Genomic DNA, 72,089 nt, shown 5'->3' on the forward strand with positions numbered 1-72,089 from the left:
TGGGAAAAATGGCTCGATTGTACCCAAAACAAAACCTTTTTTGATAAATCTGTTTAATGAATTTCATTTCAGTTTGCAAAGAAAATTAACATAGATGGAAATAATTTGAATTTTTCTAAGTCCAAGTGGCATAACTCTGTCCATAATGGCTCGATCGTGCCCCCCCCCCCCCCCCCCAATTGATTTGGATATTTGTGTTATAAACCTGTGAACCAAATTTCATTTCAATAACATACCTCCCTTTTCAGAGAGAGAGAAGGGGGGGCATAATTACTAAATATTTTCGTCTATAATAATGTGTTCCGGGAAAATTTTAAGACCCATGGGATACTTGTATTTGACATGATTCGTTTTGAGAATGGAATGTAATTTTTTTTTACAATGTTCGCCCGCGCAGTGGCTAGTGCATCTCCTCTAGAGTCGCGAAGTAAGGAGTCAATCCTTACGTCGCGGGTTCCACTCCCACTGAGGGACGTGGAGAGCGGTCCTTCGGGTGATACCGTATAAACAGAGGTCCCGTGTCGCAGTAGTTGCTGGCACTGTAACGTGCAACGCGGCCGAGCTTGGTGTTTGGTGATTTTTCTTGTATCACCGAGGCGTTACACTTAGGTTCGTTAACCTGTTAACTCAGATTTTTGTTGACCAATGCGATTATAATCAAATATATATGTACAAATACAATACAATGGGTTTCTTCTTGATTGGACAACCACTAACTGTGGTCAACGGGTGTCTCCCGCAAGTAAATTTCTTCTTGTCCTGCCGCTACGATAGGACTGCCTCTTGGCACTTCCCCCACCTTTATTCGTGGTATGCCACCTCTCCCAATTGACTGCCTTATTCAGGTCTTACGTTATGGCTATCGTAAATCCTCAGCTATGTGCCCTCCGCAACTGTATGCCTTATTCAGGTCTTACTACAATGTATAAGACGACACACAGCTGAAATCTGTAGCTAACACCGTCTCCAGAGAGGTATCAAAACACACTAATACTAAGTGTATTATTCCAGTGCAGTCTCTGTATAATGGCAGATTCATACTACTTGTATGATCGTAAAATTAATATTTTTTAGTGTTTAAGAATTTATATAAGAACGTAGGTCTAACGTTAAAACGGAACTAAATCACAAAATCAATTTCCGTTTCAGCACGAAAAAGACCCCTCATCGCACAAAATGCCGAGTATTATTATAGGATATAGGAGTATAGGATGTAGCCCTCCATCGAAAATGGTGGCGTCTCCATATGAGTGAAAACATTCTCTAGAGGAACGTTAAACATCATACAATCAATGCTTACAATGTCTTGGCAGATTCATGCAGTTGAAAGGCTTTGGTGGAGGTGATTGCAAGAACAAATTTTCAGCTGTCATTCAAACCATGCTGGACACATGTAACGATGAAAAAAATACGATTGATCCCTGTGTTAAATATTGTGTTTTAGGTAAAACAATTGGATATACAACATGTACAATGTAGCAATGTTAGCCGGTATCATTTTTTCAATAATTACATGCGCATTTATGACTAAGAAACGGGTTTCTGATGGACTTTCGGGAGAATGTACTTAAAAGAAATTATCTTAAATAATTACATTTATTAATTGACGTTTTTTTTTGTTTTTTTTTTTAATCGAGGCACGTTAGATTATGTTAGAATCTGTAGGTGTCATAATTATTGTTAAGAAGCAAATATTGTCTTTCATGTAAACATAAATTGCCGACAGTTTTGAAGTTGTAAGACTCAGTGCTTTATGAAAACTTTTAATGAGAAGGATAAGGATATAACGAACAGTATTCCATCTCCAAGTCCATAAAACAATACAAAATAAGAGCAGAGCAAACACGGACCTCCGAAACATCAGAGGTGGGATCAGGTGCCATGGAGATTACTTTTCCCTTGAAAGAGGGATATGCTTATTGTCCGATACCCATGTCTCATCTCTTACTTATCACCCGTGGGCAAACTCCACAGGCACTTGTTTCTGTAATAAATTTTTGACCTATAGTATAATAATAACACAAGGTATCTAATTCCGAATTACACGGAGTACTCCCCTCCCTTAAAATCGCACTCATTTACACTTTCAGAGGAAATGCACGGGTAAACTGTTTATACCTATGTCTTGTACGATAATTCATGTACACAACCATACCGAGCATGCTTATCTTTATTTTCATTTATCTCCGTAATCAGCGTCAAACCTCTGCTCGCCGGATGGAAAGTCAAACTCAACCATAGAATGGTATGTACTAGTCTCTGGCAAAGAGCAAAATAAAAAATCAGTGGTTTTGAAAAATCGATTCCATTTTTTAAATATTGAAGTGAGTTAATAGAACTTGTTTACGTCTGATTTTCCCTAAAAACAGTACGATGTTTATCTGATATCAAAATTTTTGTGCAGGATCAGCACATACCGTTCCATGGTTGAGTCGACTTTTCCGCTCGACGAGCAGAGTTTTGACGCTGTTTACGGAGATAAACGAAAACAATGACATGCATGCTATGTATGGTTGTGTAGATAATTTATTGTAGAAGACAATGGTAATAAACAGTTTGACAGTGCAAATGAATGCGTTTCTGAGGGAGGGGGTACTTAGTGTAATTTGGAGTTAGATACCTTGTGTTATTATTATACTATGGGTTAAACATTTATTACCGAAACAAGTGCCTGTGGCAAACTCGCTGAAATGTCGTTTATTAACTGATCAGGACTTTTGGTGTTCTCTGATCAGTTCAAGACTCTCTTTTCTGAGGTGTACCTCAGTTCACCTCTGATGATTTTTTTTGTTTCCATGCTGATAAACGTCCTCCTCAAGAATTTTTTATTCATATGGAAATGCGACCACTTGCCGATGGAGATCTGCAAATTTTCTCGGCACTCAGGGCCATTGAGCGGGGAGGGTTTTTAGCACCTACTGCGACAATAGACCTCGGAAAATATGGTCTCATCCGAAGGAGAGTCTCCAATTAAGTCCCATAGTGGGATTTGACCCCGCGACGTAAGGATAAACTTCTTCGCGACTCTACAGCAGACGCTCTAACCACTGTGTCACTCAGGCGACTCACCTCAAAGTCAACAACATGTGGCGTTGTGAATGATGATATTATTGTTTAACGTTCCTCTCGAGAATTTTTCACTCATATGGAGATTGACGCCACTACTTGCCGGTGGAGAGCTGAAATTCTGTCCTATACTCGTCACTCAGGGCAATTCAGTAATACTGGATCTTTTTTGTGCCAGCACCTACTCTGATATTGGGGCTCGATTTATACGGATTCATCCGAAGGACCGGTTTTCATTTCCCACAGTACTAGTGGGACTACTTTACTGCGCCACGCGGGTGACCTCATTGTGAATGTCAACATTACAGACGCCGATATTTAACTCCTTTATTAGTAAATGGTAAGGAGTATTTATTGGTTTAATAACGCTTTTCATTTTAAATTAGTTGTTACGCTGTTGAATCATAAAAGGATGTTTTATTGTACATTTACAAGTTATATTTCTTGGAGACGAGGAACTAGAGCATCAAAAATGTTTTAAAATTCCTGATCTTTTTTTTAAAGGTTTTTAACTTTTTGAATTCTGTCTTCTCAACGTGGTTATACGGATCTTGTCAAATGTTGGTAAACCGAGGTCCAGGTCAAGCTATGGTCCATAGAGACATCCAGTTAAATCAAAATATGTTTGCAATTTCTGGTAATATCGTGACGTAGTTAGAACATGCACATTTTGATCAAAACCAATAAAAGAATTAATACAGAAGAAACTTACAACGGGCTTTTTTCTTCTAACTATTTGACCTACACTGTTCTTTTCCCGCCATCAACACTTTATGTAGCTTATAAACCTTTTATGGAGAGTAATAATACAAAGGGCCGTAACTCTTTTTCAAATAGTAGATTGCACAATCGTTTCGGTCATGACGAAATATTAAGTGACACAAAAGTATGCAACAAAATTTTAGTGGTATGATCGATATAGCTAATGAATAAAAAACGAAACATATTTATCAGAAATTTCAGAGTAAATAAGAAAAATAAAACTGAAATACAAAAACTAGACGCTTCAAAAAAACTACAAAAAGTGGTAGGTCTGTTGTAGTAAGGAAGTGTTTCACGCCCCTGTAAGCCACTAAATAATCTATAAAATGTATTGGCCGCGCTAGATTACTCGTTAGCGTTGTGCAGGAGCAATGAATTCCTTACATACCACCGTCATTCGAATCACTGGATGTGTTTATGATAGAGAAAAGATGAGGTGCTGAAACAGTACCTGTACGGAGTGTTCTGCCGGACGACTCCAGTGAGAATAGGACAAGACAGTCCTTTTACACTTTATTGAACAATAGAAAATCAATGAATCGACAAGTTTACTATTGGATTCACACAACGCCTATTAGCCAATCAGAGTAGACTTTACAAAGGAATGTGAATACACAATACAGGAGGTGACAAATATTGTTTACAAATGGAGAACTGGGTAACATGTGTTTGGCTTGGCGTTGTGTTTAAGTTAAATATGATTTAATAGACCAAAATAATTAAGTGTAAACCAATAATTATCAAGTATAAAGATGTAAAGATAATTGAGGTAAGTAATTTGGCTGAACAAAAACCAGTTTTCCTACATCCCTCCTTGGGAAACAAATGTGTAAGCATTTGTGTATAGTAATACAATAATCAAAGGAAAACTGCAAAAATATAATACAAGATACAATGATCAAAAAATACTAAGGTCAAATATATAGTGGTCATAAAAAATATGCATCAAAAATGACATGAATCACTCAGGTATTTCTGTACAATAACAACAACAAACAGATGAGTGAATGTCATCATTATAAATATATGTAAATAATAACAAAATAACCCACAGGTATATATATCATCGTCTCTTCAACTTAATAATGTTCTAATATTCAATGCATTTCCTTGTTTTTGGAGGTTCTACTGGTGCGTCTTTAAACCATCGTGGGATTTTATGGTACGAAACAATGATAGATGTTGTAGATTCTAAAAAGTATAATTTTTCATCTCTGGAGTTGTTAATTCCCGGGTCGAGATTTTCTGATAGAATTCCTGTAGTTTATAATAATCTTTCGACTTCACGTTTACGTTTTTGTTGTTCTAGGAGATAAAGGAAGTGATGGAAGTTTGCAGGTGAGTTTTGGAGGGACAGTGAATTCATATCTATGTATTCTTTATTTGGGACCGAAATGGTGATGAATTCAATTGGTGTAGCTGTAGGATGTTTTCGTTCATGTTGTTTCTTATGTTTTGGCTGAATAAGTTGGTGACATGTGGAGCATTTAAGGAGTTTTTAAACGGATACATGTGTCCTTGTCCAGTGGGTCATGAAACCTCTAAAGGTAGCAAATGTTATACTCATATTACATTTTGACACAGGACAGCTCATTCGCTCTGGATTCTACTCCGGCCTGATGTCCTGATTTAATGTGTGAATCTCCTCCATTGGGACTTCCAGTTCAAGAACATCCATCCTTAAAAACTTAAAAATAAAGATAATCACATTCCATTAATTAAAAATAACACATTAATCATACAACCTATGTAACATGTATTTGGAATTTATTCAAATCCATTATACATGTATCCAGGTGATGATTAAAATTAAGGTAGAACGATCATGAACTTTAATTAAATGAACTTTTATTTGTAAGGTCATAAAAAAATAAGAATGGAGATTTTTCATCTCCAGTATAACTATAAAAGTCATAATATAATATATATATCCATCAATTGCTATCTTTAATTTTTATTTACTTAGTGAAGCTTTTCATTTATGTTCACTTATTAATAAAAACAACTGACAATCCTATTTCAAACTAAGTTGGACTAAAAATTTGTTTTGGCTTTATCAATATCCCTGCCCTACTTTTGAACTCAGTTTGTTGTGGTGTAAGACATGGAGAAATTTCAGGTTGGCCAAAATAGGGGTCATTATTTACAGGGTCAATTGGTTCTGAGGTTGGAATAGAAACTTCCGCACTACACCCATTCTCAATATAAGGGCGCAAACAATGTCGCCTCGTTTTCATTTAGAAGAAATACCACTGATGTAATTTTTAAATCAACATTATAAATGGTCATATAACAATGAATAAGAATTCATATAATTATCGATCTGAAAGGGTATTTAAGGAGTTCCAAATTCAAATATAGTAGCCTATTTGAAATGTACGTTACTGTCGCCGAGGCAAATATTATGCTGAATCCCCTCTGTGTAATATATAGTTTTGATTCTCAAGCAAAAATTTTCTGATAAGTTAAACCTTGTATCATATATACTTCTTTTCATAACAATAAATACATTTTCTTTGTGATAATAAATAATTTTTATTGTGCAATGTCCCTGTCGCTTAATTCTATTTCAACCACATTACAAGCAAACACAAAGATTATACAGCTGATAGTCTTGTTCTTTTTTATTTATTGATGGACTAAATTTGAAATTTCAAAGGATTAATTACTCCTACATTGATAATGTAACATGAAATTGAACAATTTGAGCAACTTTTATAAATATGTTTACGGAATGAAAGACATTTTTAATCGTAGAGATAAGAAAGAAATGTACGTTACCTATATTCTTCCATTAAGAATATATATTAAGTAGAAAATATGAGACGACTCTGAATAAGCAACCCCTTGTATCCTGTAAACTGGCAAAGACGTTTTGCTTAACACAATTAAAAATTATTTTTTACATGAAAAGTGATCATTTGAAATGTACGTGACTGAAATGTACGTTACCATGAAATTCGAATTAAGTGAATCTCGCACGAATTTTCATGTATTCTCATACTTTCACACACTCGAATGTGTACACAAAGTAAAGTTTCAAAGGTTGAAGGTCGGCTAAATCCCAAAATTAATGAAAAGAAACGTTTCTGCGGAGGAAAAAAAATATATTAAGGTCAATTATATGTAATATAATTTTGATACCTGGTATATATTTCTGAATACGAAACCTGTATGATGCATTTCTTATGATATGCAAGTTCAAATAGTATCAATATATTGCGTGTCTAACGTACGCTTGTGGAAGAGAATTGATTTTTATATTTGAAATGTACGTTACAAATTGAAACGTACATTTTGCGCATTTCTAACTGACATTTTTTTATTATTTAGTCAATTAATTGCGTTTACACGAGCGAAACAAAATTATCGTTACAATCCATTTGACAAATGACCACATAAATCCATCTAAATGCACCCCAATCCTCGTAAATGTTTTAGACTGTTACCACATGCTAGAAAATTTATTTCTATGTGTCTTAAATTCATCTTTAGCAACCTTTTTGCAGTTTGTTTACCTTTAATATGCGACTTTTCAATATAAATTTAATTGTTGTTGGTAATTTAAAACAAGGTAGTCATAGGCTTATAATTGGTAAAAAAAAAACCCCAAAACGAAACAAAAAGAAAAAGGAAAAAGAAACAAAACAAATGAATCCAGAACACAAGACGGTCACGTACATTTCAAATACTGAAAGGCACACAATACTCAGTTTTGTTTGAATCATTGCATTTTAGGTTATATTTTTCCAGATCTGCTGAAAATTACGTATGTTTGTGTTTTGACAAACGATGTTGCAACATACTATTAAAATGAAAGTGTTAACAAGACTGTCGATGGATATATTCGGAATAGATTTATGTTAAGTTTCAATGGCCAAACACAAACATTTGTTAGATCATAGCAAAATACGTCTGACTCTTTTTTTTTTGTCTGTACCCTTGCACACAGTTAGCAGTAACTAGGCTACGACAGGTGTCAATTTCAGCGAAACAGCACAAAAGAATGGTAATGAACTGAGATGGAGGGGACTCCCCAATAATATGTGAAATGAACGTTACCGAAGTGACGTGACATTCATGTAGTTGATGACAAATAACCACGTTTGTTACCATATTAATTCTTAAATTACTGCGTTAAAACGCTTCATTGAAATGATTTTTATGTCAATAATTGTTTTTTTCCCAATATTTTCTTATAACTAATTTACGTACATAACAAGTTTGAAATGTACGTTACCTACTCATATTCTGAGGCAATCGTGTCTTTATAGTGATGATTGTGTTGTAATGACATTTATTACATAAACAAGACAGTTAACAAATACACAAATATACAAAGATAACGAGCGCACACAGCAGCAAGTTATTATATATGTGAGGCGCACACAGCAGCCCCTGACCGCACACAGCAGGTCGAAATAGTTCACAAAAGTTACCAGTGGTTTCTTACACAGAATGGCGTCTTCTTCTACTGGCTACACACGAAAGCGTGACGTCATACGCACACATACACAAAAGGGGTACAACACGGGAATACATATAGGGGCTCGGCACAGGATACAAATTGTACTACATTCCCCCCTGTTCCAAAGAAATGATCCTATCCTGGACCTGAAATAAAAACAAATAATGCGGCAAGTCACCGCATTGCAAGAAATACACAATACATATACAACAGACATGAAGCAACATGAGTTAAATACGGTAAAGACATTTAAGGTTGTGAAGGGTTTGTGTCAGGACGTCAGACACTGTTGTCCTCTTAAGTTTCGCAACCCTCTCAGCCACTGGCAAAAGAGCCCATGGGGTGTTGACATCCATGCGGGAAGTGGGTGGCAAGTATGGAGCATCTGACTCCAGCAAAATCCTCTCCATGGGCATTGCACAGAGAGCGTCCGCGGTTTCAAACAATCCCAGAAGACTAGAAGTGAAACCAAATTTAACATTTGGTAAACGCTCCATCCATGCAATGGCTTCTTCTGGGCTCCCAATGTAGCAGTGTCTATGGATCCGCAAGTCTGTCAGACCCAACTCCTCCAAAAGAGCAAGGAATTCTCTGGCTGCGTACCCGGAATGGAGGTCTCGGCAGTGGACTACGAGTGTGAGGTCCATGTCCTTCGCCAAAGGAAGAATTTCTCTAAGAAATGCTCGTTGGCGGGCAATCGATTCCTTCTTGCAGCGCTTTAGGCTTTGGCATCTTGGACTGCAGCGGCAAGATGTTGTAAAGTCTAGACCGACCTCTCCTAAGCCGACACAACCTGGTTCCTTCAGAAGTTCGCGCAGCAGTTCCATCGAATAATCGCTCTTCACAGTGTGAGGGTGGAGCCCAAAAGTTAAGTAGATCCTTGGATCTCTAGCCTGCTGGCGGAATCGTTCCCAATGCTCTGGGAAGACGTAGTTGGCAATGGCCACACTAAGTCGGAAATCAGGGTCACCGAACTCATCTTCCAATGCAGAGAAATCCCTCAACCTAGTCCGAGAAAGCAGGATGTCTAGATGGAAGTGGGAATCCCCAAAATGTTGTTGTAGTAGGTCTGGCCTGCTAAGGGAAAGAACTGGTGCTAACAAGTTTCCAGAAAAAGTCAGCTCTTGCATGGTTGCAATAACATCCCTCTGCCCTGCAGGTAAAAGGAGCTGTAAGAGATTACATATGATTCTCCAGTGAACGAGTGAAGCCACAGATGTCGGTGGATGAATGGAAAAACATTGAGACCGGGCAAGACCATTAGCATCCTCATACAGGTTCAGCAACTCGACTTCGCCATCAGTAAAGTCTGACGCTGCAGGATTTATTGTCTCCACATACAAATGCTTCTCCACCACAAAACAGAGAAGGTTGTCCAGGGACCCCAGTCCAATATGATAACATATCCTGTGTAGCAAGCCATTCATGAGAGAAACCCAGCGACGTCTATTTGCCTCGTTAAACAAAGCACCCTCAGGATGGCCCTCAGCATTAATATGCTTTGCTCTAAGGAAACACTGCTTCCCTTCCTGGACTCCACATTTCCAGCATGCTGTCAAAGCTCCAAAGTACCATGGAAGGTGCGAGCGCAAGACATGGGGCTTTATAGCTGGTGTCCTAGCAGTGCACAGCGGACACTTCCGTCCGGACAATATCTTTGGTCTCTCTGGCACTTTCACTGAATCATCTTCCATGTCTTCTTCATAGTCTGGCACGAACAATGCTTCTTCCATATAGTCAGACATATTGCTGTACAAAAATAGAAACTACTAATCATTACATCATGAAATAATATACAAGTATTAGTACCTTATTGAGATAAATGAACTCAATAAGTTTGACTTATGCCTGCCTGGCACAATATAACCAAATAAAAAGAGCACAACTTGTAATTATACATAATCTTCCAGATGAGCAGGTTTTTTGATCTTTCTTCCTGCTCTGGTTGTATCTGTGGATCCTAAATCTGGATTCCTCTCAGTGTCATCAACAATATGCTGATTGTTTGTCTCTGTAAATTCATCTTGAATTGCCTCCATGTCATCAACAATGTCCTGCTCATTTGTCTCTATCACAGTATCATTTGCTTCACCTGAATCCTCCAGGCTGTTGTCTGTACCAATTAATTTGTTCTCCCCACTATCAGCATCAGGTGAGCTCTCATCCTCTTCAAAATACTTGTTTCTCAGCCGCCTAATCCACAATGGCAATTCCCTGTCATTACATCTCTTTAATTTGTCGTGATGAAGAGTGGACTGTCTCTCTTTCTGGTCTACAACAGTGTATAATGGTGGGTCAGTTGAAACGACAAGGTAAGGGCCCTTCCATGGTGACTGTAACTTGCGACTGTGTCCTACTGTTGTTGCCTCGTTTAGCCTGTAGACGACATCTTCTGTGTATGTCCTTTCATTTAGCTTCAAATCGTACAGGCGCTTCTGTCTCCTCTGCACGCTGTCGAGTTGCTTCCTCGCAAACGAGTGTGCTTCTATCATGACCTTGTCCAGATGCTTCACCCATTCATCTGGCTCATATTCAGTCAATGTAAGACTTGCCATTCCAGTCACAATATCAAGTGGCAAAATAACTTCGCGTCCAAGCATGAGTCTGTTGGGCGTATATCCTGTTGAACGGTTCTCGGTTGAATGAAGGGCCATTACTAGTAGAGGTAAGTCTACATCCCAAGTTCTTACTTTGCCCTCTATGTAGCAACGAATCATCTGAAGAAGGACCCTATTATAGCGTTCAACCTGTCCATTCGAAGATGGGTGGTAGGGTGTTGTCCTTGTCTTAGATATCTGTAAGGCATTACACAAAGCCTTAAACAGGTCCCCATCAAAATTTCGACCTTGATCTGTATGGACAGTGAGTGGACATCCAAATGTCACAATGAAGTGGAGGAGGAACTCTTTGGCTATTAGCTGAGCAGTTTGATTTGGAAGTGCGACACAATCAATCCACTTTGTAAATTGATCTATCATAACAAGGACATACACATTTCCTCGTTCGCTAGGTGTAAATGGGCCAAGAATGTCCAAATGAACACGCTCCATTGGGTACCCTGCATGATGTCGCTTAAGTGGGGCTTTGGGCTTGACTGACGACTTCTTATTTTTATTGCATACAGAGCACGATTGGACATATTCTCTGCAGTCTTGGGACATACGATACCACATGTACTGATGTTTGACTCGCTGCAATGTCTTATCCTGGCCTACATGCGCTGCTGACTTCATATCATGGCAACCCTTAAGGACTTCTTCTTGCATGGTTTTTGGAACCAGTAGACATAGCTTCCGGTTTGCTTCATCTCGCCAGGCATAGAAAAGTATCCCGTCCTTTATGAGCAACTGACTCTTGCACATCCAGTATGACCTCGAGGCTGGGCTACTCAGAAGCAAGTCGTGTGATGTAGGGGGTTGTTCTAGCCACTGGAACAATACTGATAAATCTGCATCTTCATGTTGTAGTTTTGATACCTCTTCCTTTGTTCTGGTTTCTGTCCAATTTACTTCAAAGGAAAGATCATCTGTTAGCACATCAGTGTTGTACTCTACTCTCAACACTTCTGCAGTTTGTCCTGGCTCAGGGTTAATGACCTTGACAGCTAGCGGTACTACGTTATCTACATCCTCTGAGAATCTCTCCCACTGTTGACAGGCTCTGGCACAGTAGTTGCAACCTCCACAAGGCAGTGATTCCAAGTTGGAACCTGCATTATAACAATCGCAAGCCTCCAATCTATCAGGAATACGTGATAAGCCATCTGCATTGGAATGCTTGTTCCCATTACGATGAACAATTTGCATATCAAACTGTGAGAGTTCCTCTATCCAGCGAGATAACTGCCCCTCGATGTGTCGAAACCTAAACAACCAAACTAAACTGTTATGGTCAGTTCGTATCGTGAAGCGTCGTCCCAAAAGATAATGACGAAAATGACGACAGAACTTCACAACTGCCAGTAACTCCTTGCGAGTTGTGCAATATTTCCTTTGTACTGGTAACAGAACATGACTGGCATAGGCTATAGTCCGTTCCTTTCCATCTTGCAACTGTATAAGTTCAGCTCCTATTGTTGCGTCAGATGCATCAGTGTCTAAAATAAAGTCATCAGTAGGAGTTGGGTAAGCGAGACAGGGTGCTGAGGATAGTGCTGTCTTCAAGTGTTCAAATGCCTCTTGGTGCTCAGTGGTCCAGTTAAATTGCTTTGCCTTTGAACCTGTTAGCTCATACAGACACTTTGAAATCCCAGCATATCCTTGTACATGTTCTCGATGGTAGTTAGCATAGCCAAGGAATGATTCAACTTCTTTCTTATCCGTAGGGACAGGCCAGGACCGTACAGCATCCAATTTGGCTGGGGAAATCCTTACACCTTCTCGAGTAATTCGCTTCCCTAAGAACTCACATTCTGTCTGGAATAAGAAGCACTTTCTTGGCTTGAGCTTCAAGTTATATCTGCTAAACCTCTCTAGGACTACATTGAGATTGTTCAAATGTTCTTCAAAGGACTTGCCGAGAACATTAACATCATCTAAGTATGCAATGACATCCTTCCATGTAAGGCCACGCAACACAAGCTGTATAACTCGCTGGAAGGTGGCAGGAGCATTGCACAGTCCGAACCCCATTCTCACATGCTCAAACAGCCCAAATCTAGTGATAAATGCTGTCTTTTTCTGATCTGCTGGATCAATTTCTACTTGATAGTACCCTGACTCCATATCTAAAGTGCTAAAGTAGATCGAGCCGGACAATGTTGAGAGGCAATCTTCTATGTTAGGAAGGGGATAAGAGTCCTTGACTGTTTTTTGGTTTAACTGGCGATAATCGATGCACCATCTGACCGATCCATCCTTCTTACGAACTAACACAGGAGCAGATGACCATTCAGAAGTTGAAGGCTGTATAACTTTGGCATCCAACATTTTCTGCAAGTGTGTCTCTTCTTCTCCTTCAAACCCAAAGGGAGTTCTACGCATCTTTTGTCGCACTGGGGAAGAAGTTCCGGTGTTAATCTGATGTTTAATCTCCGAAAAACATCCCAAATCTAAGTCATGTTTTGCAAACACTTCACTATACTTAATCAGCAGTGCCTTGACTTTGTCAGCCTCATCAGCATTCAGGTTCTTGCAAGTTCTAACAAACAATTCACGCAAGTGCTCAGGCAGACCCAGATCCTCTGCTGGGGCTGGTTGGCTAACTGGTTGAGCACACTTTATGTTACATTGTTCTACACCTCGTAATTCCTCGCTGAAGTCCATTGCATTGCCTATGTGCTTCCCGGCCTTTATAACAATTGTACCATTTGTCGGGTTCATAATGTTGACTCTAGCTGATTTCCCGGAATCAACTATGGTTGCTGCCATGACAAACTTTCTATTGGTCTTCAAAGGTTCAAGGACTAAATGCCTATCATCATTAATGTTGGGTCCATCAATAACAACATTTGTACAGGAAACTGTATTTGGAGGGATGACTGTCCTTCCTTGCATGAAAACTTTCCTTATGTCAACATCTGTGCCACTTTCAGTTCTCTTGACTATCCCGGTAATGGTATTGTTGCCTATTTGCAATATGTTATCCCTCAAGTCTACAATGCTGTTGTATTTTACTAAGAAATCCAAGCCAAGTAAAATACTATCTGTTATGTCTGCGGCATAGAGATCTGCAAGGTAGGTCCTACCTATGCAAATTGGTACGCTTTTAATTAAATACCCAGGTATCCTTTCATCAGGTACCACACCCCTTAGGTATATGAACTGCTTGTCGTCAATCATCAGTCCCAATTCTCTTGCGAGTTGAAGACTCATTACAGATACTTGAGCAGCAGTATCTATTACAGCAGAGACTTTCTTTGAATGTATATGGATAGGGATCACCAGGCTAGCTACATTTACTTGTTTTACTAATATTTCCTTAACATCCCTGTCAGTAGATGAATTCAGTTCATGACCGAGCTCATCCAATGACAAGAGTGATACATCTGGTGTTTCTTCCAGCTCTTCATGACATGTTTCATAATTTTCATCCAGACTCTCATTCATCGGTAATGTCTGGCCATCATCTATTGGCTGGACTGAGTGTTGGCCGATCCGCCCAGTCCTCTGAAGTTTAAATCCTTTTTATCTGGGCTAGGGCTCCTCCCCTTGTCTCTAGCCTGAGGGCAATCCCTTTGCAAATGACCATAACCCTTACAGAGGTAACAGCGACGGCGTTGTGGACTTGATGGGGGTGTCGGTGACCTTGACCTTGGCTGGTCCTTCCGTTCCATAAGTCCTATGAGCTTGGAGATCAGGCCTTCCAGTTTTTCTGAAGAGTCTCGCCTTGAGTCATGAAGAGTGCGGATACATGCCTCGTCTGTAGCTGGCTCAACACAGTCGTCTTGGAAACTTAGACGACGAGTACTGTAATTAGCTCGTGAACCGAACAGTGCCTTGCAATTATTTACAGCTGCTTTGACATACTTCAAGGCCTTGTAAATACTCTTTGGGTTCTTTTCCATAGCAAGGTGAGCAGCCTCCTTATCCTTGCATCCCCTTAGGAAAGCTTCTACCGCCATTTGATCAACAGTGCTGTCGTTTGCTTCTGGAAGTCCATCCATGGTTAGAAAATGGACTCTTTGAGAAAACTCCTCAAAAGTTTCATCTTCCTTCTGTCGCACAAATTGTAACTGTCGTCTCGCAGATATGGGTGCCTCCTTTGTACTGAATCGCCTTGACATCTTCTTTAAGAGATCCTGATAGCTACAATGTGTAAGTTCACGCGCAAAATCTAACGCCTTATCCTGCAGACAGTCAAGTAGCCTTCCTTTTGCTTTTCGCTCACTCCAATTATATTGTTTCACTTGTCTTTGGAACTGGAAGATAAACGAGTCCCAGTTCTTGTCGCCACGAAAGGTAGGCATCTTAGGTCTTGATGGGCTCCTCCGGGATTTACCATGCCGAGTTTTACTTCTGGATAAGCTATGCGAGTCGTCAGACTCACTGGAATTTTCCGAGTCTGATGAGCCGGAGCTACTTTCTCCTCTATATCTCGTAGCCTGTGTATGTCTCTTTTTTGGTTGTCTCATGCCGGCACTTGGAAATCTATCTCCAAGAATAGATCGCTGATGGTCAAAATCCAGTTGCATATTTGCACCGCCCACACTACACGGGGTAGAAGATTGAAAGGATGGTCCTCCAGAGGAAGGAAATGCAGTAAATGACTGCATTGATCCCAACTCAAATGGTGAATGAGACCTAATACCAGTCATCATGTGTCCTCCTTCCAAGGTGCGTTGTCCAGGTTCTGCCCTCAAAGAGGTCAGATGCGGTGTCATGGGTTCATGCTTAATTCCTGCCCTGTCCAAAGGTGTCTGTGGATAACCCAGTGGCAAGTTTGGTATGTTTACGGGTCTTTGTCTATCTAGCTCTTTTCGAAGTTCAAAAATTTGAGTCTCTTTTTCCTTTAGGGCCAACTCTTTACTATGAAGCTCCTCTGCCTGCATTTGCATTCTGCCCTGCTGCATATTTAACCTGTGGTGCAGATCCTCCTTTTCAAAATAACAGGCTTCTAATTTCTGGTTGGTATGTCTTAGTTCGCGACTAAGATCTTCATTATCTGCAGCTTTACTTGGTCGTCCATTATTGTCGTCTAATTCAATGCGGCCTTCATTGATCCACTGCTGCCATACTCCTTCCTTGATTGTTGAGGCATAAGCCAGCAGTTGAATGGAAATAGGGAAATTCAGCATATCTCGTAATTGGATGATAGCTTGAGCTCTCTTTTCTCCAATGTTCTCTAAAGTTTGAAGCTCTTCCTCAGTAGCGGTTTGAATATTTACACGCATGTTCAATGTTTGTGATATTTATTGAAAAACAGCAGTACAAACTTTTATTTAAATGTTAGACAATAGATAGAAAGAAAGAAAGTAGAAAGATTTAGCAATTTAATTATGGCAAATAACCATACACAAATTGCTAGGGAGCAATTGGTAAGGTAAACAGTATTTGCTGTTTGATGAAATCAAAAATTAACACAGGTGTTAGTTATAAATGCAAAGCAATTTGAATGAACCTTTATTTTATTCCTTTCTAAAAAAAAAATTAGCAATTGTACTGCAGTGCGCATCCACCCTAAGGAATGGGGGAGGGGGTATTAAACTGTTTTTTTTTTTTTTAATGTATACTTTTTTTCTCTACAATTTTGTTATTTATATGGAAACAGGACTTAAAAATGGAACTGCTATTTACCCTAATGTATTTGGATGACAAGTATGCGATTACCTACTTAAAATAACAAGTATAACTGTAAGCCTATGCAGAACTTAGCTACCCTAACATACTGAGGAAATTTGAACGAACAATAAATTTTGTAAATTAACCTTTATCTCCCCAAAACAACTCTATATGTGAATTAACTTATCCAATAAACTAGTACAAATTAAAATATATGGGTTCTGAAACGTTATCTAAAGTAAAATTGAGTTTGATATTTTTCAGAAGCACATGGCCGGATGTTTCGCGCCGTTTATCCTCGTCGCCAATGTTGTAATGACATTTATTACATAAACAAGACAGTTAACAAATACACAAATATACAAAGATAACGAGCGCACACAGCAGCAAGTTATTATATATGTGAGGCGCACACAGCAGCCCCTGACCGCACACAGCAGGTCGAAATAGTTCACAAAAGTTACCAGTGGTTTCTTACACAGAATGGCGTCTTCTTCTACTGGCTACACACGAAAGCGTGACGTCATACGCACACATACACAAAAGGGGTACAACACGGGAATACATATAGGGGCTCGGCACAGGATACAAATTGTACTACAATTGTGACATGTAACACAATGTCATTACATAGAGAATCTATTTTGGATTAAACTGAAACAAAACGATGGATTTTTAGATGAATTTTAAGCTTTTTATTTAACAGAAATATATCTTGAAATGTACGTTACATTTACGTAGTTGTCTAAATCGGCATGGATATATGTTAAGATAGACAGTAACTACAAAATATAATTTTACTACATGTACATGTTAAGTTCCACTATCTATAGAAAATGACAAGATTCTAAACTGATCGCTCTAAACAAAACAGAGAGAAGAATTTAAAGCATATATTTAAAAAAATGTTTTTTTACATCTGGGTCAAAAAGTAACCTTTGTTTTTTGAAAGGAAAAATCATGCGCACGTTCGTATGCCGAGAAAATATGTTGCTGACAGAGTTGGTAGGATGTGCTGGTGTTAAGATGAGATATTCCAATTGTGATTTTAATGGCTATATTTTTTTTTTACATATCTTTTTGGACATTGAAGAAAGAGTAACGTACATTTCAAGCTACATTTCTGAATAAAATCACCCTCTACTTTACCGTCTTGTCATTATTCCATGTATTAAAATTTGATGAAAAAAAACCTGGAAACAAAATCTTCAGATACTTTCTTTCAAATGTAATTGATAGAAAAATTGTTATCTTGAACTTCATTTTTTAAAAAATCAGAGAGGCATTTGTGCCCTTATATTGAGAATGGGTGACTAATGTCATGTGTATTCCAAGCTGGAGGTGTTTTAAAACCCAAATACTATTTTAGATAGTCAATGTGTGCCGAAATTGGTTCTGAATTGGGAGATTTCGGGGTTCGATAGGTCAGATCTGAAATTTTATTGATGATTAAATATGGTCAGTAGTATAAGCCTCCTAGCTAGGCGGGTCAACTGAGTGCACTTTTTGTGCAAATGAGGTGCACCTGGCTAGTTGACTGGTAGAAAACACCTGTCTAGCTAGGGAGGTAAATATCTAGGACATACCCCTGAGGGGGCCAGGTGGATCAACTCTGAGCCTGGGTGGTAGAAAACACCTGGTGGGTAGGTGAGTCAAGGGAGTGCACCTCCCAAGGGAATAAAAGCCGGCCTAAAACCTTAGGTGTTGAACCCTTCAAATCGGATGGACATAAAGAAAAAAAAACAAAATTATTAAATTTTAAACAAGTTTATTATGCCTTTAAAATAAACAAAGTCAATTTTTCTTCTGGACTTTCACGGTCTTCTTGGTTTCTCCCGTCTGTTTTCTTTTCTTAGGCTGGTCCGCAGGTCTGTTATCCTTTGGTTATTTCTCCTGGCTTTTTTTTCCTGGGTCTTCTCATCCTTTCGGTCACACTCATTAGCCCAATGTCCAATTTGTCCACATGTGTAGCATAGATCTTTCTTGGGACAATCAGGCGCCCAGTGCCCGAACTCTTTACATATGTAACAGGGACTGGTCTCTCTGGTTTTCTTAGGAACTTCTGAGGACTCTCCTCCTTGATCCTGGATCCCTTGTAACTTCTTAACTCTGTAATCCATCCGGGCTACTTTACTTTTTAAGTAGCCCAAGTCACTCGCGACTCTCTCTTCAAATTGATCTTGTTTCTCTTGCATCTTATTCAGTGTGTTTACTATCCCCTCCAACGTGGTGGTCAAGACGGCCATATCTTCTTTATTCATGGTTTCAGGTAGATTAAACATTCCTAACTGCAGACCCACAGCATTTTGACTCTCAGGCATGGTAGGTAATGGAGCTTGTAGATAGCCTTCAGGTGTCACATAATTAGGATTGCTGTTCATCATTGCGTGTGCCATGGTTTTAAAAAAACACGTCTGACGTCTGACAAGGTGTGTAACGAAATGAGGATTTAAACCCCCTAAACTCCGCTTTAAATACATCTACCTGCACGCGCTGGCCAGGTGTTGACCCGAGCACCTTCTCGGCACGCGCTTCCCGCCAAAAGGACGGACACCTGGTCCCCAAAACACCTGCACCTTCTCGGCACGCGCTGCATTATGACGTCATACAATATATAAATAGGCTATGCTTGAATAAATAGGCTATACCTTGAAGCTCATTCTGTGGTTAAATTCATCAGCGGTCAACATGAATAAGGAATCAAAGTACTGAGACAGTACTGAAAGACGGGGTCAAATTAGTTTTCATGCTAGATTTCACAAATGTGATTTTTGTAACGAGTTTTGATAATTTTTTTTTTATTAACAAGCTAAAAACAAAATTATGAAGAATATAAAATCGCATTTTTCATTTAATTTGAAGTAGAAATTTCAATAATTGGTAAGTCTAGAAACCTTTTTGAATTGTCCGAATTTCACCTGGTCCGAATTAATATTTTTCCGGAAGTAAACAATGGATGATGCGTACGCAGTCGTAATACTACGCAGGAGAGTACTTTGTTTACTAGTGTGTTTTACAATTAATATTTTGAGTTTACATTTACAAAATACTTCATTAATTTGATTTAGAAATAAGTTCATATCACTTTCATAAGTTTGATACAAAATGTTTATATTTTGATCAAAACAATTTCTGCACTCTTTCATATAGCGTAGATTTAATTCATGTGTTATCACCACGGCTTCCTTTTTGAGGGTCTCTGACAGTAAACTAATAGACGGGGTCACGTGACCCCGTCTAAAAACTGGCTAAAAGAAATCAAAGGGAACAGAACCGAGTAAAAGAGCTCATACTTAGCTTTGAAACTCTGCGCGGGAACATCTTCCAAATGGAAAGAAAAACAAGAAGATGAGCAAAGTGGAGATTTTTAGAGCTGCAGTAGAACATATTCAGCAGTTGCAAACCCTGAACCAGAACAGAGATAGGACAGCCACTCAATGTACAGAACCCTTTTCTCCAGCGCCGAGCATATCTTCCCACGCCTTCTCAGAACCCTTTAGTTCAGAAGAAGACGAACTTCCAGACCTAACTTCCTGGTTCTCCTTCACTTCAGAGCTTCCAGACCTAGGTCCCTCGGTGCTGTTTTAAAAAAAAATCAAACGGCTCTTTTAAGAGCCACTCAACTCTTTAGAAAAGATGCTTTTTTATACAGTCAAAGAAACTTGTATTAAAGCCACATTAGGTTTTTTTTCTGAATTCTGAGGGGAACCCTGTTTTTTTTAACACTAGATAGGGCTGTAAAATATCATGGTTTTTTTTTTATCAAGCTTATTCTAAATTCGGGGGCAATGTCTTTTTTTTAATTGGCATTTCTGATTTTTATTATTATTATTAATTCCAGTCTCAAGGAAAAATTTTTAAGAAGCTTTGTCATCTTGGACTTATTAGACGCTGAGTCTATGATTTTTTTAATCAAACACACACAAAAAATCTAGAGTGGTTCATGCCCCCCAAAACTAAATACGAATTGTTTTTTAACCACATTCTACTTTTTAAAAAAATTCACTTTCCAAATAAAATGGATTCTAAGAAAAAGGAGGTTCTACTTTGGTTTTCTGAAAAACGGTGACCTTTGAACTCGGGTTGTGTCTATCCCTAAACGGATTTTCACTTGATTTATACTTTAGTTCCTATTCTTTTGAAATAAAAACAAGCCATGCTTGTTAACTCAGGCCTCAGAGGGTGCTATCTTTCCCGTCCGTCATGTGTGCGTAAATACTGACGCTCGCCAGAGCTCGGCGTCATTCTGCTAGTAGCCGATCCTGGCTATACACTAAGATGGCTGAGTTTCTGTTCCAAGAAGAATTGTTTCTTATTCCAGGAATTGAAGTCATTTGTCAATGGGTAGTGAGGAACTCCTCAACTTGGCGAGAATATGCGGTGACAAACATGGGCGAATTCAATGCAACAACACGCTCAGAGGTTCCAGCTGCAGGAGGAGGAGGAGGAGGAGGACATCAAAGGCACCACCAGCATCACCTCCACCCCCACCACTAGCTGCAATAATGTAGCCCTCTCCAATTTTTTTTTATCTGATATTTTCTGGAGAGGGCTACAATTTCATCGCATCTCCGTAATGGTGCAAAAATATTTTTAAATACGAGCGACTGCAGGCCGAATAAATTGTTTTTACATTCAACTTACTTATAATAAGACGAAATTTTTATTCACTGTTGACATAATAGCTCGTTAAACGCGAAAACCATGTAAAATAAATCTGTGCGATTTCTTCTCGCTTATTCGTCAGCCATGACAGTTCACGCGTGACGTACCGAGACTTGCGCTTGAAATTTAGAATAATTCAATAAAGCAAAAGTCGATGTTTATAAATAGCTGTGATGAATAGTAACACTAAACATCGATAAATAAAATCATTCCATGTATTATTTTTTCGTAAACAGCAATATTTAGGCTTAAAATAAGGTTATTCTAAAGAAATCCGCTCCCTATAGATCCTTAATCTCATTGGCTGTCTCAAAATAAAATCTGTCAAGGTCAGTAAACATGGCGGATAAATTTAAGTTGTGATGTTGACATACACGAAAAATACTGATATATGGATTCTGCTGTATATTTTTTGATCGATTTATGTCTGGGATAACTACATTTTGGAAGTTCAGGTAAGGCATATAAATAAAATAGCCGTTTAGAGACAATTTGAGCCGAAATCCGTGCGGGAGCGATTCACTGCCGCATTGCACCATTACGGAGATCCTAAGGAGTTGTAGCCCTCCCCCCCCCCCCCCCCCCCCAAAAAAAAAAAAATCGGAGAGGACTACATTATTGCAGCTACCCCACCACCAGCATCCTCACCCAGAGTTCCAGAGCCAGATGAGGGAGAAATTTTACCATCCCGGACTCCCCCTCACCAGATCAGATGGAGGTGCAGACCCAGGTACGTTTTCATGGGTGTATCCCCATGTGAGGGATACAGGCACCCACCCTGGAGAATTTCTGCATTCTCTGCCTGTGCGACATGGAGATGACAAATTTCATCTCTGCCCGGTGCCGTCAGCGCCCTGCGTGCTATTTATGTTCCGCCCGGCTTATTGATAGAACAGAGCCCTGCCCCCTTTGCCGCTTCATGGACCCCACAAGACCTCCTACCCCTACACCAGGGTCAGCCGGATCATTCAGGGAGTAAACCCTTTGATTAAAAAAAAACACTACGGCTCTTTAAGTGCCACCCAACTCTTTAGAAAAGATGCTTTCTATGCAAGGGGGTAAAGCGAAACCTATGCGTGTCCAAGAAAAGATTATCATTTTTAATACAGTCAAAGAAACGTGTGTGTGTGTGTGTCTAAGAAAAGATTATCATTTTAATAAAGTCAAAAAAATGAAACGTGTGTGTGTCCAAGAAAAGATTATCATTTTTAATACAGTCAAAGAAACGTGTGTGTGTGTCTAAGAAAAGATTATCATTTTAGTACACTCAAAAAAAAAAAAAATGAAACGTGTGTGTGTCAAGTCCAAAAAACATCAGGTCCCTTTTAAAAAAATTTCAAAATTATAACTTTTTAATTTTTTTTTAATTTAATTTTTTTTTTAAATAAAAGAACATGATTTTTTTTTTGAATAATAAAACATGAAAAAAAATTTCTTTATTTTTTTTTCATCTCACATCAATCAACAAAAAAAAAAACCACACAGTTAAGGTTGATGAAAAATGAACACTTGTTTGTCATACGTGTGTACAAATTTTTCAATATGTCTATAATGAGTCCAGTGGCCTCCATCCAACCCACATCCTATTCCATAAGGAAAGCCATAAGTCTGGTAAGGTAAAGTTCCCATTTCTTGTGAACAAGTTTGAAACCATTGTTCTCTGTCTTGTGGAGTATCCTGATAAGTGGAGATTCTTTTAGTTCTGTGACTTGCTCTGCCATAATCCAATTGAGCGAGTAAACACGTGACTACAGGGGTCTGTGAGGTAAACACCCTAATAGTGCCTGGTATTCCTCTATCTTCTTCCACGGCTAAATTTCTGGACCCTAGAGGTCGGCGAGTGGCATAAACATTGGCTTGGGGGAATTTCTCCGCTATACTTTGACTCAATCCATGAGCTTTCACGGTCAAACAATTAAATTGATGGACAATCGCTTCTATTTCACTCTTGAATAATCACCCTGTACCTCCTGAAGACTCATGATGTAATGATTGTTTTTATGAGGGTCACCCGTTTTTATATACAACAACAAAACAATACTTGACATTTTAAAATATTTTTATTCAGATTAAAAGATCTCTTTCTTTTCGGACAATGTCTCCAGGCCCCTATTTTCCATTGTATCCAATCTCTGGGCTGTAATTCTTTGTTTCTTTCCTCAGTCCACAGAGTCCCATATTCTTCATAGTCACCCCCTTGCCTGTAAAACAGACTTCCCAATTCTGGGGTACTGTGAGACATCTCCAAATGGGCAGCCATATGAACTTTACACATATCCAATCTTCCTACAGGTTCTTTCATTTGAATGAATCCCCGGATTTGATGCACTTCTCCTGTCCAAGGATGCCTTTCTTTTTGTTAGATAGGTACTGAAATTCATCTTCATTACTCAGAAACATGTCCCGATCTTCTTCTTTGACCAGAGGAATGAAAAAGGGCCAATTGATGGTCACTCTGTAACTTCTATAAGGGTCCTTAGAGTCATAGATTTTCTCAAATTTATCTATGTAAACATTTCCGGGTTGTGCCATTAGAGTGGTCACCTCTGTTCTTCTTTAAGGCGTAGAATCTTCATGATCCCCCATGGGTTCAGTCATTCTCTTTTCCAATAAGGTATTTTTTCTTCCTCTATTTTCATATCCTCTGTCTCCATATCCTCTACTCTAGGAATTCTCTTTCCAAACTGACTTTTACTCCAGACCTTGTTCATGCTAAATGATGTGTTTTTTTACTTTCAGGCCCCAGTATTTCTACCTTAGGATCACACCTGCACTTTTTCGACACTCCCTTCCCACCCTCTCTCAAGGCCATATCTACCATTGAGGCAAGTGAGGCAAATGTCTCACTAAATTTTTAGAGTTTTTTGAAAAGTGAAAAAGTTTTACATTGTACTTATGTGTGTCTTCGTGCTAAATTAATATTTTCAACTTTTATTTCCATTTTTGTAAATCATTCATTTAACCAGTTGCCTCATTTTCATTTACATCGCATATAAAACTTAATTCAAAATGTTTATTTTGTAAATTATTCGTTTATTTAACACCCCTTCTAAGAATTTCTCATTCATATTGAAACACTTGCCGATGGAGGGCTGCAAGTTTTAAATCTGTACTGGGCTTTCAGGATCAGTGAAGATGATTGAACAGTGAGAGGTCTTTTTGTGCCATCACTTACTGTGACATAGGATCTCGGTTTTTACGGTCTCATCCGAAGGACCGGTCTCTACATCCCGCAGAGGGATTCGAACCCGTGATGTAAGGATCAATTCCTTAGTCTGCGACTTTAGAGCATAAGCTACAACCACTGCGCCATGCGGGCGACAATTCAAAACGTAATAACTTTTATTTTCTAAATCGTTAAATCTGTTATTTTCTAATACCCCGGTTTCAGGACCTCCTTCCCCTTGGAAACCTCAATCACTGGTCATGAGATACACGTAGTACCCTTGCCCCGTCTGAGACTAGGAATGCCCAGCACCCTTGCCTCACTAAAAATTTGAGCCTAGTTACGGCCTTGTCTCTGGAGGTACACCTGGTCAGCAGGTGTATACCCATGGTACACACACAGACTTGGCAGCTATTCAAATTACTGCCCATTATGACCTCATCACACATGACATTCAGATTTGGATTTTTTTTATGTTTTATTCAAAACAAGAACAAGGAATAACAACATCACATTTACATGACATTTTGATAAAAAAAACAGTGGCAAGTTTGTCCATGACCCGTCGGTAATTTATGATAAGTTTCTTTAAACCACTGAGCTAATTTTTTTATCTCTTTGTGTGGCAGTGATTCAATGTCTATATAAACAACAAACACATTTTTTAAAACATTTATTTAGGTAGATCTACTATCTCGAAATTATTTCTTTGATTCTCACATCAAGTTTCAAAGTTCCATATTCTTTATAGTAACTCCCTTACCTGTAAAATGTTCTTTCCAATTCTGGTGTGCTGTGAGACATATCAAAACAGGTCTTTTTGTACATGTATCTCTCATGAATCCTGAATTTCATTAGAATGAATCCTTCCACATGAATTTTTTTTTATTTTCTTGATGAATTTCCTTTTTGTAAGATCAAAATCGAATGATCTGAGCTGTATTTTCCTGATGCCACCCAGTTAAATCAAAAGGTCGTACTAGTTATCTGTCCTTGCAAAAATCTATAAGAGTTAAAGATGAGAGAAGTAGAATTGTAAGAAGAATCTTGTAATTTAATACATTAATAACTTAATTTTACAAATAAATTGTATTATGATACTTTAAGATTAACTAATATTTTTGAACTAGTATGCAATCCTTTTCACTCTTTGTCAAATAATATGTTCAATTTATTATTTTTTTTAAATGATGTAAATGGCTGGTTTTGAAAATGACCACATAATTGAAAGGAAATTTCAATGAACACCATGAAATTGACCCTTTGATAATTAGGTAAAATATACAAAAATAAACCTTTAAGAATGCGGAAACTGTAATATACAAATTTTAAACAAAGCCGGAACAGAAAAGCAAAACCTAAGAAAGTTTGGATGACTGCTACTTGTTTAAAACTTAGAAATGAAGTAAGAAAACTAGGCAAAAAGTTTCAAACCTCTTAAAATAACTCTTCTTTACACAGAACATTTACATCTCTGAGGAGTTTGGTGCAATTCCCATTATTTTTCAGAGTTTATAAATTATTATTTAGATATTATTACAGATTACAGAGACTTGCTTTAGATCAAAAGAATTCAAACTTACTTTTATAACATACATATTTTGGAAGTGGAAAAACACGTTGGCAAAACTGTATACAATCTATACTTGATGAAGTTATCGGTTCAAATGCTAATACATTATCAATATGATTTAGAAAATACTTTGAAAAAAATATTTTGAGAATATAGTTTTTAAGGATATAATAAATATCAAAGAAAAAGGTAATGATAAATCATCATTCTACAACCAGTTAACAAGCCAAGGAAATCTTAACAAGCTTGAAATTCAACCATTCTTAAATTTTTCCATTTCCAAGAATCTTCGTTCTTTTTTTTACTCGATTGAGAATAAGTGACCATAAATTTCAGATAGAGGTTGGCAGATATTGTAACCCAATTATACCAAGAGATGAAAGATACTGTATTAATTGTCAAAATGTTGTTGAGATGAACATCCTTTTTTTTTTTATTTGTATGTCATTTATATAAACAACTAAGAAGTGAATTTTGTACACTTTTTAATAATACATGTATATCATATGAAACTCTTAATCCAGCAGATGTTAAATCTACAAGAAAGATTTGTAACTTCATACGTGATGCATGTAATATCAGAAATTCCATGTGACTATAAATTTTATTTTTGTTTACTATATGTATGACTTGTGCCACATGTGGTTTTTGTCAAATTGAATAAAAAAAAAGGGCTATCCTCTCCATAAGTGTCTGTAACCACTAGCACAATCTCAGGAAAACATTAACACCTTTTAGAAAACAGATACATGTATATCTGAAGTTTATGGGTTTATTTCCTGTTACTTTTTTTTTGCCGCAACTGACCCTCGTATTTGCTAGTCGAGGTCACATATGTTAGACAGACTTCTTTTCTTCGGACTGTGTTCACGTGAAATTGAATCATTTTGACATTATGCCTTAAAAATGAAGAACTAAAAAATAATAGCTGTTTAAATTGATGACCATGTTCAGTGAGATACTGAGCAAAATAGGACATGTGACCCTTCTATGTAAAACAAACAATTGCTTTTTTCTTAAACAAATTTATTAGATCTATTTTACACATCTTTTTCTGATGGTCGGTCCTCAATCACTCGGTTCAACACCGCAGGTCCTTTCTTTTCCATCGTGTCTTTAATCTGGGAAAAGGGAATGCGACAAAACAGGTACTGTGTATAAGTGTAAGGAAGAACTCTTTTTAAGGCTTCTTCTTCTTTCTCGGTCCTGATTAAATCTTGAAGACACGCTTCTAAATTCATGTACCAGAGACCTTTCGGCAGAGTTCCAAGATCATTTTGGATCTCCCATTTGTGTTGCTGATAGTGATGGTTGATTTTCACCCTCACTCTAGCTCCTCGAAGAGATGGGATTTTCACTCTTTTTTCCAACCACACTTTTTTTCCTGGAAAGATTTTTGCAAGAAATCCCTGGTTAGCCCATAATTCTTTCCTGAAATCCTGCATGAATTGTCCTGGATGATTTTCAAAGTAATCCATGACTGCTCCTAGTTTAGTTTTCATCCAAGGCCCCAGGGTTTCTCCGTTAATAGACCAGAGATACTCCATCTTTTATTTTTTTTTGAAAAAACACGTCTGACTTGGTCACTGAACTTTTTTTTCAGAATGAGAGGGGTTTGAGTCTACCTCTTTATAAATCCCCAATCTATTTTTAGCTCGGCACGCGCTTCCAACCTAAAGAACACCTGTTTCGCAGGTGTTCTCGGCACCCTCTTCCCACCCAAGGACACCTGGTCCGCAGCTGTACAATGTACAAACACAGACCTGGCAGTGATTCAAATCACTGCCTATTGTGACGTCATCATCACAAAAATATGGTATATAGAGAGTCGCTCTGAGAACAATGTGCTCATTTTTATCAATCATGTCTTTTGTGTGGAGAATTATGCATTGGTTTCAGGTAGAAAAGAAAATATGCCATCACTGACATAAGGAGACGAAAAACCTAGTGAAATACTCCGCCTACAACCATGCCGGGGAAGTTGTTAGTTGGTTTTGGGAATGTAGTGAATGTGGGGAACCTATACCACATTGGGTGGTAGAAAACACCCCCCTAGTTTGGAAGATTGTGCCTGTACGTGTGATTGGTGTGTGAAATATTACTTGTGGAAATATCCGGTGGAGAAAATAATACCACCTTGGGCCAAGCTCATGAAAAGAAATAGAAAGATTGAGAAATGCCTTTCCTGCTGGGAAGAAAAGACTCAAGGGAAATGGAAATGCGGACAATGCAGGCAATATCCGTGCTGTGAAAAGTGTGTGAAGAACCTTTTTCAGACTTCCTACAGGAGATGTCCTTTATGTCGATACGAAGGAAATAAATGTCGTTTTGAACAATAAAAGTGTAAACTAAAGAAACAAGTCTTGTTTTTTTTTATCTCAGCTAAGTGTATCTTAGGAAAAAAGAAAACCAACACCAGAATTTTGGTTTCTATGGTTTATTATTCATAACAACAAGAACATCATAATTACATTCAAAACTTTTCTTCAGTTCTTTTTGTAAGGGGAAAGATCTCCTCTTGTACAATAGTGTGTTTCACAAGCACAGTCTATGATGTCGTATCCTCTCAGAACCACATTCTTGGCATAATCTTTAATACAATCCCCGGCTTTTGTCATCCATTTCCCTTGAATCCAAGTGCTTTCGGGTCCCTCTCTTTGGTGAACCAAGACGTATTTGAATTTTCATTTGAATTCCCGATACTTGGGATGTCTGGGTCCTAATAAGAACATGATGCTGCCCCCTTTGGGATCGGGTTACGTCATTCTCTTATACAGGTAGATTTCATTGAGACCTGTTTGTCCTGGATTCTTACCAAAGAAATCTTGAATACATTCCTCTTTGTTTTTCATCCATTCTCCTTTTAAAGTAGTACCTTCAGGTTCTATTTTCCAACGATACTCAGAGGTTAAAAATTCCATGTTGTGCTCTGTCCCTCACTCAGATCAGAAATGATCCCTGGGTTTGGTGTCTCTTTTTATATAGACTCTTGAGTGTATTTATTTTTAGCTTGCAGAGGAAAACCAATAGAGAATATTTTATAAGAAATAATTCAAAATTCTCATTCTATATCACTGAGTGTGGGGAAAAAACTAGGTGTGAGGAGCTTTCTTAGCATTAGAAAACACCAAAACTTTTGCAAATTTGGGTTCTGTCCTATATTTACATTTAACACAGAAATAGGCGTTTGGATTGTCGAATCTCGCCTCGACAGATGGGACAAAACTGGAAGGAAGGAGCACACAAGGCACAGCAACACACGTGTCCACAAGGTAGAAAAACGATTTGTAATTCCTCGTCTAAACAAATGTGACATTTTCCTCGAGCCTGGACGTCTGGCTCTGGGTTCAGTAGAGGTTTGATCTCAGGTAAAGGTTTATACCTATTCTGCTCTAAAGCCACAATGAACACATTCATCACCCACCCTCGTCCTTTATACTGATTGATGTAAGGACAATTCGGGTTCCAATAGGCATGTTCTACAGAAGGATCGTCCTCGGGATCCCAATTCATTAAAGTAATTCCACAATGAAAACAGGTAGCGTTATCATTCACTCCCTTGTAGTAAAACCCGGCTCGGGCTATGTCTGGTATTTTTCCTTGGAGAGGCTCTGGCCATCCCTGCTCAAAAGTAGCTTCTCTCTTTGAGAGCTGAACATACTGGGGATAACGCATGGGTTGGTCTGGCTCGCGACTACTCATGATTTAAAATGACCTTTCATGTTGAATTAGAATGCCTTTTATAGAGACTATGAAGAAAGAAACACAATAAACACCATTTTATTTTCATGTCAATATCCATAAGGTAAAGTGTTATAAGAGGGTACCAATAATTGTCTCTTATTATATACAATTCTGTACTGTTTCTTTAAAGGCTTGGTCTGGACTTCATGATCACGGTTCCTCTGGATTTGGTAGGGATAAGACACTGTGACTTCCTCTATTTCTTTCATCAGCATTTTTTGTAAAGTCTCTTTGGACACGATCTTGGAATTCCGATAAGTCAGAGTCAGTCCTTTCACGTTACCGACCTCAGTTCCCTTGGCTGTGATATAGTGATAATGTTTGGGTCTTCCCGATATGAATTTAATGATGTGGTCCCCGTCTAATTCGTCGGTCCATTCTCCTAAACTGTTGCCAAGGGTGGGGTTAAAGGCTCCCTCTTGATGTTGGTAGATGATACTGTCTGCATCGAAATAAAGGGCCCTCTCTCCTAAAGGCTGTAGAGTCTCGTAGAGGTGTAAGCGAGCATGAGCCGTGGTGAAACAGGGCCACTATCACGTTTCCAAAAGAGCATTCTTCTACAAATTCCTGTTTTTCTTGGTAAGTCACTAGCATCATGTCATATTTGGGGTTCTCTTTATTGACTAAGAGTGGGTCAGGGGCTGGGAGAATAAAATCTCCTTTTTACCAGTCATACCCACTGTAAGCAGGTAAACAGAACAAACAAAAGCCTAACAATTGATATGAAACAAAAATGCCAAAAAATACGACCGACTAATAGGTTATATTTGCTAACAATGTTATTATTTACCTAGAGGTACTGTAAGCAGAATGAAAATAATACCCCGTCGCAATTTTTGTGGTATGTCCATTCAAATGTTTCTCTGCCTCGGAAGGACTGCCATAAAATCACATTCTTATAAAGCAATGAACTGATTTTTGTTCATTTTTTATCGCATCAACTCCAAATACTGGTCAATCGTGAACTCCATGCATAGAAGCCGACATCTTGTAAACTAAACCGACAAGTGTGTAAAACAACTATCTGATGCATGAAAGCGGTGGCAGGTTTTTCGACTGGCTTGCTTATTCTCCCATTCCACCATATTTTGCTTGCTCCCGAGTTGTATAATTTGAATAGACTTTGAGCTTGAATGTTGTTTGTTATATCCATATCTCATTGTAAAAAAAAAAAAATAGAATATTGTATTTATGTTGAACTCTGGCGTCTCCATTAATTACATGTTGTAAGATCTTCCACACCACGTGAATAGATATATGGAGAACGGAATGGAACTTTCATTTAGAATTTCTATCATACCAAGTTTTTCATACTAATATTCATACGTTATTACCGTAATGACGGTGAAAATTGAATAAGGCAAATGAATATAGCGAAGGGGGATTTACAAATTATTTTTAAACAAGATAGATTGACACTCTTTTTAAGTGTTTTTATTTCAAGTTCGCGAAAGAAATAAAATTTGGTGTTCCTAGTAATATTGAAAATGTATGTGCACCGTAGTTCAGGAATGACATTCTACCACAAAGTTTCGGGTGTGTTAAGAGAGTTAGAATATCGAATGAATTTCCAAAAGAAAGGTTACAAGCGTCAATTTCAAAAATTTTGAAAATATTGAGATCGTTATAATGACTTGATTAGCAAAAATGAACTTTATTGCATAGTCTAAGTGATCAATAAATAGGGTTTTCGGCGGATGCGACCTATGTTATGTTGTCGTATTAGGTCCGGCCGGACCTTTACGGACAGATGATACAAACAAACTTATGTCAAGAAATTTGAAAACAATTTTGGTCATGTTTATATGAATAAAAGAATAAGTTTCATCGCCTAGTTTGTAATTTTTTTATTCCAAACTTCATAAAAATGTGATTTGAAATGAAAAAATATTTGTGTAGATTAATAAGAATGGTTTCAGAAGGGCTGAATTTTGAACATCACAGAAGGTTTACAATTTCTTTATATTCTAGAAATTTATTTGCATCATTTGCAATAAAATTAGGCCAAAAAATATATACCGATCCAGCAATCCATTTCTTGTTTGAATCATGTCCTTTAAAGAGGCGGACCAAATATTATGCGACACCTGTCAACAGGGGATGCTTTCTCTCTTCCGCCCCTACATGTAATCACATACTTAGAATTTCTAAGGCTCCGTTTTATTCCCTTTTCCTAGATTTATATTCTTCTAAGACTTTTTCGATCATAACTTCTTAACTTCATCCTTCTTTAGATTTAAAGTGTGGGCAATCTATAAAATCTGTATATGAAATCCCTTTTATAGTGATTGATAATCCAGCTTGTTTGGATGTTGAAACGGTATGAGAAACATGTTGTGTATGACAACTTATCACTAATGTTTTTGAAAACCAATGTACATGTGTAATAACAAAGGAAATAAGCAAAATCTGCGATGAAACAATAATGTCTTTTCATTTTTATGCCCCGCCATGAATATGGCCGGGGCATATAGTGTTTGTCATGTCCGTCTTCCGTCCTTCCGTCTTTCCGTTCTTCCGTCTTCCGTCACACTTTGCGTTTAGCTCTGTTCAAAGCTAAGTTTCTTTGAAACTATCCAAGATATTTTCATCAAACTTCATATGCTGATAGATATTGATGAGAGCTATGCAGCTGCATCAACATTTTTTGACCCTGACCTTTACTTTGACCTTGACCTCACTTTTCTTAAATTGGTGTTTAGCTCAGATTTGAACATACCATTCAAGTTGGTGTTATCAAACTTCACATGTTGATACAAACTTGCATGGATGATGCATCTAGAGATGAACACTACCAGACTTGCTTCGGATGCTGGATCTGACCTACATTTTCCAGATAAGTGACCAGGTTAAAGTTTTTGGAGCAGGTCCATTTCCAAGGAACTATAAGCCCTACCCAATCCAAACTTTCATGGACGATGCATCTGGGGATGAACACTACCAGACTTGCTTCGGATGCTGGATTTGACCTACATTTTCCTGATGAGTGACCAGGTTAAAGTTTTTGAAGCAGGTCCATTCCTAAGGAACTACAAGCCCTACCCAAACCAAACTTGCATGGATGATGCATATAGAGATGGACACTACCAGACTTGCTTCGGATGCTGAACCTGACCTACATTTTCATTCCTAAGTAACTATAAGCCCTACCTGAACCAACCTTGCAGGGATGATGCATCTAGGGATGGACACTACCAGACTTGCTTCGGATGCTGGATCTGACCTATATTTTAATTCCCTAATAACTATAAGCCCTGCCTGAACCAAACTTGCATGGATGATGCATCTATGGATGGACACTACCAGACTTGCTTCGGATGCTGGATCTGACCTATATTTTCATTCCCAAGTAACTATTAGCCCTGTCTGAACCAAACTTGCATGGATGATGCATCTAGGGATGGACACAACCGGACTTGCTTCGGATGCTGAATCTGACCTATATTTTCATTCCCAAGTAACTATAAGCCCTGTCTGAACCAAACTTGCACGGATGATGCATCTAGGGGTGGACACTACCAGACTTGCTTCGGATGCTGGATCTGACCTACATTTTTATTCTCAAGTAACTTTAAGCCCTACCTGAACCAAACTTGCACGGATGATGCATCTAGGGATGGACACTAACAGACTTGCTTCGGATGCTGGATCTGACCTACATTTTTATTCCTTAGTAACTATAACCCCTACCTAAACCAAACTGATCAAATTTTATATACATACGAATTTTCATGTTGCTTTACTAAATATCCTCGGCGGGGCATTCATGTCCTATGGACATATTTCTAGTCATGAATATTGATGAAGTATGTATAAAACAACGTAACCATGCATGACCGCGGGAAACCACGTTGTATTTCGTAACAGATTATGAAAACGTTATATATCCGTCGTTACGGCGTAGACGCATTATACAGCTTGCTTTCAAAGGTAAATAAGTATCATGAGTACGAAGTTTGCCATTCACAAAAAGAATAGTGTGCATACATATAATCAACAGCTAGCCTTGTTCCCTAACCAATCCTTTACTCTTTTTATGCCACTGGAGCGAAAAATCCCAGAGGTATATTGTTTTTGTCCTGTTTTGTCTGTTGTCAACTTTTACCTAGCCCATAACTATTGCACTGTCACGGGTAAGTGTATACCACTTCAGTCTACATCCCACTCCAGAATTGTGTTACCATCGAGGACACAGTGTTCCACAAACACATCTGGATTTTGATTATTAATCGTAATGTTACGACGTTTTCACTTAAATTGATACAATGAAATATATGAAGATAATGAACAGTATTCGAGCTCAGAAGTCCATTAAACAAAACATATGAGCAGAGCAAGCACGGACCCCCGAAACATCAGAGGTGGGATCCGGTTCCATGAATGTTTCCAATAGAGTTAATTTCGTGGTCGGTAAATAATTAATGATAATTTGATACCTTTATAACGCATTCGTTTCAATTATGTAATTTACCTTCTTCTCTAAACTTTTTACTGACGTAAACTTTTACAGTCCACATAAAAATCAGACAAAATTAAAAAAAAATCTGATACAGCCTCCCTCATGAAATAAAACTTCAGTATAAAATTTTAAAATGTTGTCTTGAAAAATAAAAGTACTGAAAATTTGGGGAAGTTTGTTGACGTAATAAAGCTACGAGATTGTTTTGAAAAGTTCGTTGAATGCCTGTCATATATATAGAACAAAGAGTAAACTTGCGATTGTTTATTTAAAAAATGGCCAGATAAATTGACATAAAATATAAAGGTTACACGATAGTTTGAACAAAGAACTACCTATTTCATATAAAATTTCCATGGGCTCTGTCTTCATTTTTTTTGTAGTTACTCTCTATGCATTTCGAGTTTACTACAAAATATTATCTCCCTTTGTAGAGCTCTTTTGCTTTAGAAACAAATTTTAGTCCATGAAAAAATGGCAGAAGATCAAAACAAATGTAATCAAAATAGCAACAAGTGCAGTTTTTCGGCCTTTTCAAACATTCCTTGTGGGTTATCATCATACTTTACATCTGAGAAAGATTATGTTCAAATTTCCAACTGTAAGAAAGACATCAGCGGACACCTTGGATATTTAAGACTAGGACATGACAATATTCCGTCTGAGGGGCACTTACTGTTGTTCAGAATTGGGTTTTTTTCTACACTAAATAATTTCACAATTTGCCCTAATCATCGTGCAAAACTAGGCGTAAAGTGGAAGAGACAGAGTATAAAATGTTCCTTCCCAGAGCATTTCAGCCCCAAATGTCGTGCTTTATTCTTGAACAAAAAGGAGTGTTGCTTCCAGTTGGTTCAGGTAAGATTCAAGGTTAGGGCTGTACTTCTCTAAATATATACCGATAGATATCTATCATTCAATAGTATATGCAATAATATCAGAGTTTCCGAAAACCATCGGTTCTACCGGGAAAACCGGTCCGTGTGACCGAATATGGTGGTCGAGCGCTTGTGCTGAATAATTGATTGTGCTCTGATATATCTATAACGATGTCTCCATAAATGATTATCAATGCAGCATGCTCCTATTCTTCGTATATCTATTTTGCAATTCTACTTGACCTAGATCCTTCTAAAAACGATCGTTTTTTTTTATTAATTTATCCGAATTTCCTCCATTCCTCTGTTAATGGTAAACACGTCACATGCAGTTAAGGGCCTATAGGTCATGAAGTGCATTGTCCACTGAGAAAACGTAAAGATAATTTTGATTAATTTTTGCTTTCATTTTAAATTTCTATCATAACTGTTATTTATATTTGATAAGATTCAATTTTACAAGTGAGAATTAAAACTTTAGTTGCATAGCCCTGGTATCCCAATCTCTGTGTTGATGAGCCATTGTGTGGCATGACAAGATTTACACATTCAATGTCAATTTCTTTTGAATAACATTATGAAATAGTTATTGTATATTCTAAAATTTATTCGGACTGAAAGAATATATGCTTCGGACTGGTAGATTAATTAGCATGAAGTCATCAGTCCAAATGACTGATATTATAGAAATTAATATTTGGTTTTCGGAAACTCTGCAAGACACAATATTCACATTATACCCATCCAGGCTATCTACAAAATCAATGAGACTTACTTAACTTCATTCAAATTTTACTAATTAAAAATATACATATATATACATGTACTTGCATTTAGTTTTTTTTTTTGGTACAGGTATTTGTCGTCAATGTAGATTTACATTGTATGATGAGATGAAAAACTTGGACATTATTGAAAATAGGGTAAGAATCCATAAATTTTAAAATTCAAAAGTAATTAAAATATGTTGCAATATTATAGTGTTATATAATAACAAAATATTTTGCACATGCCTAAACACAAGGATTATCAGTCCATGAAAGGCAGTATGGCGTATTAATTACCAATGGGGCCCTTTTAGCAATCTATCAATTACGGGCGTATGACACATATACAATATACTTACTATAACAATTACATGTTCTTCACAATATGTAAATAAATGGTATTTGATTTGATTTTTAAGAAGGATAATTTATAGAATTCAGATTTCACAGTTTATACTAGCTGGTAATTAATTCTCAGGTTTTTTAAACATGTTTATTGTGAATTTTACAAAGTCACTGTCAGTCAGTAATTTCTTTTTAATTGGCTCTTTCTTCATAAAATTATTCTTATTATTTCAATGAAATAAAAAATAAAATACAAAAATTAAACTATAGACAATAACATCTATCTACATCCTACAATGTAATTTTACGATTGTTATTGCAAAAGTCAAAATTGCTATAAATTATATTTAACAGTTACCAAAACAAAGTACGGATGTTTCAATAGTGGATGATGCACACACAAAGGAAGACCATGAAGATAAAGATGAAGTTAGTATTGTCTATTGATATTATGAGAAAAATCAATTTTCTTTTTACTTTTAAAGCTTTTGATAAAGTTTTTTTTTTTACATAAAGGACAACTTTACACCCCCACCCCACCCCCCACTTCCAAAAAGGCAACAAACTAACACAATTACAATGTATAATAATTTTTTTAAAAAAATTCTTTTGTATAGGAGGAAATGGTTGAAAATTCTAGTTTTCATCCTGTTGATGGTCAAATGAAGTTATATTCAAATGAAGAATCAGTAAGTGTATAAAAAGGCCGAATAAATTATTTTTTTTAAAAAGTAAACTTTTCCAACTAAGGTTATATACCAGATAACTTTGTAAGGTTTTTAAAAAAATCATATTTTAGTTTAATTTTCCATTATGAAATTTAGAGAATAAGATATTTTCTCCTTCAAGAATGCCTTCGAACTACTGTATACAGGGAAGTTTTTGCCCTACCCTCATTTGGGCATGTTAATAAAACTGGGAGAAATGAAATAATACAGTATATTTTTTTTAATAAAACTATAATTGGGCGAATTTAAAACGGGGCAAAATTGTTTGCAAATGTGAAAGGGCGAAAATTAATCGGGACAAAAATAACCCTGTATATAGAATGGATTTAAATGTAATTTTAAGCAGATTGATATGTTTTTGACACAAGTCATATTGACATAGGCAACACAGGTTATACCATTTAAATTAAATTTATATCCAATCAAATGACGTATTACAAACCAAAATTAAATTATTTACAAATTAAGTCATTTAATTATATGTATTATTTTGTTTGTTTGTTTTTTTCAGGAGGAAATGGCTGAAAATCCTAGTTCTTATCTTAGTGCTGATGGTCAAATGAAGTTATTTTCAGATGAAGAATCAGTGAGTTTATATCAAGACTGAATAAATTATTTTCAAATTTACCAGTAGTCATGAAATATTCAATATTGAAATGTAAGTAAAATAGATATAACCATGATCAAAATTATAATTTTAGGATAAAGTCCTGGTAAGAGTTGATATTTTATAATGCTAATTTCTTATACTTGACAGGTTCCAAGTTCTCAACCATGCTCCCAATCCTCCTCTTGGGGTGAAGAAAATAACAACACACTAGAGGTGTTCAATAAGGCAGTTGCTTTACTTCACTCAGACCGTGGAAAAATGAGCCCACTGAAGTTCAAAGTGCATCAAAATCTTGAAAGCCTTAAGCCCTCCACCACAAGACTAGTAAAGAGAAAGGCTACTGAAGCAGTTCATCTAGTTCTAGAGAGTAAGCTTATTTACATTCAATTCCATGCTTACATGTACACGTCTTTGGAATGTCAAGGAGTACTTGAGTACTTGACTATCGCTCGATAATCATTACTAACTATTGACCAAATATTGTACAATTCTCAGTTAAGCTTGGACTTTCTGTAAGGCGTGGCATTCTCAACATTACATAAATAGCATCTGTTGAAATTTACATGAGATAGAAATTCGGGCAAGTGTCAACAAGTGTATCGAATACATGTAACCAAAAGCATTGTCTTGTCAGACAAAGAAATGGAACTTAGGTCATATCATTGTTGTCAACAACAATTTAAAGTTCCTGATGTTTTTAATTTCTTAACCAATGAGATTCTATTCGCCATTTGACAGACACTAATTAGCGCCGAGAATGCCAAGTCTTACTGAAAGTCCAAACTCAACTTAGAATTGTTCTCATTTCTTCTGTTATTTGTCAAAAGTTGAATATTGAGTAATAATTCTAGATGCAATTTAAAAGTTAAATCAAGAGTATTCCTAATGTCCATCTTAATCAATATAATCAATATCTATCTTAGACTTTTCCCCCCAAATCTTCATTTCCCAGATCCTACTCATAAACTATTATTATATGAACTAATAAGCTGTTACCTACCAGGGATGGGGATCTGAATAAGCTCCATAACAAGTACAGCATTTATATGCATAAGCTGGTTTAAATCTGACTGCTCTCTTGCTCACTTTCGTCTTGTATATTGATACAAGAAAATATATATTGTGTATTTCCATTTATACTAGATATAGCACCAAGACAGGGAAGCAAATTATTGAAGCGCATTCAGGAGCCACAGGAACAAAGCAATGTAACTAGCAATCTGGAGCAGCTGGTTGTTAAACTGTACTCTGAAAGTACAGACAAGAATGTGAAAAAGCAACTACTTTCCATGATTGCATTTTCCCATACCAAAAAGCAACTTCAACAGCTCATTCCTTCATTAACTATACATGCAATAAATGAAGCAAGAAAACATGCTTCAGAACATTCTGAAGGTAATGCTGTTTTGCCATGTTATTAAAGTTTCAAACGTGGATATTGCAAATAGTTCAATTTTGCAAGTTTATGCATAATGTCCTTAAAAAATGGAATGAATAAGAGTTTTGGTTTTAATGAGTCATAGTTCTGTTTTCTATATAAAGTGAACATGTAAAATGAGGAAATTAAATACAACTAGACAGTTTAAAATTAGTATTAACACAATGCACCAATTTTTGAAGGTGCTGATGTTCCCAAACAAAAACCAGTGTTTCACAAGAAAATGGACATGATGAAGTTAGACCATGCTCTGGATTTCATCTTTAATCCATCATTTCATCAGGTATATTATTATTAATTTATTCTGAATTTTGGGTATGGTGGTAAACAGGTAGTGCAATTTTTAAGCAGAGTTCTGAAGTGTTTGATTACAATTATTGGTATCATTTTGATTTGAGTTGGATTTTACTTGAACCTATATATAATATAAGGATCCCTTAAAGATGGCATTACATTTTACCAACTCGGCCTGTCTTACGACATTTGGTTTTCCTCCAAGTTACCTGATCTCAAGACCTTGAAGTATGACTTTTTCAACTCCTATAGAAACACTGATGTGTATGAAAGACTTTTCTTCATTTACTTTTGTTTTTAACTTTTGATTATAATTTGACCTACTTTTCAAATACTTTAGCCTTGGACTTCCTGCTTTTGATCATGAAAGGCAGGGGATAAATATTTTAAGACACATATTACCTGTGTCAAGATCTTTGTATATTACCAGTGTCGAGATCCTCCGTTTGTTATTGACCCACTTTTTCCTAAATAAGTGTCAAACTTCATAGCTGAGGTCATTTCAATCTTGACATTGACTTTACTTTTCTTGAATTTGTGTTTAGCTCAGTTTTAGAGATACCATTAAATAGTATTTTTATCAAGCATATGCTAACAAATACTGATGTAAGCTTTTCAACTGCATTTCTTGAAGTTTCCTTTGACCTTGACCTCATTTTAGCTCAGTTTAAAATTAACCATATAAGATATTTTTATTAAAGCATTTATATAAAAGTAAAAGCTATTGAACTGTGAATGCATCAAAAACACTTGACCTTCATCTTCAAAATGAATTATTTAATACCCTGTCAGCATAACACTACAAATTTCCAGGAAGAATAAAAAAAAAACAATTTGCTTTTGCAGGAACTACATTAATTTTATGCATTGTTTTGTTAAATTTTGTAAAGGCTGCCTGATTTAAAAAATGTTCGAGGAATTCTTAGAATATTGTCATTGACAGGTTTCTTCTATTGGCACAAAAGAACTAAGGCTAGAGGATGGAAGCATCATGACAATTCCAGAAGTAATAAGAACAGTCTGGCATTCAACCCTCATTAAGATATACCAGGCATACTGTGAAGAAACCCAATATATTCCCTTATCTAGATCTACACTCTACCACATCCTTAGAGTTTGCCCAGCATCAAAGCGGACGAATCTAAAAGGCTTGGATAATGCAGCAGCAGACGGAGGGAATGCATATGATGTGCTTCTATCAACAGTTGCAGGTTTCTATGCTTATATATTTAATTGATGTCTGATAAGTATGATAGTATTGGTTCTTAGATGCCCTGTAACTTGAACTTACATGTGCAAGATGGTTAAAGCCCTGGCCTGGGGGCCATAAAACTGAGACGAGCTCACTTTTTATCTCAGTCTCACTTTTCCTAAAGAATATATAGTGGAAAAGTGAGACTGAGATCAAAAGTGAGCTCGTCAGGATAATTGAATCTTATAAACATAACTTGGTACATATATTTTTTAGATGTGGAAAAGTATGTACCAAATGGGATATTGCTGCTGGAACTGAAAGAATGTAAAGAATCTATTGTTACCAGTAGAATTTACATGAAGACAGATTTTAAAATGCATGTAAAACAGGTATTTGAAAAAATACCTATATAATTAATAGCTGTCAAATTTAAAGTGACTGTGAAACAGAATTACTACAAATTTGAGCTCATGCAGTTAAAGATTAATGTTTTATTCAGGTAACCAGTTATGCATGTTAATCTAATTCTTCAAGGCATATCATATACATTGAGATGTATACTGTATAACAAATAATCTAATCATGTCATTCAAAGACTCTTTTTTGGGTGGTGCAGTGTAATTGATTAAATAAATTATTTTATTCTTTCTTCTTTTGGTAGACTGATCACTGCAGTGATCATTGTATAAACTATGCTTTGAGTGATCCACATGATAAACAATTTCAACAAAGCTGTATTGATCATCAACATGATGTTGTATGTGATCGCTGTCAATTACTCCCAAATGCAATTTTAAGTTTAAAAGGAATATTGAACAACCTTGCAGGTAATTCATAAATGCATATATAGCTGATTGGTTTTTATCTTCTGCTCTTTAAACCTATACTTGAAATTAAAATGAATTTAATAAAGTTTAAAGTTCACTACTGTTGAGACATTACATATAATGGTTACAATATTTTTCTTACATACCAAAAGTTATGGAGCATTAATTTTTAAATCAGTTCAATAATTGAATTGACAGATCTTTCTCCAACTACAAAAGAGGGGATGTTTGTGGACATAGATGCAGCTGAAGTAAAAATTATTGAATGGAAAAGTCATGTTGTGCGAACCATCAATCAAGACAATTCAAGAACCCAGACACTGAAAGATCTGGAGCCTGGTGATATCCTTCTTGTTATGGACTGGGCCATGAAATACTTGCCTGTATCATTCAGAGAGAAACAGAGCGATTGGTACGGCCAAAAGGGTATTAATTGGCATGTGTCTGTCTGCATTTACAGAGATGAAGACTCAAATTTAAAGGTGAGATAGTAAATGAAAATAAAATGCTCTTTTTGTATGTCCATATGTCTGTTTTTTCTAAGGGGAGCTAATCAAGGAATAAGGTAAAAGTAGGGAATGGTCATAAAAAAAATCTCAAGAACCACTGGACAAGAAAACATAAATATTAAGTGAAAGCTTCTATAAGGTGTTGCAAATTTTGATTGATCAAATCATGACCCAGAGGATTCAGTGCAAGTCATTTTCAACTACAAAACATGCAAGAACAACCATTTACAACAACTTGTTGCACAAGTTACACAGATCAATATTAATGATTTACAAACTTATTTGGCTGAAGTAAAGATGGTGTGTAAAATTCGGGCATAAATTTAAATTAATAATTGCCTTTTTTGTCTTTCAGCACAGAACATATGCACATATGATGGATGGAGTGAGGCAAGACTGGATGGCTGTTGCATGCCTTTTGGAAGACACTATCCGTCACGTCAAAATGCAACATCCTAGCACAGCAAGGGCATTTCTCAGAAGCGATAACGCAGGATGTTATCATTGCGGCAATTTATGGCTTGCAATTCCAGGCATCAGTAGGCGTACTGGTGAGAATTTTTGGTCATTTGTGTGAATCAATAATTTTAAGATATATAATCAAAATGCTTGACAATAAAATATATAAGGTAGCCAAGGTTCTGAAGTTTGATATGATTTGTTTACATAATCCTCATATTTTACAGGAATGCATAGCATGAGTCAAAGTATTAATCTCTTGTATAACACTATATAATCTAATGCTTGTAAATTGACTGTAGTATGTTTATATAGTACAGAGTATTATTTGACCATTTTATCTATTTTTAGGGTGTTTTCATAGCTGGATACGACTACAGTGAGGCCCAAAGCGGCAAGTCATATTGCGATGCTAAAATAGCCCACATGAGGGGGAAGTTTAGTAAAGTGGCAGCGTCAGGTCATGACATTCTCTCTGCAGCTGACATGAAACGTGCCATCGATTTATATGGAGGAACAACTGGATGCCAAGCTTCACACGTTGCACTCCAGGAAATACCTTCTACAGCCAAGTATCCAATTAAAGGCATCACTAAAATCTCAAACGTGAAGTTTGGAGCAGGATTTATAACAACTTGGCGGGCCTACAATATCGGAACAGGCAATCAGTTGTCTTTGGATTATGAAAACAATGTAAGTATGGATGTATGTGCTGCAAATACCCAAAAATGTTATTTTTGATTAATTTCAGCATGAACAATAATCACAGTTTAAGATTATCAAATATTTTATTACAGAACCTGGCAGATTTAGAAATACGGTCTGATTTTGTATTGCATCGTGGAGCAGAAGGCACATTTGCAAACCCCTAGAAAGCAAAGGTGCTGGTGAATCAGCTAATCATGATCGTTGTTTTATTTGTCCTGAAGGGGGATGTACACAGTCCTTTACCAGTTACAGTGATATGCAGAATCACTGCTTCCTGGGAAATCATGCATATCAACTCCAGACAAGATCAGTGTATGATGACATAAAGATGAGGTGGAGAGATGCCTGTTGTACTCTGTCGGAGGATTTAATCAAATACAGTAGTACTGGGGAGGTACTAACAAGTCCAGATCAGCAGCCTATGGGATGGGCTTTGAAAAAGGAGAGAAAAAACGTAAGATTTACAGATGACGTAAAACGGTATTTGAATGAAATTTTCCAGTCTGGAGAGAATGGTGGAACAAAGGTCCATCCACTAGTAGTTGTGCAAAACATGAGGGTGGCTAAAGATAAAAATGGAGGGAAAAGATTCCAACCAGACCAGTATTTGGCTGTTGGCCAGATCTCATCTTTTTTTTTCAAGACTTTCAGCCATGAAAAAAACTCCATGCAAAGAAATCAAAGATGATGATCTAGATGCAATTCTTCTTAATATTGCAAAAGCTGAAACTGCTGCCAAATTTCAGTAAACTAAGAATCTTAGACTCTGAGACAGATATCCTTATACAGGGTGTGACAGCAAACAATGTCCTTACTTTGCGACTCTAGAGCACATGCTTTAATCACTGTGCCACGGGAAGTTTCAATATAAAGTTAGACCATATTAAGGAAAACATATTTTTGTACATTTAAAATTCTATTAATATGAAAGTTGAGGTAATACTAAATCAATTTATATTTCTTAAGACAAGCATTTTTAAAGTTTGAACACCCGAAGCAGTTTTCAGTTTAACGTAATTTTTATGTTTTCTAGAAAGTCACAATATTTTTAAGTCAGCATCATCACCATGTTGTCTCCAAGTCCTTTATGACATTTATTTGGACATTTTTAACAAATGAGTACTTTTTTTCTAATATCTTATGCACTGATATTGATGATTTTGGAAATTCTCTGTCTGTTTTGTTTAGTCTTTAAATATCCCTATCCATAGACCCATTTCTGAATTTAAAAAAATGCACATTTTTTAATTTTTAAAAATGTAATCAAAACTTCAATGGTAAAAATGTAATGACTTTATTTTATTTTGTTTTTTATCAAAATGTAATTGTATCAAATATATAAGTCATACATTATATCATAATTATATATTCATCATAAATAGAAAAATTAAAATGATGCAAATTTGAATTGAAATTTGATTAAAAAATAATAAAACCCCTTTTCCATACAAAAATACTTATAGGTTAAGATCTAGTAAATGAAAGTTGCTTACAGTTTTTCTTCTTCCTGAAATCTAGGAATTAGTGAGAGATAAACTTGTTTGTTTGCCTTATTCTACCAGGGAACATGACATAGAAACAAATCAGGTATTTAATAAGCATATAAGAAATTTGGCTTTAAAATACAGTCATGATTTTTTTAAAATATTTTATTATTTTGCAAAAATATGGACATCAAACGTCGGGACATGTTTGTTGAGACACCCTGTACTTTGTGATTATTTGTGAAAGAAAAAGTTTGTTGATTTTTATATTGATATATGAATTTGTTATTGTATATCATTAATAATCAATAAGAGCTGCTTCAGAATGTATTAACATAGCATGACAATAAGAAAATATGTTTTACCCCTTGTGTGGAAATCATGATGTTGAATCATAGTTCAGTATCATTTGTATAACTGCACTGTAATGTTACAGAAGAATAATTGTAAAGTATCGGTTGTATCAGATACCATCAGCATTTTTTAAAATTATTTTATGTATTATTTTTTGTGTGGCCATGAAAGTCTATTATACATACACTCATTAAATTTTCAGAGATTTTACAGCTATGTTTTTTTTTTTTTATGTACAATGTATATTAAAATTTTATAATGGATGTCCTAGGATATCCTAGGACATCATAGGTATTCTTGATTTCCTAAGATATTTTTAAGGCCTGGGATATACTGGGAAGTCTTGGCATTTTTATTCCTGGGATTTTTTTTAGGAATGTCCAAGGTAAAATTCCATGATAATTGCAAGAGTAAGCTTAAGATGTCTCATGATCTCCGGATCTGATTATAATGTTAGTAAAGATCATATATACCTAATGGTTTTACATATTACACCAAGTTTAAATTGGTTCTTAAGCAAAGAATTTTATCAGATACTAAATATTTCAATTGACAGATTACATGTATGATTTGAAAATCAATAATAACAATATACGAGGGGTTATCAAAAAGTTCGTGGACTGAGGCTATAAAATTAGTACTATATAGTCTGAGCTTACGAAATTTTTATAGAACATAAAACAACAAAAAATAAACAAATATTGAAAATTTTACCTTGATACGTTCATTATTTCCCAAATTATTATGAAATATAAACGACATTATAGCATCACCCGGCGCTGTCGCCGTTTAGTTTTATGACGTCTGACAACGTCATTGTTTTTCAATGTCTGTTTTTTCTACCTCATTCACTTATTTTGATGAGATACCCTGGAGCTGAGGAAGGACTTCAATCCGTCTTGTTTATATGACTAAACAATGTCATGAACAGCGGCTTTCAATGCATATGATATTCCAAATGGATTAAGACAATGGAAGAGATTCTCACTTGATTCTTCCAGCATATTTTGCTTTTTGGAGTTCAAAATCTACAACAAATGATCAACGTCATTTTTTGACGTGATTGATTTTTCACACCTTGACTTCAAATCGAAATTAACTGTGCATTCCTTTTCTCTCTGAATCTATTTTAGCATTAAAAACAAGTTATACTGATGCATATTATTTCTCCGTAGCCAGTTTAAACATTTCCTAGGTGTGTACCAGTTTTTCTGGGGGCGAAACTTTATAGAATGTTGAAAAAGGAAACCCCTACCCCCTTTTGACGTCATTTTCAAGGCAATATTTGTTTGGATACTCCATATAAAATTTAAGATAAAATTTCATAGAACTTCCAGAATGAGGTAAAAATTTACTATTTTATGGAACAATAGTGTCCCAACACATACCTGAATTAACGGGATATTTGGATGTCAAATGTTCACACCATAATAGTTTTTCTTAGCTATAATTAGGTCGAAAAAAACGTCGTTTCGAGGTTGCGCCGCATGGACATACCATTGCTTACAAAAACATTACTAATTTATTAAAAAATAAAATTTGTGATCTGTGATTTGTTCTATAGATAGAAAAGATGATGATAACTAGATATTTTTAAAAAAAGCGGTTTTAATTTAATGGCGCTAGTCCACGAACTTTTTGATAACCCCTCGTATATGCCAAAGTTGCCAATATGGTTCAGTGCTAAGAGTGTCTGCTCTAGAATCATGGAGTTAGAAGTTGATCCTTACGTTACAGGTTCAAATCCCACTGTAAGACGTGGAAACCAGTCCTTGGGAATAGACCATTTAAACCAAGGTCCCTTTTTGCAGTAGATGCTGGCATGAAAAAGATCCCTCCTTGGTCACTGGCCAAAGGTCAAACTTTGCAGCTCTCCACTGGCAGGTGGTGGCATCTCGATATGATTGAAAAATGCTCGAGAGGGACGTCAAACAACAATCAAAAACCAATATGCTTTTAAATTGTTTTACCAAAAGGGGAAAGAGAAGAGAAATCAATGCAAATATGCACATAAATCATTAGCAATGTTAACGTCATTTTTATGTTTTCTAAAGAGTCACAATATTTTTAAGTCAGCATCATCATCATGTTGTCTCCAAGTCCTTTATGACATTTATTTGGACATTTTTAACAAATGAGTACTTTTTTCCTAATATCTTATGCACTGATATTGATGATTTTGGAAATTCTCTGTCTGTTTTGTTTAGTCTTTAAATATCCCTATCCATAGACCCATTTCTGAATTTAAAAAAATGCACATTTTTTAATTTTTAAAAATGTAATCAAAACTTCAATGGAAAAAAATGTAATGACTTTATTTTATGTTGTTTTTTATCAAAATGTAATTGTATCAAATATATAAGTCATACATTATATCATAATTATATATTCATAATAAATAGAAAAATTAAAATGATGCAAATTTGAATTGAAATTTGATTAAAAAATAATAAAACCCCATTTCCATACAAAAATACTTATAGGTTAAGATCTAGTAAATGAAAGTTGCTTACAGTTTTTCTTCTTCCTGAAATCTAGGAATTAGTGAGAGACAAACTTGTTTGTTTGCCTTATTCTACCAGGGAACATGACGTAGAAACAAATCAGGTATTTAATAAGCATATAAGAAATTTGGCTTTAAAATACAGTCATAATTTTTTAAAATATTTTATTATTTTGCAAAAATATGGACATCAAACGTTGGGACATGTTTGTTGAGACACCCTGTACTTTGTGATTATTTGTGAAAGAAAAAGTTTGTTGATTTTTATATGGGAAGTCTTGGCATTTTTATTCCTGGGATTTTTTTTTAGGAATGTCCAAGGTAAAATTCCATGATAATTGCAAGAGTAAGCTTAAGATGTCTCATGATCTCCGAACCTGATTATAATGTTAGTAAAGATCATATATACCTAAAATGCGGATCTTTTTAAGGCTTCTTCTTCTTTCTCGGTCCTGATTAAATCTTGAAGACACGCTTCTAAATTCATGTACCAGAGACCTTTCGGCAGAGTTCCAAGATCATTTTGGATCTCCCATTTGTATTGCTGATAGTGATGGTTGATTTTCACCCTCACGCTAGCTCCTCGAAGAGATGGGATTTTCACTCTTTTTTCCAACCACACTTTTTTTTCTGGAAAGATTTTTGCAAGAAATCCCTGGTTAGCCCATAATTCTTTCCTGAAATCCTGCATGAATTGTCCTGGATGATTTTCAAAGTAATCCATGACCGCTCCTAGTTTAGTTTTCATCCAAGGCCCCAGGGTTTCTCCGTTAATAGACCAGAGATACTCCATCTTTTTTTTTTTTTTTTTTTTTGAAAAAACACGTCTGACTTGGTCACTGAACTTTTTTCAGAATGATAGGGGTTTGAGTCTACCTCTTTATAAATCCCTAATCTATTTTTAGCTCGGCACGCGCTTCCCACCTAAAGAACACCTGTTTCGCAGGTGTTCTCGGCACCCTCTTCCCACCCAAGGACACCTGGTCCGCAGGTGTACACTGTACAAACACAGACCTGGCAGTGATTCAAATCACTGCCTATTGTGACGTCATCATCACAAAAATATGGTATATAGAGAGTCGCTCTGAGAACACTGTGCTCATTTTTATCAATCATGTCTTTTGTGTGGAGAATCATGCATTGGTTTCAGGTAGAAAAGAAAATATGCCATCACTGACATAAGGAGACGAAAATCCTAGTGAAATACGCCGCCTACAACCATGCCGAAAAAGTTGTTAGTTGGTTTTGGGGATGTAGTGAATGTGGGGAACCTATACCACATTGGGTGGTAGAAAACACCCCCCTAGTTTGGAAGATTGTGCCTGTGATTGGTGTGTGAAATATTACTTGTGGAAATATCCGGTGGAGAAAATAATACCACCTTGGGCCAAGCTCATGAAAAGAAATAGAAAGATTGAGAAATGCCTTTCCTGCTGGGAAGAAAAGACTCAAGGGAAATGGAAATGCGGACAATGCAGGCAATATCCGTGCTGTGAAAAGTGTGTGAAGAACCTTTTTCAGACTTCCTACAGGAGATGTCCTTTATGTCGATACGAAGGAAATAAATGTCGTTTTGAACAATAAAAGTGTAAACTAAAGAAACAAGTCTTGTTTTTTTTTTATCTCAGCTAAGTGTATCTTAGGAAAAAAGAAAACCAACACCAGAATTTTGGTTTCTATGGTTTTTTATTCATAACAACAAGAACATCATAATTACATTCAAAACTTTTCTTCAGTTCTTTTTGTAAGGGGAAAGATCTCCTCTTGTACAATAGTGTGTTTCACAAGCACAGTCTATGATGTCGTATCCTCTCAGAACCACATTCTTAGCATAATCTTTAATACAATCCCCGGCTTTTGTCATCCATTTCCCTTGAATCCAAGTGCTTTCGGGTCCCTCTCTTTGGTGAACCAAGACGTATTTGAATTTTCATTTGAATTCCCGATACTTGGGATGTCTGGGTCCTAATAAGAACATGATGCTGCCCCCTTTGGGATCGGGTTACGTCATTCTCTTATACAGGTAGATTTCATTGAGACCTGTTTGTCCTGGATTCTTACCAAAGAAATCTTGAATACATTCCTCTTTTGTTTTTCATCTATTCTCCTTTTAAAGTAATACCTTCGATTCTTCTATTTTCCAACGATACTCAGAGGTTAAAAATTCCATGGTGTGCTCTGTCCCTCACTCAGATCAGAAATGATCCCTGGGTTTGGTGTCTCTTTTTATATAGACTCTCGAGTGTATTTATTTTTAGCTTGCAGAGGAAAACCAATAGAGAATATTTTATAAGAAATAATTCAAAATTCTCATTCTATATCACTGAGTGTGGGGGAAAAAAACTAGGTGTGAGGAGCTTGCTTAGCATTAGAAAACACCAAAACTTTTGCAAATTTGGGTTCTGTCCTTTATTTACAGTTAACACAGAAATAGGCGTTTGGATTGTCGAATCTCGCCTCGACAGATGGGACAAAACTGGAAGGAAGGAGCACACAAGGCACAGCAACACACGTGTCCACAAGGTAGAAAAACGATTTGTAATTCCTCGTCTAAACAAATGTGACATTTTCCTCGAGCCTGGACGTCTGGCTCTGGGTTCAGTAGAGGTTTGATCTCAGGTAAAGGTTTATACCTATTCTGCTCTAAAGCCACAATGAACACATTTATCACCCACCATCGTCCTTTATACTGATTGATGTAAGGACAATTCGGGTTCCAATAGGCATGTTCTACAGAAGGATCGTCCTCGGGATCCCAATTCATTAAAGTAATTCCACAATGAAAACAGGTAGCGTTATCATTCACTCCCTTGTAGTAAAACCCGGCTCGGGCTATGTCTGGTATTTTTCCTAGGAGAGGCTCTGGCCATCCCTGCTCAAAAGTAGCTTCTCTCTTTGAGAGCTGAGCATACTGGGGATAACGCATGGGTTGGTCTGGCTCGCGACTACTCATGATTTAAAATGACCTTTCATGTTGAATTAGAATGCCTTTTATAGAGACTATGAAGAAAGAAACAATAAAAACCAATTTTATTTTCATGTCAATATCCATAAGGTAAAGTGTTATAAGAGGGTACCAATAATTGTCTCTTATTATATACAATTCTGTACTGTTTCTTTAAAGGCTTGGTCTGGACTTCATGATCACGGTTCCTCTGGATTTGGTAGGGATAAGACACTGACTTCCTCTATTTCTTTCATCAGCATTTTTTGTAAAGTCTCTTTGGACACGATCTTGGAATTCCGATAAGTCAGAGTCAATCCTTTCACGTTACCGACCTCAGTTCCCTTGGCTGTGATATAGTGATAATGTTTGGGTCTTCCCGATATGAATTTAATGATTCTAATTCGTCGGTCCATTCTCCTAGACTGTTGCCAAGGGTGGGGTTAAAGGCTCCCTCTTGATGTTGGTAGATGATACTGTCTGTATCGAAATAAAGGGCCCTCTCTCCTAAAGGCTGTAGAGTCTCGTAGAGGTGTAAGCGAGCATGAGCCGTGGTGAAACAGGGCCACTATCACGTTTCCAAAAGAGCATTCTTCTACAAATTCCTGTTTTTCTTGGTAATTCATTAGCATCATGTCATATTTGGTGTTCTCTTTATTGACTAAGAGTGGGTCAGGGGCTGGGAGAATAAAATCTCCCCTTTTTACCAGTCATACCCACTGTAAGCAGGTAAACAGAACAAACAAAAGCCTAACAATTGATATGAAACAAAAATGCCAAAAAATACGACCGACTAATAGGTTATATTTGCTAACAATGTTATTATTTACCTAGAGGTACTGTAAGCAGAATGAAAATAATACCCCGTCGCAATTTTTGTGGTATGTCCATTCAAATGTTTCTCTGCCTCGGAAGGACTGCCATAAAATCACATTCTTATAAAGCAATGAACTGATTTTTGTTCATTCTTTATCGCATCAACTCCAAATACTGGTCAATCGTGAACTCCATGCATAGAAGCCGACATCTTGTAAACTAAACCGACAAGTGTGTAAGACAACTATCTGATGCATGAAAGCGGTGGCAAGTTTTTCGATTGACTTAGCTTGTTGATGTCGACAGGGGATGCTTATTCTCCCATGCCACCATATTTTGCTTGCTCTTGAGTTGTATAGTTTGAATAGACTTTGAGCTTGAATGTTGTTTGTTATATCCATATCTAATTGTAAAAAAAAAAAAAATGTTGTATTTATGTTGAACTCTGGCGTCTCCATTAATTACATGTTGTAAGATCTTCCAAACGACGTGGATAGATATATAGAGAACGGAATGGAACTAAAGTTCTATCATACCAAGTTTTTTCATATTCATAGGTTATTACCGTAATGACGTTGAAAATTGAATAAGGCAAATGAATATTGCGAACGGGGATTTACAAATTATTTTCAAACAAGATAGATTTACACTCTTTTTAAGAGTGTTTTTATTTCAATTTTGCAAAAGAAATAAAAATTGGTGTTCCTAGTAATATTGAAAATGTGTGTGCACCGTAGTTCATAAATGACATTCTACCACAAAGTTTCGGGTGTGTTAAGAGAGTTAGAATGTCGAATGAATTTCCAAAAGAAAAGTTACAAGCGTCAATTTCAAAAATTTTGAAAATATTGAGATCGTTATAATGACCTTAAATTGTTAGCAAAAAATGACCTTTATTGAATAGTCTACCTGATCAATACATAACAATTTCGGCGGATGCGACCTTTGTTATGTTGTCGTATTAGGTCCGGCCGGACCTTTAAGGACAGATGATACAAACAAACTTATGTCATGAAATTTGAAAACAATTATGATCATGTTTAAATGAATAAAATGAATAAGTTTCACCACGTAGTTTTTAATTTTTTTATTCAAAATTAAACAAAAATGTAATATGAAGTAAAAAAAAATATTTGTATAGATTATTACGATTGTTTCAGAAGGACTGACTTTTGAACATCACAGAAGGTTTACAATTTCTTTATATTCGAGAAATTTGTTATTTGCATCATTTGCAATAAAATTAGGCCAAAAAATATATTTCGCTCCATTCATCCATTTTTTGTTTGAATCATCTGTCCTTAAAAGAGGCGGACACCGGTCAATAGGGGATGCTTTTTCTCATCCGCCCCTACATGTAATCACATACTTAGAACTTCTAAGGCTCTGTTTTATTCCCTTTTCCTAGATTTATATTCTTCTAAGACTTTTTCGGTCACAACTTCTTAAATTCATCCTTCTTTAGATTTAAAGTGTGGGCATTCTATAAAATCTGTAGATGAAATCCCTTCATTTTACAGTGATTGATAATCCAGCTTCTTTGGATGTTGAAACGGTATGAGAAACATGTTGTGTATGACAACTTATCACTTATGTTTATGAAAACCAATGTACATGTGTAATAACAAAGGAAATAAGCAAAATCTGATATGAAACAATAATGTCTTTTCATTTTCATGAATATTGATGAAGGAAGTGTGTATGAAATAACCTAACCACGCATGACTGCGGGAAACCACGTTGTATTTCGTAACAGATTATGAAAACAACGTTTAACTATATATCCGTCGTTACGGCGTAGACGCATTATACAATTTGCTTTCAAAGGAAAATAAGTAACATGAGTACGAAGTTGACCATTCACAAAAAGAATAGTGTGCATACATATAATCAACAGCTAGCCTTGTTCCCTAACCAATCCTTTACTCTTCTTATGTCACTGGATCGAAAAATCCCGGAGGTATATTGTTTTTGTCCTGTTTGTCTGTTGTCAACTTTTACCTAGCCCATAACTACTGCACTGTCACGGGTAAGTGTATACCACTTAAGTCTATGTCCCACTCCAGTGTTGTGTTACCATCGAGTGCATAGTGTTTCACAAACACATCTGGTTTTTGATTATTAATCGTAATATACAACACTTAAATTGATACACTGAAATATATGAAGATAATGAACAGTATTCGAGCTCAGAAGTCCATTAAACAATACAAAATATGAGCAGAGCAAGCACGGACCCCCGAAACATCAGAGGTGGGATCCGGTTCCATGAATGTTTCCAATAGATTTAATTTCGTGGTCGGTAAATAAATAATGATAATTTGATACCTTTATAATGCATTCGTTTCAATTATGTAATTTACCTTATTCTCTAAACTTTTAGAAAAAAGTAAATGTTGGACTTTATTTTTTACTGACGTAAATTTTAGTGAGTGGAGTTTGTAACCTGATTAATTATTATGTCCAAAAAATTATTTGTAAAATGCATAAACGAGACCTTAGAGTATCAAATACATGCAATTTGTCACTTGAATAGTTTTAGCACTTTATTACACACTTGATTAATATTACAAATCCAATGAGCACTTTGAATAGAACATCTCTTGTTTTTTATACATTAGATATGGTTACAAATTGGAAGAAAATCAATAACTTAATTTGGCCATACAGAAAGCATTAACTATCTGAAAGGGATAGGAAATATTCGAACAAGTGGTACTAAGAATATGGGTCATATCATTTTTCAACAGCCTATCGGGAACGCGATGTATTTTATTTAAAAAAAACTTTGAAGGTGGGTGGTTGGATAGGCTATTTTTCATGCTTATAAATGTGATTAGAAACTTAAGTGCTCTAGCATCTACTAAAGAGATCGCATTGTTCATGACATCATAACTATAAAATGTCAATAACATGTTTAAGGTCTCTCTGGGAACCACCAAGCATTAATAAAACCTATAAATGATTTGGAATTTTTTCTTTGGTTCCAGCAAATCAATTATTTTGATTGGGTAATAATATTCTGGAGAGCCTAATGACATATAAATGAACAATAACGTGAAGATCGTCGTCGTCTTGCTCCTACTTAGGTTCCATATACAGGTCGTAGTGTCGTCCGGATGTAACTGGTGCGTCACTCGGACACGTGTCACAAATTGAAAATTCTGCACCATGCTAAGAATTCCTTTGTCTCTCTCAACACGTCCACGTCTTAGAGTTGTCCAGTGTACTTTAAATCGGAAAAGGCTCCTCCAATCTGTTAAACCAACATCCTTAAGGCAGATAGGCCTCTTCCACTGTGTGGTTTTTTCTATGGTTTCTTTGTCAAGGATTCTGTTTTGTAAATATTTTTCATAAAGCATTAATAAAACATTTACTTTAGAGAAGTCCTAAAACAATTGAGTCCAGTATATATGTTTTTCAAGTATCATTTGCTTGAGGAAACAATACATTATAGAAGAATTTAAGGCTTTAATAAAAAAAAAAAAAAAACAAAAAAAAAAACGGGTATTTTATACTCATCTTCTAATTCAACTGGTATGGATATGTCGTTTATAATCTAAAAATAAATAAAAAATCTATACAGAGAAATATTTACTTTTGAAACAATGTAAATATAGTACCGAGTTATGAGAATAACTGGCAGAGCAAATGTAATATATAATAATTCATTTATACATGCGTACATGAATATATTTTTTTTTCAGGAAAGGAATGTTGATCATTAACCCCCTAATGTAAAGGGGAAAAAAACTATGCCCTATCTCTCCTTTTTCTGTTTCTTTCTCTTTTCTTCTACTAGTATATTAAAACAACTTTCACATGTTTAAATGTGTATATTTTTATGTGTGTGTCTTTATGTAGGTTTGATCATGTAAATGGTATTTATTATAAGTACTTGAGTGAAGATATATGGAATATACTTTGTATACTTATTTGATATAAATTTGAGAGTTGAAATAAAATAGAAATAAATGAATTACACCATTTAAGTTGGCAGAGCATAGATTCTTTATAGATCAGATCTCTGTTTAATGTTATCTTTTATTTAGAAAAATGAATACAATAAACATCCAATTAAGCAGAAGGAATGAATTTTAACATGTGGGTATCGCTAAGACGCTTCGCATACACACAGTTGTAAAACGTAAGTCAGTAGCCGATGATGTTCGCCGGGAAAGAAGGACTGAGAAACAGGTTTGTACAGTATATCTATGAGGGAAGGTGAATGATCCAACATTCATTTTAAAATTTTCATTTTTTTAACTCATTCGTCTAGGACTAGGATGGTACGGATGGGGCCTAAATTTATCACAAGCCAACCTATACAGTTTTGGTATACACGTGCACTCTAATATATATATAGATTACATTGATCTTCTTTATGTTAGAGGTATATGAAGAACAATAAATTGGCCCTTAACAAACTGTCCAAAATTAATACGTTTTTCTTTGACCCAATGCATATGTCGATCACATACCACATATTGACATAAAATCACCGACTCTTAAATTTTAATAATAATGTAACTCTACTCCGAATAATTTTTTTTTTTAATTCTATATCAGCAATCAATTTAGTTTTTTCCCCTAAATTCGATTTATGTCCAATAATTAATAATTACGAGTTGTGTTATACAGGAACAAATATTCCGAAGAATAAATATCAGAGGGAATACTTTACTGTAATGGGCCGGAACTGAAATAGTTCAGTTCCTCTTGTGATCCTGGTTACCCCCATCGTTTCCTTCCAAGCCTTGTTGTTTAAATTCTTCATTAAAACGAGAAGGATGATGTTTCTTTATGAGTCAGTTTACTTTCAATTTATTCCTACGCTTAATGGCAATGAAATCAATCTTGGTCGATTAAAAGAGCCTTAAATAAGTTTTCCTTAATGTAATGTTTAATAGGCAAACTTATGGCCACTTAACAAGAACTGATGCAATTATGTAGAACTGATATGAACTTTTTGAAATTATAAGGGAATATTTCGTTTGATGTACGCAAAACCTTGCCAATTAGGGAAATTGAAGAGAGTTATAGTAAATACTAAGATGTGATGAAGAAAGAAGGGTTTTTTTTTTTGGTTTATTTTTCTCCTTTCCGGTTTATTTTTCTCCTTTTTGAAAGCAGTGCATGTATAAAATAAAAAGACACCAATAAGTATGAACTACTAATTAAATTCCAGCTTACACTTATCTCCAGGAAATACATCGCTGCTTGTCATTGGACAGTATAGTGTTACTATGACAATTGAGTGCATCTGTCATGACCACACAATGAGATATACCTATCTTCCTATTTGAGGGACCACTACCGCAGGTGCGCGCTTGATATTGATTTGTGTGCGTTCTTTTAATGGCATTCACGTCACAAGGATAAACAAAGTGTCCCTTAGATCGGATGTGTGCGAAGCATCTAATGCATTTAACATTTCTATAGGAACGTTCCCCTCCAATTGGAATGCTAGAGTTTAAAAGTGCATACGGTTGCAATTGATTGACAGCTACGGTAGAAAGTTGTCTAGCACGTTCTAGCATTCAGAGATCATGAAATTATGTTATGAATTGATCTTTGTTAATATGGCATGAAGAGCTCAATTTCACGGGCAGAATTATTATGTCTGAATGTGTTAATTTTATTTAAAAGCCATATCGGCAGATTAGTTTAACACTTGGATACATCGTTGACACTTTGAAGTCAAACGAACCAAAAATTAGTTTTACTGGAACTCAGTGGGACAAGAACGCATTTTCTTAGACAATAATTTGAGTAATGTTATTCGGAAGTCCACGCTAACTCTTATTTGCACTTGATTTATTGAATCACGCACTTGTACAAATGGGATTCGACTGCATTTCTGTCGAAATGACCGGACGGAACGGTAGTGATTACACATTAACGGAGGACAACATTACGGTGCCTGGAACTTTACTGACAAGTGGGACGTGGAGTCTGGAGTACATACTACTAGCAGTTTATTTAACGGTGTGTTCGTTTGTTGGGATTTTGGGAAATGTACCAGTTTTAATCGTGTATTTCCACAAACGGGACCATGCAGTCTCCAACACATTCATCAAAGTTTTAGCCATCTTGGATCTATTGGTATGTACCCTTATTATGCCATACACTATGATTTATGAGTTACACATGGTCAGTTCAGACGTTGCCTGCCGCTTGTTTGAATTTTTGCGTCACTTCGTCATCTCGGCCTCCAATATCACACTGGTGGCTATCAGTGTGGAGAGGTATATAGCGGTGTGCCATCTAGCCCGCAAAATGTCTGTGGACCTGGTGAATAAGGGTATCATTTGCATTGGTGTTATCAGCTGCGTGATGGCTGCGCCCGCTGTAGGAACTTTTGCTGTTGTTTCTTATAAAGATATTCAGGACATTCATTGTTCGTATGACAAATTCCACGTAAGTACTGGACACTTCTGCCATTTTACATACTCTGAAATGGGAGAGCTATCCGTGTCTATTTATCAAGGATTTCTTGCAGTTTCTTTCATTGTGACCTTTGGAACTATAATGGTGTTGTATATTATAGTTTATTATGTTCTATGGAAGCGATCAAAATTGCGTCGACGAAGACATGCACGTTCACAGATAGTTTCGGATATTTGCGAAATTTCGTGCAGCAGGGAAAAAGTAACGACAGAAAAGACCCAGTACCTAGAAATGGAGCACTCCAAATCCCTGATAGAACCAACTGAGGCGAATTCGGTTTCTGAAAAAGACTCGGACTTGTACATTCAAGAACGTAGCGTTCAAGAGTATGTCCCTCCCCCGGACAAACCTCGGCATCGTATGAAGCATACAACTAGTGTTCTGTTGGAGAGGGAAAATTTAAGACGTGCAGCGCATAGAAAAACGGCAAAGATGTTGTTTCTGTGTAGTGTTATTTATCTGGTTACTTGGATGCCATTTTGGATGGATATTTTCGGGATCACGGGAAATCTGCTCCTAAGATACGCGTTTTTCATTGGAAACGCCTCAAATCCTATTGTGTATGGTATTGTTAATGCTCAAATACGGAAGTCATTCAGAAAAATGCTCATAGACTTTGTTCAGAAAATATTTCCATGCTTCTTAAGTGAATAAAATGAGTTGGTATATTTTTAATAGGGTGCAATCATTATTAATAAAAGTAATTTTGTAATGGTTAAACATGTCTGGTGCCAATTACTATCTTTATTATGGTGTTCATTGATTTAGTTCAAGGTTAAATAAACGTCTCTTCTCCTTTTTCGAAGCATTTATTTTCAACGGAATACCGGTAGCAGAAGTTCATTCGCTAAATATGTTTTTCACACGTGAGGAAAGGCTTTCAATATTCCTTTTTGATCTGTAAAGGAAGTTAATACCATTGGCCGATAAGTAGCGAGGTAACTTGATGGATTATCTTTGGATGCAAAACTGCATGTATACAGTGCATGCGAACTAAATATGTATTCTGATAATATTAAAAGATCGTTTATGTTTAAATATTATATATAGATTGTATGTAAGGCCTTTAAAGTTAGTTTTTACTATGGTATTTATTTTTCTCATCTAAGGCAGAAGGTTAATAAAAACTGCAGATATTTTCAAGTTTCCCTATACTGTATATAAAACATTGTTAAAGATCTTTAAATTAACGCATTATAATTTTAAAATTACTGGTGACCGTAAGTTTGAAGGTGCATGGAAACAGATTTGAAGTTAATATTTTCTGTATAATATTACGACTTATATATCTTAATAGCATTTAACACAAAAATATATTAAAGTACTCAGAAGTACAGAGAGCCGGGCTCATTTACGGAGTAGAATGGATTTCTTACATTAATCACGTTTATATTCTGATGAAAAAAATATTTTAAAACGATCAATATAAATGATAAGACACTGACAGTGAGTTTTTCAATCCTAATACCACGGTCCGATTTTGTCAGAATCAAAATTAATCTGGTACCGCAGCTCAATGTAAACAAACAGGCCAGTCTGGTTCCCTCTCTTGCTTTACCTCGTATGTGTAGAGAACTACGGTAACACTGATTATCAAAAATCCTTACGCTAGTGAACTATGTTCTTTGACTTATGAAGTTTTCAGTCATTACTGCAAATGTTTATTTTATATAGATAAAACTTCGTTTTATTTTTGTTGCTTTATTTAGCTTTTGTATTATCTCAAAAGCGGTTGAGAGTAAGAACTATATTTTTTGCACGTAACTTTAAAATGGCGACTATTGGGTTAACATCCTGCCTTGAACAGGATCACATAAGCCGGCAATTGCTCTTTGAGCAATAAGCCCGGCTAAAAATATTATTTCATCTAAAAGTTATTACAAATTCAAATTTTTAGACGGGTTTGATTGACACATCGTTGCACTTTCACAAATTTTACTTTTATTCTTGTTGTGGATAAATAAAAAATATCAAAATTATAATCCAGAAAATTCAGTGTAGAAATGTTCGAAAGCAAAACACACACAGTATATTGTTAGTCCGTGCAGTTGTGGTGAACAGACTTTAACAATTGAATGCACCGGTGAATTGTAAACATCAACAATAACAGAGCTCGTGCCCTGTTTACAAAAACTGTGTACGTTTCACGGATGTGATCAACTTGCTAAACCCTGTACACAACACTAAGCGCGGAATGACGGTTTTGGTTTCTAACATTTTTTTATATAATTATTATTTTTCTGGGATTAAAGTTTTAATATTTTTCATTCATACACAACAAGATTGCCACTTTTCCTAAGTATTAAGAATAAAAGTAGAATTTATGAGAGTGCAAGGATGTGTCAATCAAATCCATACAAAAATTCGAAGTTTCAATAACTTTAAGATGAAATAAAGTTTATAATATTTTTTGGTGTAAAATGCTATTGAAATATATAAGTCGTGATATTATACAGAAAATATTAACTTCAAATCTGTGTCCATGCACCTTTCTTACCATGATCAAGACAATGTGTGAACTACCACTGTTACTCATCCAGACTCTGCACCTTGTGGTCATTGTTTTGAAGATGTGAAGGGGGTGGGTCATCAAGAGGAGTTTACAGGATGATGTGGGAGGGGTCCCGAGAGGGCGGCAAATGTCATCTGAGTGGGGTTTTTTTTATCTATGGGTACTTAACAGGATGATGTAGGAGGGGTCCCGAGAGGGCGGCAAATGTCATCTGGGTGTGTGTTTGTGTTCATCTAGGATCGAAGGGAGTTAACAGGATGATGTAGGAGGGGTTCAAGTGCCATCTTGAGGAAGTTAACAGGACGGGTTGCAGAGGTTTCGAAGGGATGTCAAAATTCAAAGAATTAAAACCTTACTTTGAGAATCAGAATTTCTACTGAAATCTAAATTACCAACTTATAATAAGGAAAGGGCAGTATTGTCATGATAGATAAATAACATTCTGATTTACATTAACACCCACACGATAAATCAAAATCTAAAGTAGGATGATATTCGAGTCTTCAGCTTTACACGTGATAAGGCAATGCAAGCACGTAAAAAATAAATCATGGTTTAAATGAAAAATTATTAAAACCATTCCATTTAATAAACTTTGCATTTACACCCACACAACTGACATATTGAAAATACTTCAGTTTATAAGTGAAAGAAGTAAAAAAAAAAAGTGTTTCATTCCGAACAATTTGCTTTTATTTCTGAATAAAATGTATAAATGAAAAAAAAAATTGCTCTCTACACCAGTGCAAAACGATTTTTAGAGATTGAGGAAAAATATATTGCATACAAGTTTATCTTTTAGAAAAGATAGGTGAGCTAGCGCCGTAGCAATTTTTTAAACACAGAAAGGAAGGTTCATAGTCAACTAATTTATTTTGCTGAAGTCTTTATCGTTTTTAATGAGTATGGAGTCTGATAGTTAAGAGTTATAAATTTTTGTGAAGTGTATTTTATAGAATTAAAATTAAATAAGTGTGAAAGTGCATTGTATCAATCGCCAATTCAGCAAACTTTGAAAAGAAAAAAAGGGATATTTTTTATGAGGTTGACGGCATTATCCAGGAAGGTGGTATAACTAGCAAGCTAGATGTCTAGAATCTTGGCATTATATGACCTAAGTTTTTTCTGGTTTACTTTTAAAATATAAGTTACACAGTAAGTAAACAAACTTCAGAATCAAACAGAAAAGACCAGTGTTACTTAACGACACAACGAAATTGTTATCATACAGTCTATCTATGGTCGTTTTCACAGACAGCTAGACCGTGTGAAGTTTTCAAGAATGCCCGACCGTGAATATCGCTAGCAAAAAACCCTCGTCTTTGTTTAGAACAATCAGATAATGCCTCGGGCTTTTCCGTCAGAAAAACGGGGAAAAAAAGTTATTTAATGATACAACGATATTGTTATCGTACAGTCTATCTATGGTAGTTTTCACAGTTTTCCCAGAATGCACGATCGTGAAGCCGAGCATGCGTATTCAAGGAATTTGGACTAACGTAGTTGCTAGCGCTAGCGCTCGAGAGCGCTAGCAAAAATTGTTGATATTTAGCTTATATATTTAATTTTCACTATGTGGTACGTGGAATTTACCCCAGGAGAAGTGTTCAAACACAACACAGTAAAAGTGAATAGAAATCACAGTTGTTTACTTCCACAGAGAAAATATATATAATTAACATTTTCAATTAAATAATTTCGGCCTTTTCAAATGTTCAGAAAACTTCAATTGATTATAAATTGAGTAATATACTGTTAATTTCTATTTTTATGCCCCCGTAAACGAAGTTTCGGGTGTATATAGTTTTTGTTGTGTTCGTCCGTCTGTCTGTCTGTTTGTCCGCAAAAACTTTAACCTTGCCCATAACTTTTGATTTAATGGAGCTTTGACTTTCATATTTTACATGTGTATTTCTTGTGACAAGACCTTCCTTTGGGTACCACCAAATTTGAACATTTGACCTTGACCTTGGAGTTTGACCCACTTTTACACAAAAATTCCAAACTTTTACTTTGGCCATATCTTTTAAATAGTAGATACCATGACTTTTATACTTCATATATGTATTTTTTGTGGCAAGACCTTTCATTGAATACCAATAACTTTGACATTTTGACCTTGACCTTGGAGATTTTCTCGGGAAAAAACTTTAACCTTGGCCATAACTTTTGAACGCTAAGGGTTAGTGCTCTTATACTTCACATATGTAATTCTTGTGAAGCGACTCTTCATTGGATACCAAGAACTTTGACCCTTTGACCTTGACCATTGAGTTTAACCTGCTTTTAAAAAGCAACCCTTGACCAAAACTTTTAAAGAGGTTAGGGCTAGTGCTCTCATACTTTACATGTTTAATTCTTATGACAAGACCTTTCATTTGATATCAATAACCTTGACCCTTTAATAAAAATAATAATACTTTGTTTAGAGAAGGTGGCCTGATTAGTGTGACACACTATTCTTCCTCAGGACCTTCTAATTACAACAACAATATTACATCAAATTAGCAAAGATAAACAACTTAGCAAGTAAATTAAAATACATGTACATGTTTGATAATAGTCATATGATAATAACGATAATCATAATAAAAATAGAGATAATAAACTAATATATTAAGATTACATAAAAAGTTATATAATGTCATATCAGTAAGATTTAACACTATATACATGTGCAAAAGATATTTATCAGAGGTAATCAAGTTCTGTTGATGAAGATATATTTTTCTACATTTCGTTTAAAGACTGGCAGACTTGGTACACATCTTATATCCAAAGGTAAACTGTTCCAAATATGAACTCCAGAATATTGGAGTGAATTTTAAAACAAATTTGTTCAGTGTTTTGGTAGGCGAAGGTCAAAATAAGATTCTGAACGTAAAGTATAAGCATTAGATGTTTGACAAATAAATAAATCTTGCAGGTAAGCAGGGCTCTGATTGTTATATATTTTGTACAGTAAGATACATTTGACCTTGGAGTTTGACCTACTTTTTGAAATGTAAACCTTTTTAACGGGTTAGGGCTAGGGCTTCCATACTTCACATGTGTATTTTTTGTGGCAAGACATTTCATTGGATACCATATTACCTTGACCTTTTGACCTTTACCTTGGAGATTTCAATACTTATGAAAAAAAACTTTTACCTTGACCATAACTTTTGAAAGATAAAGGCTAGTGCTGTCATTCTTCACATATGTAATCAGTCTGTGATTTAGGTATTCAGTGTAAAATTTTCAAATTTTGAAAATGATGAAATACAAAACTTTTCTGAAGCATTTTTTCCGGTAAACATTATGTTATTTACCAGTTTAAAAAAGATATTTCGTACATTTTGGTCCGAACCCTACATGTAAAAATAAAAATCCTGAGTATTATTATATTAACTCTCTAAAATTGTATATAAATCGTGTTTGTGAGCCTTAACCAACTGGACGTAGAGCTATATATGGCGTATCTGAGCTAAAAATACGAGATTAAGTATAGATTTACATCATGATGATATTTATTTTAGCTGAGGGGGGGGGGGGGGGGGCTGGCAAATTTTTTTGTGACGGATTATTTATTTTCATGCCTGTCAAGGACAGATTATTTATTTTCAAGATTATCGAGGACAAATTATTTATTTTCTTCTTTGTCTTACGGTACCTTGATCCATTGATTCTAAAAGACTAATCATTTATATACCATAGGCGGATTCAGGAGGGGGGGGGGCGTGTATAACTTCGTTCAAGCAAGATTAGTTGGTCCTGGGTGAAATGGTGGAGGCCAAGGGAGGGAAATTCCCCAGAATCTCTTGGGTTTTCGGGTATTTTAAGAATAAAACCAGGACAATTAATATACATATAGTGGTATTGGTTATTATGTACCAAAGTATGACATTATTAATATTGGTCATGTCATACTTTGAATGAAGGGGGTCCAGGGGGTGAAGCCCCCTGAAGCTAGTGGGTGTTTGTGTATTTTAAGAGTAAAACCAGGCACAATTATGTAGGAATTGGTTAGTTATGTTCCAAAGTAAGACATACGGTAATTAATACTAGTCATACCATACTTTAAAGGGGGCTCATGGGTTTTTGTGTATTTTAAGAGTAAAACTAGGCACAAAAATATTGGTATTGTACTAAACTATGGCAATATTAATGTTATTCATATCATACTTTGAAATTTTAGGGGAGGGATCATACACATGTACGCCTTCCTTAAATCCGGCACTGTATTAATTTATCGGGAAGTATACTTCTTTGACAAGAAAATTTATCTTTTGTGGTGTTTAAGAATTGGCTTGTTTTTAAAGTGATTCATCACATCTACTGAGTGCACAATGCCATGCTGATCAACTGACTACAAGTATCCAGTCTGGTAATCTGATTTTAAATACTATTTGGTTCTAAAATGGCGAGCGAAACGAGCCAAAAAAATGCTGAATTGAAGATTCTGAGGTTAAATTGAACGTAAATACCAAAAAAATGCTGAATTGAAGATTCTGAGGTTAAATTGAACGTAAATAAAAAGGTATTTTCACAATATTTAAATATCATAAGTCAAGGTCAGATTATTTATTTTCTTTGCAGAGGAGGACAGATTATTTATTTTCAACATTTTCAGGGACAGATTATTTATTTCCAAACTCTGCCAGCCCCCCCCCCCCCCCCCCCTCAGAATCAAATGGTCGTCCCCTTATACTTTCAAATTAAAATTTTCCACGATTTTGAACTTAAATAATGTGTCTATAGTTAAATTGACTTTAAAATGTGATATTTAATGTCGAGTCGGAAAAACAGGTTATTACTTTTAAATCTGCAATATCTATGAAACGCGATTGATTTAAATCTTGTAATTTACAGGAAAGTTATATTTATATAAAGTATTGAAACCATTGAAAGATCTTTTTAATTTTTAATTCATTAGTCTGAACTTATCAAAAATACATCATAAACAATTTAATTAATTTTTTTCGGAAAGATGTGTATTTTCAATTTACAGTAGACTACGCTTTATGTTTTTCTTTACCGTACATGTAAATGTATATTTATACACAAAACGCAAAGATAAACTTACTTTCCAAAAATGGAGCGAAGACCCACTCATATCTTAAAATTATGTTAATATACTGTGAGAAAATGGTCTTTAATGTGTGTTTGATAACCACAGAATCTGACACATTTGTTTCATATTTGGATATTTTACTTGAAAAAGACGTTAATGGTAATCTAACAACCAAGCTTTATGATAAATTTGTTGACTTTTACTTTTCAATTGTCAAATTCCCTTACTTATGAAGCAATATACCTTCATCAGTTGCACACGGAGTTATATATCTCAGATGATTCGATACGCATGAACATGCTCTACATATGAAGAATTTCTAAAACTTGGTAAATTATTGACAATCAAGTTGATAAAACAAGAATTTCAGCAGTCTCGTTTAAAGTCATCATTTCGTAAGTTCTATGGTCGATACAATGACCTTCTCATTGCATTTTATCATTGAGTCAAATGCTAGCGGACGTTTTTCATACTAATTGTTAGTCAATTATTATTCCCCCCGCTTGAAAAGTGGGGGGTATACTGTAATCGGTATGTCCGTCCGTCTGTCTGTACATCCGTCCGTCCGTCTGTTACGCTTTGGGGTACCCATCTCTTATCCGTAACTATACCACTGAGTTGAATATAATGAAACTTTCACAGAATCTTTATTACATATTGTCATTGTGCACCTCCTATTTTACTTTTTGATCCGACACATATTATGTGTTTCCCGGCCACAGCAAAACATGGACTTTGCCATTATAACCATATGGAAGGCGGGGGTATCATTTAGTGAGATCAATTCTCACAGTTCTTCTAATTCATACACTGAATTGCCGACAAAGTTTTCCGTTATTTCCCGATCATGACAAGGAGCACACGGCGGGTGTGACTGGTTGGCAGGGTATGCTCACTCTTCCATGGCACCTGATCCCACCTGGTTTTGGAGGTCCGTGTTTGCTCTTCTCCTAATTTGTATTATTTTATTGTCTTTTGGATCTTGAGTACTGTGTTCGTTATCTCCATCACGTTTCATCTTATTCAATCTTTGTGAGATTTTTTGCAAATTTTAGAGATTCCACATAAGTATACTATAACGTTAGATGATTTCGTTACACTGGAGTCTATTCTCTAATCGTTATACCCCACGCTTGAAAAGGGGAGGGAATATAGTAATCGGCATGTCCGTCCGTCCGTTCGTCTGTCTGTTACGTTTTGGAGGACCCATCTCTTATCCGCAACTCCTCTCATACCACTCGATGAAATTTGATGAAACTTTCACAGAATCTTTATTACATATTGCCATTATGTACCTCCTATTTTACTTTTTGATCTGAAACATATTTTGGATTTCCCACAACAAAACATGGAAACTCCCATTATATTCATATGGGAGGCGGGGGTATCATTTAGTGAGCTCATTGCTCACAGTACCTCTAGTTTAACTTTCAAATCCTTTTCTTTAGCAAAACTTTTCTTCGTTCATTGGTGGTTCAAGTAACTCTTACATTCGTTGTACTCAATTAAGGTAATATTCTGACATATACGTAGGCCACAAGACTTGACTTCTAAATATTGCACTTCCAATCTCTTCTGTTGAGAGGAATACTCGTTCAACTTATTTGTTTATCTTCTGTAATTTCTTGAATAAAAATGAACACAATAAATTTCATTGTTTTGATTCTGATCAAGACCAATACCACTGAATTATAAAATCCTTAATTAGTATGTTTTTCTTTCCTTAAATTAAAGATATTCATACTTTGAATAACATTAAACTTAAAACTCAGAATGTTAAGTATGTCCCTGGACTTGCAGATTCTTAGATATTGTGATTTGGGTGTTCAGATCCTACGGTGCGTTTAAAATGACCAGATATAAAAAAATAAATGGAATATTATAGATGTAGAATTTTTCAATTCCCGGTAAATTACAGCGTTAAAAATGAAATTTTTTTCACCTTGTTAATTTTTATTGAAATAATTTTCAATGTAAATTAATTTTCAATTATCTTCCTAAGGCTGTTTAAAATTAAAACTACGTTTAACGTCACCCGCGCGCGTAGGTTTATGAGAAATTCGACTTTGAAAAAAACAAACAATTCGGAATTCCGTATGTCTGTTCCGGTTTGGTTCTACAATTAGCGACTGAATTCTGCTTCCCGTAGTGACAGAAAATGTGCTTTGATAAAAGCAGTTGGTGTCTTATTAAAGAAAACTAGTGAATTAAAGAGTTTGGGACCATAAATGTAAGTAAAAAATAGATGATTTTATGATTGAAGTTAATGACAAAGTCTAGTTTGTTGATTTTTTTGTCAGTCTTTGAATCACATGTTCAAACTGACAGAGACAGACTCTCAGTTCGTGATTCTACTCATAGGCACTCCCCATCTTAATTGTAAAAAAAATATATCTCTACTATACTATAAACAAAGTACTCCCCATCTTAATTGTAAAAAAAATATATCTCTACTATACTATAAACAAAGTATAGTAGAGATATATTTTTTTAACAATTAAGATGGGGAGTGCCTATGATTCTACTGGCTGAACTTTTCATTGTATTTTGGAGAGAATCGAAAAACTTTTTTACCGAGTTGAAAGTGTGTCAAAAATCCAAGATCTATATACAGTGAAAAGCATCATTCAAATCTTATTTGATATTGTATTGTTTATTACCAAGAACCATACGGTTCATAGGTTTAACGTATATACATAAATCAGTTGTACAGTATATGTATAACATTTCAATATCATTTGAACATTAAGTAAAGCAGGATCATAGAAAAATTTTACAAACTGTTCATTCTAAATTCATATAGCAGAAAAAGCACAATAACACAAGTTTAGTAATAGTAGTAGTGAGGATAAAGTCGTTATATCAATTCAATTTACATCTGCTCTTAATTTTGTACATTTATAAAGATATTTTCCCAGTTTACATATGATATGTTTCATATTAAAAATATTTATGTAAAAATCGAAAGGAACAGTAATGAGTAAAGTAATTGATTTCTTCATAATTCATGTACCTACAAATAAATGTAGCTACAATTTTCGGAAAAGATAATACTTGTCTCAACCATTTGAGCAGGGAGAAGCTTACCGAACATATGGGCCTTTCAAGTGAAGGAGAGTAAGGAAAGAAGTTGGGGTATTCCATGACGTGAAGAATCCTGTCCTTAGTGTGGAATTCAAGGTATTAAAAATAATCTAACAGCTATCATTATGGTCCAGATATTAGTATTCACACTTTCAAAACTTAATGCTAATAGATGTAGTACTAAGAAAAAATACGACATGATTCAATTTGAGATATTTCAACATGAACAGTTTTAAATATTGTCATCAATAATTTTAATTGTAGATATTGATCAACTTTTCCCATAAGAAGAAGCATTTGCCTCCAGGGTACCATGGACGTGTGGCAATATAAATCCAAAGGACAATTGATGCCTAGATAAAAGTCACATTCCTGCACATTCAGTCTTAGAATACATTGTTTGCTAACAATAGGACTCAAACTGATTTACATACTAAGAAAAAAATCTGCTATGGAAATTAATCTTAGGTGTCTTATCAATTAAATGCTCTTTATTACTTAATTGTAATGTTTTTAATGTAGTGAATAGGTTAATTTGAATAAATTCACAATTGTTTGAAAATTCTGTTTGTTTATTTTTTTCCTCCCTCCCTCGTAGGTTTTGAACTTTAGATGTGACGTTAAACGTAGAATTAACTTTAAACAGCCTAAAGCTTTAAATTAAAAAGATACCCCTCGCCATTCATATGAATATAATGGCAGTGTCTATGTTCTGCTATGGGAAACCCAAAATAAGTGTCGGATCAAAAAGTAAAATAGGAGGTCACAATGGCATTATGTAATAAAGATTCTGTGAAAATCGCATCAAATTTCATTCAGTGGTTTAAGAGGAGTTGCAGATAAGAAATGTATACCCCAAAGCGTAACAGACAGACGGACGGACATCCTGATTACTATATACCCTCCCGCTTTTCAAGAGAGGGGTATAAAGATTGTAATTCAATTCATATTTGACGAGTAAATGTTTCATTAACTTTTAAAACAATCCAAGAAATATTGTGTATTTAGAATTGGGAATACAAAATAACCAATTAAGACTGGTAGATGGTTGAAAATCCATTGAGAGAATGGACGTTGCAAGTTACAGTGTACCTTATCTGTTACTTTAATAAAATGGGTGTGAAACTGATTACTTATTAGCTTTACTGACCTAAAGGTTAAAGGAGCATATTTTAAATTTGATCATTTATGGATGTGCGGAAACATTTTTAGAATATTGGCCATATCTCAAGAACCTTTGGCAAATTTTTGTCATATTTGTCACAGAGTATCCTTTAGACCAAGTGATCCCTTTTATACTATATCTAGGGACGTGGCCCTTAAACAAAGTGAGATGCTTAGGAAAACAGAATCAAAAGTACTGGTTGCTAAAAAAACTAGATGCTGTCATGAGACAGTAATACCCGCACTATGGTGTTTGCCTCTAAATATACACTCATTCATATTGGACTTTCCAAGGAAGAAGTCAAAATAATTCTATAATTATCACCGTAAATGTATTCGTCAAATTGAACATAAAATTTTCAGATGACCATATCAACTCTGAGCCTCACATATGTATTTTAAAATACTTAATTCATAACCAGTCTGAAATAACAGAATTTAATTAATGATTGAAGTAAATTACTTAATTAGATTCAAATAAATAATTTTCCCATAATTTGGAACTCTTTAAATTTACTTTCTCAACGACATAAAATATTATTTTAGTACAAAGCGTTTTTGATGAATTTATCAAAATGTGCATACTGATTTTAGTATTTGGTCGGGAAAAAAACCCATTGAAAATACAACCCGATTAATTTGTCAATGCCTATCCCCCCCCCCCCCCCACACACACACACACACTCTCTCTCTCTCTCACTCTCACATTTTTTAAAAAACATAGTTTAGTTTATTATGATAGTTTGAAATTTGTTCTTGTACTAAACAGTTTTATTTTCTACATTCACATTGGGTTTGCGTCACCCATTATCATATTTATAGATATCACCTCTCGGCACACCTCGGCCAATTCATACTGGCAACGGAATCAGCAAAGGTTTGTCGAATGAGATTATTTAGCACATGTATGTATGCTGACGATGCAGTGTGGTCAGTTAAAATCATTTGTGTTTTAATTGGATTATATGGATTATATTTCATGAATTCGTTGTCACGACCTATGACATTCGGTAAGTACAAGATTTAGTATAGATTGCATAAAGATAAATAAATGCAAATGGTTAGGTTGAAGTTCAAAAAGGGTCAACATGGTCAAAGATCATCGCATGCCACAGTCGACAAATTTCACATTGTCAAGTTATCTCCCGTTGCGGACATTCGGTATATAACAGACGCAGATCCAGAATTTTTTTTTTCAGAAAGGGGGGGGGGGGGTCACACCTCAGTCAAAAAAATCAGCCCAAGATTTCCTGAGATGGAAATAAAAAATAATAATAAAAACAATGATGGTGGAGTCCCTGTTTTCTAAGGGGGAGGATGTCCAAAGTCATTTTTATTCTCTACAGTACATATATAGTCTTATTTAAATAACTGCTAATTCCAGGGGGGGGGGGGGGGGGGGGGTCTGATCTCCCTAGCCACTGACTCCCTGTACCTGAAATGACAATTGATCTTATGACTCCATAATAGTAGAAAATTTTTTCAATTGACTATTTATACATATTTTGTTTCCTATGTTTATGTATTTTTGTCTGTCCACGGAAACTTTAACCTTGCCCATATTTCTTAAGTGGATTGGGCTATACACATGGCTTCAATATTTCATAGGTAAATTTCTTTTGGCAAAACCTTTTAATGGGTACCACCAATTTTGACCTCTTGATCTCTTAACCTTGGAGTTTGACCCAATTTTACAAGAAAAATACCTTGAACTTGGCGTAAGTTTTGAACAGGTGGTGCTAGGACTTTCATGCTCTTACATGTGTAATCATTGTAAACTTTCAATAGGTATAATTATTTTTGACCTATACCTTAGAGTTGAATCCAATTTAACTTTAACCTTGGCAATAACTTTTGAACAGGTGAGGAAGTTCTAGGGATTTCTCCCTTTTTTCACATGTGTATTCCTTGTGACAAGACTTTCCCTTTGATACCAACAATTTAGACCCTTTGACCATGACCTTGGAGATTGACTTACATTTGAGAAACTTCAACCTTTGCCAAAAGCTACCATGATAGTTGCTGTCACAACAAACAAACAAATTACTAAAAAAAAAACACAGAATACATGTACATATTTTATATTCAACAGATATACATCTGGTCATATCTCTAGTTCTCCCTTGAATGAGACATGGTGATATAAATTTTAAAAAATAATTATAAGAGTTGAAAAGGTTGTGCATATTGAAATATACTAAGCTCTGCGGATGAATTAGATATACCAGTTTAGCTTTATTTTACTACCCAAAGCACCTTGATTAACTATTTATAAGCATACTGTTTTCTGAAATGTACTGATTTCTGTTGTCCATCTGTTTATCTGCAAACTTTTCACATTAACTTCTTAAGAACCACTGGGCTAATTTCAACCAATTTACATTTAAATATGCAGGGTACTTTTTAAGCGCCCGGATCGATAGATCCCGGGCTTATATTGTTTTTGTCCTGTCTGTTTGTCTGTTTATCTGTTTGTCTGTTTGTCAACTTTAACCTTGGCCATAACTTTTGAACAATAAGGGATAGAGACTTCATATCTGGTAAGCATACTCCACTAATAAAGTCCTTTCAAATGACTTCAAAGTCAATGACCTTGTGACCTTGACTAAGACTTATATGCTAAAAATAGCTTTTTCCACTGTTTGTCATAACTTTTGAACCATAGGAGATAGGGACTTCATATTTAATATGTATACTCCACTAATAGAGTCCTTTCAAATGACATCAAGGTCAATGATCTTGTGACCTTGACTGTGACCTTTATGCTAAAAATAGCTTTTCACACTTTTTGCCATAACTTTTGAACCATCAGAGATAAGGACTTCATATTTGGTATGCATACTCC

At 35.7% G+C, this 72,089-nt stretch overlaps 5 protein-coding genes and 1 pseudogene across 5 annotated transcripts; 3 read left to right on the forward strand and 3 right to left on the reverse strand.

Annotated features, from left to right (window-relative positions):
* Nucleotides 1-8,110: 8,110 nt before the first annotated feature.
* Nucleotides 8,111-10,123, reverse strand: LOC134266931 (putative deoxyribonuclease TATDN2). Its single transcript, XM_062749145.1, has one exon. The coding sequence runs from the start codon at nucleotides 10,039-10,041 to the stop codon at nucleotides 8,527-8,529; it is 1,515 nt and encodes a 504-aa protein (XP_062605129.1). The 5' UTR covers nucleotides 10,042-10,123; the 3' UTR covers nucleotides 8,111-8,526.
* An 18,282-nt stretch (nucleotides 10,124-28,405) lies between these two features.
* LOC134266967 (baculoviral IAP repeat-containing protein 7-B-like) lies at nucleotides 28,406-29,621 on the reverse strand. The gene is made up of 2 exons (XM_062749187.1): nucleotides 29,302-29,621; nucleotides 28,406-28,574 (listed from the first exon to the last, which is right to left on the reverse strand). Exons 1-2 carry the CDS (start codon nucleotides 29,619-29,621, stop codon nucleotides 28,406-28,408), a joined length of 489 nt encoding a protein of 162 aa, XP_062605171.1.
* Nucleotides 29,622-34,927: 5,306 nt separating this feature from the next.
* LOC134266972 (uncharacterized) lies at nucleotides 34,928-42,555 on the forward strand. Its single transcript, XM_062749199.1, has 14 exons — nucleotides 34,928-34,980; nucleotides 35,856-35,923; nucleotides 36,467-36,541; nucleotides 36,730-36,801; nucleotides 37,352-37,426; nucleotides 37,598-37,817; nucleotides 38,594-38,845; nucleotides 39,071-39,171; nucleotides 40,126-40,393; nucleotides 40,651-40,766; nucleotides 41,039-41,204; nucleotides 41,403-41,686; nucleotides 42,069-42,264; nucleotides 42,524-42,555. The coding sequence occupies exons 1-14, from the start codon at nucleotides 34,929-34,931 to the stop codon at nucleotides 42,553-42,555; spliced, it is 1,977 nt and encodes a 658-aa protein (XP_062605183.1). The 5' UTR covers nucleotide 34,928.
* On the forward strand, nucleotides 42,530-43,810 carry LOC134266941 (uncharacterized; annotated as a pseudogene).
* A 5,143-nt stretch (nucleotides 43,811-48,953) lies between these two features.
* On the reverse strand, nucleotides 48,954-50,174 carry LOC134266982 (baculoviral IAP repeat-containing protein 7-B-like). Its single transcript, XM_062749207.1, has 2 exons — nucleotides 49,855-50,174; nucleotides 48,954-49,122 (listed from the first exon to the last, which is right to left on the reverse strand). The coding sequence occupies exons 1-2, from the start codon at nucleotides 50,172-50,174 to the stop codon at nucleotides 48,954-48,956; spliced, it is 489 nt and encodes a 162-aa protein (XP_062605191.1).
* A 6,261-nt stretch (nucleotides 50,175-56,435) lies between these two features.
* LOC134266953 (neuropeptide Y receptor type 6-like) lies at nucleotides 56,436-58,296 on the forward strand. The gene has a single exon (XM_062749164.1). It carries the CDS (start codon nucleotides 56,823-56,825, stop codon nucleotides 58,083-58,085), a length of 1,263 nt encoding a protein of 420 aa, XP_062605148.1. The 5' UTR covers nucleotides 56,436-56,822; the 3' UTR covers nucleotides 58,086-58,296.
* Nucleotides 58,297-72,089: the final 13,793 nt, after the last annotated feature.

The sequence above is a fragment of the Saccostrea cucullata genome, unplaced genomic scaffold (assembly GCF_032062105.1).
Source record: "Saccostrea cucullata isolate Sc308-1 unplaced genomic scaffold, CSIRO_AGI_Scuc_v1 ctg1428, whole genome shotgun sequence".
NCBI classification, from domain to species: Eukaryota; Metazoa; Mollusca; class Bivalvia; order Ostreida; family Ostreidae; genus Saccostrea; species Saccostrea cuccullata.

Excerpts from the sequence above, each read along its gene's own strand:
- LOC134266931 (XM_062749145.1), bottom strand. The coding sequence starts at position 10,041 with ATGTCTGACTATATGGAAGAAGCATTGTTCGTGCCAGACTATGAAGAA.
- LOC134266972 (XM_062749199.1), top strand. The coding sequence starts at position 34,929 with ATGTCGTGCTTTATTCTTGAACAAAAAGGAGTGTTGCTTCCAGTTGGT. Across the intron at positions 36,542-36,729 it reads ACCATGAAGATAAAGATGAA|GAGGAAATGGTTGAAAATTC; the intron begins GTTAGTATTGTC and ends TCTTTTGTATAG. Across the intron at positions 42,265-42,523 it reads AGGCATCAGTAGGCGTACTG|GGTGTTTTCATAGCTGGATA; the intron begins GTGAGAATTTTT and ends ATCTATTTTTAG.
- LOC134266967 (XM_062749187.1), bottom strand. The coding sequence starts at position 29,621 with ATGAGTAGTCGCGAGCCAGACCAACCCATGCGTTATCCCCAGTATGTT. Across the intron at positions 28,575-29,301 it reads GTGGCTTTAGAGCAGAATAG|AGAGGGACCCGAAAGCACTT; the intron begins GTATAAACCTTT and ends GGTTCACCAAAG.
- LOC134266982 (XM_062749207.1), bottom strand. The coding sequence starts at position 50,174 with ATGAGTAGTCGCGAGCCAGACCAACCCATGCGTTATCCCCAGTATGCT. Across the intron at positions 49,123-49,854 it reads GTGGCTTTAGAGCAGAATAG|AGAGGGACCCGAAAGCACTT; the intron begins GTATAAACCTTT and ends GGTTCACCAAAG.
- LOC134266953 (XM_062749164.1), top strand. The coding sequence starts at position 56,823 with ATGGGATTCGACTGCATTTCTGTCGAAATGACCGGACGGAACGGTAGT.